The 70,202-nt window shown below is 47.0% G+C and overlaps 1 protein-coding gene and 1 long non-coding RNA gene across 2 annotated transcripts in view; both read right to left on the reverse strand.

Annotated features, from left to right (window-relative positions):
- Nucleotides 1-2,198, reverse strand: part of LOC115933945 (uncharacterized) — a 7,152-nt gene extending 4,954 nt beyond the window's left edge. The window contains exons 1-3 of the long non-coding RNA XR_010132687.1: nt 2,076-2,198; nt 1,213-1,329; nt 1-24 (exon numbers count right to left, since the gene is read on the reverse strand). The exon at nt 1-24 is cut by the window's left edge and continues 95 nt beyond it. This is a non-coding gene — a long non-coding RNA (uncharacterized lncRNA). The remainder of the gene's footprint in view (nt 25-1,212; nt 1,330-2,075) is intronic.
- Nucleotides 2,199-16,170: 13,972 nt separating this feature from the next.
- On the reverse strand, nt 16,171-45,269 carry LTF (lactotransferrin). Its single transcript, XM_004034023.5, has 17 exons — nt 44,991-45,269; nt 39,827-39,993; nt 36,454-36,562; nt 35,962-36,144; nt 35,464-35,611; nt 34,472-34,527; nt 30,668-30,846; nt 30,027-30,201; nt 29,036-29,190; nt 27,479-27,569; nt 26,608-26,661; nt 25,450-25,605; nt 23,610-23,751; nt 21,587-21,654; nt 19,467-19,651; nt 18,110-18,299; nt 16,171-16,399 (listed from the first exon to the last, which is right to left on the reverse strand). The coding sequence occupies exons 1-17, from the start codon at nt 45,031-45,033 to the stop codon at nt 16,365-16,367; spliced, it is 2,136 nt and encodes a 711-aa protein (XP_004034071.2). The 5' UTR covers nt 45,034-45,269; the 3' UTR covers nt 16,171-16,364.
- Nucleotides 45,270-70,202: the final 24,933 nt, after the last annotated feature.

Below are 70,202 nucleotides of genomic sequence, written 5' to 3' on the forward strand. Positions count from 1 at the left end.
AAGAGGGGTGCTGCTGCTTTTAATCTGCAAGAGAATCAGAGGTTAATGTAATATCATCAACATAATGAAACAAGTGGACTCCCTTTGGACATTTTCAGGCTGTTAAATCCATGGCAACAAGACCATGACATATGGTGGAGCTATGTACATAGCCCTGCAGCAACACTGTGAAAGTCCATTGTCATCAAGGCAAACTGTTCCTGGCTCTCTAGAGCAAGGTCAACTGAGAAGAATGCATTGGCCAAGTCCACCACATAGTGGTACTGTCCCAATTCCATTGTCGAGTGGTTCATCAAATCCATGATAGATGGCACAGCTTCCAAGCCATGTAAAATATCCACCTCCAGAATGTATTCAGGTATGGGAGAGACATACACACTGTATAAGCAAGGAGCCAAGTGGCCAATGCCAAGGTACAGAGATACAGGTTTCGCTTTCACTGACTGGCCTCCATAACCGTCAATGTATGCAGATTTGCCCAAAAACTTAACTGGGTTCCCATAAACAAGGCTACAATCTATGCCAGTATCTACCAGCACCAGCACCCACTATACATTGGTGGGGGACCAGTGGATTGCCAATTCCACATGTGGCCTCTGGTCATCTGGTGTCCCCCCAAGCCAGACACCATTGGCCAGTTCCCTAGTTGAACAGAAAAGGCTCTACATTTCCACCTGGCTGCAGCAAGTAGTCTCCGAGCTGGGTAGGACCAGGTCACGCAGCAATGCCTTTCTCCCCTTTGGGCATTTTCCGGAATTGCTGCCCTGCATACAACTATCTCCGCAAAGTTAGGAGTATTTCATTGGGCTGCTTATCAATTTTCTGTCAGTCAACCCCAGCCAAAATCAAATCTATCCACATCTGTGAGCATGTCACTCGTTGGGGCCCCCTTTTTTTATGGGGGAGCCCCCTGTGGGTGGGGTACCTTCCCCTTCTTTATGGTGTGGACCCTTCAATCCCCCTGATGGCCTTCTGCTTCCCTGAGAGCCGCCATGGCAGTGGTTACTTCATGTATGCGGTGCCCTACGTATGGGGTGAGGACAGCAGCTAGGGAGCCAAAGGGGCTCAGGAGCATCAAACCCAACATGAGATCCCTCATGTGGGAGGTGAAACATTTATCATCTGGCCCTCAGGTATTCAGGTCAAACATAGCCTGCCGCATACCCATCTCCCAAATGACTTACACCAAATTGGCATAAGACTGCCATTTACTCAAGTTTTGGGCATTTCACCAGCATTATTCCACACAGTTCATATGGCTGCCTGTAGCCACTCAGTCAGGGTGTGGTCTCCTTGCCCTGCCACTAACCACCTGCTCACTTGCAGCCGCTGACAGAGAGAGGGGTGAGTCATGGTGGAGGCCAGCTTGTCCATCTCAGAGGTGGAATGGGAGATACTATCTGCTCCCTTGTTCCACAGACGAAGCATCCAGGCAGGCAGGGGTTCCCCTGGACACTGGCAGCACTGCTTGCCTAATTCCTGCAACTCAGTTGAGGTACAGGCAATATATGAAATGTGTTGCATTATGGTGGGGAGTCCCTGAGTCCACCCTTGGAGCCCCAGTGGCTGTTCATGATCTACCTTCTGTTGGACCACTGGGTGAGCCTGCAACAGGGGTTCTTCCTCCTTGGTATGAAACCGAGTGGGGATCTCCATACAAGATGATGGACCCAGGCCTGCATTCACGGTAGCCTCTAATTCCTTTTCCAAGCTCTGAAGCCACACCTCCAGGCGTCCTGCCTGCACCTGGAGGTCCCCATTCATGGCAGCCTCTAATTATTTTCCAGATCGGTGTAGCCAGACCTCCAGTCTGCATCCCTCAGGGACTGGGTGTGTACTTTTCTTAGCACAGTTAAAAATGCCCATCCAACTCTGCCAGCAAAGGCTCTCTCCTTCTTGGTGCTCTGCACTTCCAGCTGCTTCAGCGCCTTCTCCGTGCTCATGGGGGACCCATCTACTGCCAACCAGGTTTCCACTCAGGCCCACCCTCACAGCACGGCTACCACCGTGTACCACAACCCATGTTGTGGTCACATGGCCAACCTGGAATCAGCAGGGACCGAAGGCTCACTTACCTTAAGATCCTGTTCGTGATGCCAATTGTCAGGTTCTAGCCCAAACTAAAGTCCAAGGGGAGTTGGTGGGTGGGTGGCAGGTAACTGGAAAAACACTCGAGTAGGCGGTTTTGACATGGCTTTATTCTCTCTTGGGGCGCAAGCCATATGTAGTGTCAGCAGGGTAATTTTACCTTTTACAGACAATAGTGGCTTTGAGCCAAGCACGTGCTCATGTGAGTGGTCACCTAATGCACCTCACGTGGCATGGTTACATAATGTGCGGAGTCGTGTGCCTGCACTCCAAACCCACTGAGTCATGCTGCACCAGAAGGCTGCCTCGGCCTACTCCTGACTAAAGCACAACCATCTCCCTTACAGTGGGCTAAATCTACTGCTATTTATACTATTAGAAAGTTTAACACAGAAGTTTTAAATATTTACATTGTTAATTGATTTTGAAATAATAAGCCCATTACAGGTTAACATAAATAACATACTTTTATTAAAAATATCTGTATTTTTTAAAAGAAAAAAAATTAGCAACAACAGTGATCCTTGGAATCGTCCCACCTCAGCCTCCCAAGTAGCTGAGACCACAGGCGCACATCACCATGCGAGCTAATTTCTTTTTTTTTTTTTTTTTTTTTTTTTTTTTTTTTTTTTATTATTTTTTATTGATCATTCTTGGGTGTTTCTCGCAGAGGGGGATTTGGCAGGGTTACAGGACAATAGTGGAGGGAAGGTCAGCAGATAAACAAGTGAACAAAGTTCTCTGGTTTTCCTAGGCAGAGGACCCTGTGGCCTTCTGCAGTGTTTGTGTCCCTGGGTACTTGAGATTAGGGAGTGGTGATGGCTCTTAACGAGCATGCTGCCTTCAAGCATCTGTTTAACAAAGCACATCTTGCACCGCCCTTAATCCATTCAACCCTGAGTGGATACAGCACATGTTTCAGAGAGCACAGGGTTGGGGGTAGGGTCACAGATTAACAGGATCCCAAGGCAGAAGAATTTTTTCTTAGTACAGAACAAAATGAAAAGTCTCCCATGTCTACCTCTTTCTACACACACACGGCAACCATCCGATTTCTCAATCTTTTCCCCACCTTTCCCCCCTTTCCATTCCACAAAACCGCCATTGTCATCATGGCCCGTTCTCAATGAGCTGTTGGGTACACCTCCAAGACGGGGTGGTGGCCGGGCAGAGGAGCTCCTCACTTCCCAGTAGGGGCGGCCGGGCAGAGGTGCCCCTCACCTCCCGGACGGGGCGGCTGGCCGGGCAGGGGGCTGACCCCCCCCACCTCCCTCCTGGACGGGGCGGCTGGCCGGGCAGAGGGGCTCCTCACTTCCCAGTAGGGGCGGCCGGGCAGAGGCGCCCCTCACCTCCCGGATGGGGCAGCTGGCCAGGCGGGGGGCCGAACCCCCACCTCCCTCCCGGACAGGGCGGCAGGCTGGGCGGTGGGCTGACCCCCCCACCTCCCTCCCGGACGGGGCAGCTGGCCAGGCGGGGGGCTGACCCCCCACCTCCCTCCCGGACAGGGCGGCAGGCTGGGCGGTGGGCTGACCCCCCCACCTCCCTCCCGGACGGGGCGGCTAGCCGGGCTGAGGGGCTCCTCACTTCCCAGTAGGGGCGGCCGGGCAGAGGCGCCCCTCACCTCCCGGACGGGGCGGCTGGCCGGGCGGGGGGCTGACCCCCCAACCTCCCTCCCGGATGGGGCGGCTGGCCGGGCGGGGGGCTGACCCCCCCACCTCCCTCCCGGACGGAGCGGCTGGCCGGGCAGAGGGGCTCCTCACTTCCCAGTAGGGGCGGCCGGGCAGAGGCGCCCCTCACCTCCTGGACGGGGCGGCTGGCCAGGCAGGGGGCTAACCCCCCCACCTCCCTCCTGGACGGGGCGGCTGGCCGGGCGGGGGGCTGACCCCCCCCACCTCCCTCCCGGACGGGGCGGCTGGCCGGGCGGGGGGGCTCCTCACTTCCCAGTAGGGGCGGCCGGGCAGAGGTGCCCCTCACCTCCCGGAAGGGGCGGCTGGCCAGGCAGGGGGCTAACCCCCCCACCTCCCTCCTGGACGGGGCGGCTGGCCAGGTGGGGGGTTGACCCCCCCACCACCCTTCCGGACGGGGCGGCTGGCCGGGCGGGGGGCTGATCCCCCCACCTCCCTCCCGGACGAAGCAGCTGGCCGGGCAGAGGGGCTCCTCACTTCCCAGTAGGGGCGGCCGGGCAGAGGCGCCCCTCAGCCATGCGAGCTAATTTCTATATTTTTTGGTAGAGATGGGATCTTGCCATGCTGGCCAGGGTGGTCTCGAGCTCCTAAGCTCAAGTGATCCTCCTGCCTTGGTCTCCCAAAGTGCTGAGATTACAGGTGTGAGCCACCACATCTGGCCAGAAGCTGGATTCTCTGTCTTGTTCTCCATCCAATCTGTTAGACTGTCAAATGCCAAATAACCTTTGGAAAATTCTACTCGTAAAATAATGAGAGAGATAAATAACTTCTGAGTATCATCATTAAAATAGTTTCACCTCAAGGACCCACTGGGTCCCATTTGGAGAATAGCTCTAAGCTAAAGAGTAGAATGGCTGGGGGGGGACATAAACATTCAGCCCATAGCTGCTGACCACAATAACACATTTTAAGTCTCTTCCTCTCCTGCTCTTTGTAATTGCAGACAGACTCAATCTGTAGGAGAGCTGTAGAGAGAACAAGCTCAAGCCCCTGATTTTACCTACAAAGAAAGCTGAGCCCAGTGAAGTTAAGGGACTTACCCAAGGTCACACAGCCACACAGCAGAGCTGGGGCTGAGCTCCAGGTGTCCTGCTACAGAGGCCACTTCTTTCTCCCACTAGGGACTGGCCTGTGATTACTTCAGAAAACAATGGTCAGCTAACTGATTCTGAATGCCCTTTGCTGGTAAAAGCTAATCTCCTGAGGAAAAATGTATGCATTGGCTGGGCACAGTGGCTCAAGCCTATAATTCCAGCATTTTGGGAGGTGGAGACAGGCGGATCACTTGAGGTCAGGAGTTTAAGACCAGCCTGGCAGTCATGGTGAAACCCCATCTCTACTAAAACTACAAATATTAAGCTGGGCATGGTGGCAGGCACCTGTAATCCCAGCTACTGGAGAGGCTGAGGCAGGAGAATCGCTTGAACCCAGGAGGCGGAGGTTGCAGTGAGCCGAGGTCGCACCACTGCATTCCATCCTGGGCAACAGAGTGAGATTCTGTCTCAAAAAATAATAATAATAAAATAAAAATAAATAAACAAATAAAGTATGCATCACCTCAGGTGGTCAGTCAGCCTTCCCAAGACCCCAAAGCACACAGTGTTCTTTCTGGTGTGAGTGACATGGGGTTCACAGCACCACAGAGTCCATGACTTTTCCCTCAGAAGTGAATGCATGGCTAATTATTTTGTATTTTTTGTAGACATGGAGTTTTGCCATGTTGCCCAGGCTGCTCTCAAACTCCTGGACTCAAATAATCCACCCACCTCAGCTTCCCAAGGTGCTGGGATTACAGGCATGAGACACCACGTGGCCTGCACCTATAGTCCTAGCTGCTCAGGAGGCTGAGGTGGGAGGATCACCTGAATCGGGGAAGTTGAGCCTGCAGTGAACTGTGATCCCTCCGGCGCACTCCATCCTGGGCAACAGAGTGAGATCCTGCCTCAAAAAAAAAAAAGTGAACACACACGCTGGGGAAGAGGCCTGCAGGCACCCCTGCCAGTTCTGCACCAGAGCACACTGTAGCAGCCCTGCTGTGATGCAGGAAGCAGCTCCAGGTCCTGCAGTCCGAAGCATGGAGCCTGAAGCCTGGAGCCCCCCATCCAATGCTGCGCCATGCTCACCAGTATCCCCCAGCATCAGCACCGAGGCACCAGCTGCAGATAAATTTCTCACCTAAAATGTTGAGAGATGTTGCTAAACTGTCCTTCTAAGGGTGTGTATAATAATACGGTCCTGCCGATACTGAATAAGACTATCTGCTTCATTACATCCTCACAATACTGAATATCATTAGCAACTTGAATTTTAAATTGTGCTAATCAATGAAAATGATTGCCTAATTACTAGTGAGTTGAGGTTATTTAACATTAATACTCCTTCTGATGAAATATTTTGCATTTATCACATTTTACATAAATTCTCTCTATATAATTAGCACTAGAATGTCCGACTTGGTTTTCATTGTTCCTCATCTGTTTGGAAACACATTAAGAATGAGGGAGAGAATGGATGGGGACTCACCTAGGGATGCATGGAGCTGGTCTGCAGCCACTCTGAGGCCCTCTTAACACTTCCCCACCACACACTCAATTTCCCCTGGTTTGTCCATAGATACATCCAACAACTTTTATGTAAATAAGAAAGAAAGACTCAGCTTTCAATGGAAAATGGTAGGTTGGATTTTATGACTGAAGTGGCAAAAAGAAATAAGGGATTTTATTATGGGGGAGGTCCAAACCCTGGTGAAAAACAAAATTCATTGAAATTGTTTGAAAATTCAAGGATTAAATCAGATTATTTTGGATTCAGTAGGAATTAGATTACTTTAAAGCCCCAGGATACTTTATTCTGTAGAATGCATGGAAAGTATAGAAAAGAGAAACAAAGAGGGAAAGTCATGGCTAATAACCTGGAAGGGGTAAATAGGGAGCCAAAGGCCTGTGGGACGTAACCAACTCAGCATTCCACTGGAGGCTTTATGATCAAATAGCAAGCTATTTATCATGAATGCAGGATGTGGGCAAACTCACGACTGCTCCCACTGCCAGAAGGTTTGCTGAAGGCAATCACTTCCTGGCACCGAGCTCCTTGAGGTTATCTACTGGGACATCTGGAGAATGCAGTCTTGCAAGCCTACTCTGGACCCAGCAGCTGACCCCTTCTTCCATGCCCCTCTTCCTGCTATCTCTTTTGCCTAATAAATATGGAGGGCTGTGTAAAGCTCAGTGCCCTTGTCCACTAAAGGCAAACTGCCCCCTGACCACTTCTTCCAAATATACTCTTTTGTCTCATGTCTTTTATTCCCGCTTTCACCCCACTTTGTTCAGTCCCCCTAGGTCCGTGTGGGTTACATAGTGGCGCCCTGAACAGCGACAGAATCAGGTGCTCTACAAGTGGCATCCGAACACAGGGACTATGAGGGTGTGAATGAAGAAGGTCTGCTGGAGCAGAGGAATTGAAATGGACAAGGTGAATGGGGATCCCGGGACGAGTCTGCCGGCAGCAGATATAAGGTCAGTGCCCTAAAGAGGTACTGGGAGCAGTACTTTAAAGTAGTACTGGGAATGGGAAGTTTTCTGAATCAGGGTAACATGGGGCAGAATTTGTCTGTTGAAGAAAAACATTATGTGCAGTTGCTTAAAGTTTTGTTGAAACAAACTGGTGCTCAAGTTAGTTCTCACATTAACTAAGATGCTACAGGAGGTCATTATGCATAACCCATGGTTTCCACAGTCAGGGACTCTTGATGTAGAAAATTGGGATAGAGCAGAAGGATTAAAACAGGCTCATCAAAAAGGTTTTCAAGTTGATTCTTCAGTTTTCTCCACTTGGAGTTTAGTTCGTACTGTACTTCTGCCATTATCTCCTTATTATTCTGCGGGACAGCAGGCTGAATGTAAAAATCTGAAAGAATCTGTTGTCCCACCCACAGCTCCAGTTGAAAATAAAAACCAGGAGAGGGAGGATAAAAATTGGCCTATACCACCCCCTCCAGTTGCAGAAACATCTGTACCACCTCCTTCGGTGGCAGAAACAGAGACCCCAATACGAAGAATTCTACGTTCTGCTGCCACGGCTGGAGAGCCCTTAGGACCTTGTGCTTTTCCTATTTCCGTAAGGCCTGATCCAAATAATCCACAGCAGCTTAATCATGAACACACTCCACCAGAGTTTAAGTTGTTAAAGGAATTAAAAGTGAGTGTGGTAAATAATGGCATACAGAGCCCATTCACTTTAGGATTGCTAGAATCTATGTTTGGTGCTATGTGTCTTTTACCCTTTGATGTGAAACACTTGGCATGAACTTGCTTGTCTGCTAGCGCATATCTGACATGGAATTTAAACTGGCAAGAACAGGGTGCAGACCAGGCTAGACAGAACCATGCTGTTGGAAATGGAGAAATTACAGAGAATAGGCTATTGGGTAATGGCCCTTATTCTGACCTGGTACATCAAATAGCACTCACAAATGCTGCTTATCAGTAGTGCACACAGGCTGCTAAATGTGCCTGGGCCATAATTCCTGAAGAGGGAGTCCCAGTACTATCATTTTTACATATCATGCAAGGGTCACAGGAACCCTACGCACAATTTCTTGCAAGATTACAAGAGGCAGTGAGGCATCAGATTCCTCATACCTTGGCTGCAGAAATGCTAACCTTTACTCTAGCTTTTGAGAATGCAAATGCAGATTGTAAATGTGCACTGGCACCGGTTAGGTGTACAAAAACTTGGGAAATTTTCTCAGAGCTTGTCAAGATGTAGCAACTGAGCTTTATCGATCTGCAATGTTAGCTGAAGCAATGGCTAATTTAGCTGTTGACAAATCTAAATAGAGCCAAGGGTCAAACCCTAAAATGGGAAAATGTTATAATTGTGGAAAAACTGGACATTTTAAAAAGGAATGCCACCAGATCTCAGGACAGAAAGGATCTTACAATGCTTTTCCGCCCCGCCCCCAGTGGAAAGAACACCAGGACTTTGTCCTCGCTATGACAAAGGAAATAACTCGGCTAATCAGTGCTGCTCAAAATTTCATCAGAATGGCACCCCCCTGTTGGGAAATGAGATGGGAGCCTGTACCCAGGCCTCACAAACAATGAGGGCATTCCCAATTCAGACCTCAACCCTGTTTCATGCATGGGTTCCCAGAGGCATATTGAGTCCCTCACCCGAGGAACTCCAGAAAGTGCAGGATTAGATCCCCCAGCCAGAGAAAGGGTTACATAAGGTGGGGAAGACAAACCCACCAAGATTCCCACTGGCATTTGGGGACCTTTACCAGCAGGATATACGGGACTAATTTTAGGCAAAAGCTGCCTTAACTTGCAAAGGCATTACTGTAGTCCCAGAAGTTGTTGACTCTGATTATGAAGGAGAAATTCAAGTAGTTTTAATGTCACGGGATCTTCGGGTTTTTGAACCGAGAGAATACATAGTGCAATTATTACTTATTCCCTGCAAATTACACCCTTCTCCATGAAAGGAGAAACAAGGAAATAAAGGGTTTGGGAGCACAGCTACACGGGAAATCTATCTATCCCGACCCATAGCCTCTAATAGACCCACCTGTGTAGTACAAACTAAAGGAAAGAAATTTTATGGGTTTATGGATACGGGAGCTGATGTGTCAGTGTTACCAGCAGGTCTTTGTTCTTAGAGCTCCCAAGATGGCGGCAAGCCTTTTGTTCTCTGACCTGGAGTTCTTGGCCTCACAGATTCCAAGGAATGGATCCTTGGGCCATGCAGTGAGTGTTATAGCTCTATTAGAAGCTCTTCCAAAAGTCATGCTGCTATGTATGGACTAAAACATACTCAAACAATAATGACCTCTGGCGTTTAGGCTCAATGCTCAGAGCTAATTGCAGTCATTCAGGTTTTACAGCTCACAGCTTCAGATCCTATCAACATTGTCTGTGTTCAGTTTATGTTGTAAATGTAGCCAGTCACATAGAAACTGCTACAATTAAAAGTACACTAAACCCAGAACTGCTAATTTATTTTTAAGACTTCAAGTTATTTGTTCTAGTGCAGCTCCTTTTCATGTTTCTCATATTCCTTCTCACGCACAACTTCCTGGGCCACTATCTCTAAGTAATGAGAAAACAGACAAACTGATTGCTTCTGAGTTTCAGCAAGCTCAACCATCTCATGTGCTTCTGCACCAAAATACTTCCGCCCTTACTCACATGTTCCTACAGGTTTGTATTATATTATGCAGTATGTCCCTCGAGCCACACCTATAGAAGGATGTAATCCACGAGGTTTGGCTCCAAATGAAATCTGGCAAATGGATGTTACACACATAGCAACCTTTGATAAGCTGAGCTATGTTCATGTGACTATAGATACTTATTCTCATATGCTGCATGCTACATGCCAAACAGGTGAGACAGCTGGTCATGTACAGCGACATTGTCTGTCATCATTTGCTCATATGGGGATATCTAAACAATTAAAAACTGACAATGGACCCGCTTATACTAGTCATGCTTTTAAAAAATTCTTGCAGCTTTGGGCTATAACCCATAAAACAGGAATTCCTTATAATCCTAGAGGACAAGGCATTATAGAGCAGGCACATCAAACATTACAATGCATGTTGAAAAGACAAAAAGCGGGTATAGGAGGCCAACTACCACCTCAATAAAAACTACATTTAGCCTTATTTACTTTAAATTTTTTGACTCCTGGTATGGACGGTAAGACTCCAGCAGAAAGACATTGGCAAGTGTTAGAAGAAAAGAGGAAAGTTTATCCAAAAGTGTTATGGAAATCCCTGGAAGAAGGACAATGGAAAGGTCTGGTGGATTTACTGACGTGGGGAAGAGAGTATGCTTGTGTTTTCACAGGAGATGGACAAGCCGTGTGGGTGCCCTCAAGGTGCATGCAACCATGGAACAGGAGACTAGAGGAACCCAGGGTGGCCAACCATGGACACGGTCCCCCCGGTACGAGCCACGAGCCAGCTGAGCCTGAGTGCAAAGATGGAGAGAAGGCCAACTGGAGTCACAACACAGTTCTAATGTTATATTTGTAAAGAATATCACCACTCAACTTACAGTTTGTGTTTATAGATATAGATATACATATGGATATAGATATAGATATAGTTATAGATATAGATAGATATACACTTTAAGTTCTAGGGTACATGTGCACAACTTGCAGGTTTGTTACATAGGTATACATGTGCCATGTTGGTTTGCTGCACCCATCAACTCATCATTTACATTAGGTATTTCTCCTAATGCTCTCCCTCCCCCAGCACCGCCCCCCAACAGGCCCTGGTATGTGATGTTCCCTGCCCTGTGTCCAAGTGTTCTCATTGTTCAATTTCCACCTATGAATGAGAACATGCAGTGTTTTATTTTCTGTTCCTGTATTAGTTTGCTGAGAATGATGGTTTCCAGCTTCATCCATGTCCCTGCAAAGGACATGAACTCATCCTTTTTTATGGCCACATAGTATTCCATGGTGTATCCTAATGTCTTTTTGACAGCTAAGAAGGACCAGCTCCAGGTAAACAATACCCAATTGACCTGTAAATCTTACCAATTATATCACTGCATTAATCATAGCACATTGCAAACACATAATATCTCTACTTTGATGATTTTAGGCCACATCCCTGGGCTATGTATTCCTGTTAATCTGTCCGAGGCTTGGGCTGCCACACCTGCTTTGCATTTTGTGAAACTTCTTCTAACTGAGCTTGCTCATCATGTCTGTAGAGCCTTAGACATAATAATTTTTGCTATTGTTTCCTTGATCGCACTAATAACTTCTGTTGTGATGTCATCTGTAGCTTTGCATAATTCTATTCAAACAGCTCAGTACATGGAGAACTGGACACACACAGCTGACCAAGCATGGCTACTTCAGAATAAAATTAACACTGAGTTACAAACTGAAGTGGTGTTATGGGAAGTCAGGGACCCCGAACAGAGGGACCAGCTAGAGCCACAGCAGAGGAACATAAATTGTGAAGATTTCATCTTAATATGGATATTTATCAGTTCTCAAATAATACTTTTATAATTTCTTATGCCTGTCTTTAATCTCTTAATCCTGTTACCTTTGTAAGCTGAGGATGTGCACCACCTCAGGACCACTGTTATAATTGTGTTAACTGTACAAATTGATTGTAAAACATGTGTGTTTGAACAATATGAAATCAGTGCACCTTGAAAAAGAACAGAATAATGGTGATTTTTATGGAACAAGGGAAGACAACCATAAGGTCTGACTGCCTGCAGGGTCGGGCAAAAAGAGCCATATTTTTCTTTTTGCAGAGAGCCTATAAATGGACGTGCAAGTAGGAAACATATCACTAAATTCTTTTCCTAGCAAGGAATATTAATATTAATACCCTCGGACAAGAATGCATTCCTGAGGGGAGGTCTATAAATGGCCGCTCTGGGAATGTCTGTCTTGTGCAGTTGAGATAAGGACTGAGATACGCCCTGGTCTCCTGCAGAACCCTCAGGCTTACTAGAGTGGGGAAAAACTCTGCTGTAGTAAATTTTTGGTCAGACCAGTTCTCTGCTCTCAAACCCTGTTTTCTGTTAAGATGTTTATCAAGACAATACGTGCACCACTGAACATAGACCCTTATCAGGAGTTTATGATTTTTCTCCTGTCCTGTTTCCTCAGGAGCATGTGATCTTTGTTCTCCTTTTTGCCCTTTGAAGCATGTGATCTTTGTGACCTACTCCCTGTTCTTACACCCCCTCCCCTTTTGAAATCCTTAATAAAAACCTGCTGGTTTTGTGGCTCAGGTGGGCATCACGGTCCTACCAATATGTGATGTCACCCCCAGAGGCCCAGCTGTAAAATTCTTCTCTTTGTACTCTTTCTCTTTATTTCTCAGCCAGCCGACACTTATGGAAAATAGAAAGAACCTACGTGAAATATTGGGGGTGGGTTCCCCCGATATGTGATGTCACCCCTGGTGGCCCAGCTGTAAAATTCCTCTCTTTGTACTGTCTCTCTTTATTTCTCAGCCGGCCAACACTTATGGAAAATAGAAGGAACCTATGTTGAAATACTGAGGGTGGGTTCTCCCAATAAAGTGGCAGTGTTGAAATCCACAGGTCTATGGTTAGGGGAAAAGCACAAAGCTTGCAATTGCAGCCGCAATTGCATTGTCATTTTAATCACACTCATATTTGTGTAACCAACTTAGAATATAACCAAAGTGAGTATCTGTGGGACGTTGTGAAAGCCCATTTGCAGGGAGCTTTCACATCTAACATCACCTTTGATATTGGTGAATTACAAAACAAAATTCTTGATTTACATAGGCAAATTCAAGAGTTTCAGCCTTCTTTAGAAGACTGGACCAAATTCCAGCAAGGCCTGGAGAGCCTCAATCCTTGGACTTATCTAAGGCACTACATTAACATCTTACATGTAGTTCTTGGAATAATATTGTTTTGTCTCTGTCTTCTGTTCATAGCCTGTAGAATTGGATGGACCACCAATCGGAAAATGAGAGCTGCCCACCCTGGCCTTACATTCTTTCAATTAATTCATAAACAGAAAGGGGGATATTTAGGGACCTAAGGCACGTGGGACTGACCAACTCATCATTCCACTGGAGGCTATATGATAAAACAGCAAACTGTTTATCATGAATGCAGGATGTGGGCAAACTCACGACTGCTCCCACTGCCAGAAGGTTTGCTGAGGGCAATCACTTCCTGGCACCAAGCTCCTTGAGGTTATCTACTGGGACATCTGGAGAATGCAGTTTTGCAAGCCTACTGTGGACTGAGCAGCTGATCCCTTCTTCCACGCCCCCCTTCTCACTATCTCTTTTGTCTAATCAATACGGACGGTTGTGTAAAGCTCAGGGCCCTTGTCCACTAGAGGCAAAGTGCCCCCTGACCACTTCTTCCAAATATACTCTTTTGTCTCTTGTCTTTTATTCCCACGTTTGCCCCCTTTGTTCAGTTTCCCTAGGTCCATGTGGGTTACATAGTGGTGCCCTGAACAGTGACAGAATCAGGTGCTCTACAGAAATAACTTTTTAAGGAAAGATATGGGACTTAGAGACCCCAGGAGACATACATAAAAATGATAAGAGGATGTGTCCAAACCAGTCTTAAAGTTGTGGCACAGGGTGAGGCAGATGAAGCTGTTATTGAACCTCAGAGAGTGACTGGTGTTACAGCAAAAGTTAGCAATGGCCTGAAGGGAGGGTTTCTGAAATCAAATATGAATGATTCCCCCTCAGGGAACCCAACCTTGGGAACTACTGCATGGTTCTCTGTATGGGAAAATATCATTAATGCAGGATAAATTGTGAAATATCACAGGAAGCATCCTGCATCTAGTCAATCTTCTGTTTCTGGGGTGGCCTGTGCAGCTGTGCAGGCAGAGGCCCAACCATCCTGGTGAGTGGCACACAGGGACTGAGATCCAGCCACACCTACCAGGCCATGCTCTGGGAAGGGGGTGGGACCTGGGCAAAGGACACCTCTCCAGGACTGCACAGAAGCCTTTGTGGGCGGGTGGGACATTCCTGTGATGGCCTTCTGGCTGGGCACTATGAAACGCTCTGAAGATTTTTCCTTGCACTGTTGCACTAACTCCAGTCCCCTATCACTGCCCCTTCCTCCTGGGTGACTTCGCTGATGTTGTGGCCATGTGAATTCTCTGGCCAATGAAATGATAAAGATGATATGGCCTCTGCCAAGCAGACACTGTAAGTATTATTGTATGATGCTTTTGTCTCTCTCTTTTTTTAAGTTAAAGCGTTTATTAAGAAAATAAAGGAATAAAAGAATGGCACTCCATAGGCAGAGCAGCTGCCTCTGTCTCTTTTATTTTCCCCTCTGCCTCAAGCCCAACATGCCCAAAATTGGGGCTGCTGGTTCAGCCTGGGTCTCAGAATAAAGTCATGAGCCACAGATCCATTGCTGACCCATGATGGAGATGGACACAAGAGAGAAACACATTTTTGTCATGTTAGCCACTAAGATTTTGATTTGGAGGCCATTTGCTACAGCAATATAACCTAGCGTGAACAGAGAGACACAGCGATGTTCCATTTCTTTTCAACCTGGAACAGGAGAATTTCATAGGTGGGCCTCAATTTCACTTTAGTATCTTATTTAGACAAGAAAGTTCATACTGTTCAAATGTCATGTTTAAGAGTGCTGGCATTATCACTGCTGTGGCTACCCCATCAGATGTTGCTCACTGACTAATCTTCTCATGTTAGTGAGGATGGACAACATATCAGGCCATAATTCAAAGTAGCAAATAGGAAAAGAGCTTCATCCTAGCATTATGGGACCTTAATTAATGTCCTTTCCTGACAGGTTTCAGAGGCTTTTGCAGGCAGCAGCAGAGCTATTCATCTCACTGACAGTGGGGAACATGGCCAAATGGTTGCCCCCAGAATGGAGGCAGAGTTTCAGGACACTTGTCTGATCTCTGCCCTTGAAGGAACAGTCTCACCCTGATTGACACTTTTGCCTGTTATGTCCAAAGAACCAATGGAAAAGCAGGAAAATTATTCCTTCTTCATTTCTCTCTTCATTATTTAAAATTATTCTGTCTTCACTTCTCTCTCCTTTTCTCTGCTTCCTACTTAGCTCTTTAGAAATGCAATTATAATCTTTTATCTCCCCTTCACCAGACACTCCCAACAGGGCAAGTTCATCTAACTATGTGCTCTTAGTTAGACGCTACAGAGCAGAACTCTCTCCCACCAAGAGACTACCTTGAGACATAACAGTCAATTCACAAGCCAAAATATGCCCGCTATGAAACTCTCCCACCTGGAAATTTTTTGGCTGCTTTTACAACCTAGTTTTGCCCACAAAGGCACCAGCAGTAACCAGCTCAACTGCCTGGCAGACAAGGCACCAAAGCCAGTACCCAGACCCTCTACCTGCTCACTTCCTGCCTTGCATGCCACCCCCCCCATTTAAAAGCCTCTGCTTTCTGCTCCAAAGGTGAAGCAGTTACCCTTAAGGAAAGAAGCCTGTACTTCTTCCCCTAAGGTAGCTTTGGAATAAAAGTCACTTTATACCAAACCTAGCTCTTGTTAATTAGACTCTGCAAGTGATGAGCAACTGAACCTACATTTCAGTTATAATTCCTATGCCTGCTCTTCCTGCCCTGCCTTGGGGACACGCACACACTCCCAGGCACATACATGCACGTGCACTGAGACAGCTATGTGAATAACCAACCAGATCCCCTTGGGAAAACCGGTGCTTGGCCTGGCCTTAAATTCCAGACCCTTGGGCATCATACCCAAGACTGCAAAAAAGAGGAGGGGCTGGACCTGAAAAACTTGGAAGGGAAGGTCCAATTGTACAGGTATTTTGTCAGGCATGTGATTTCAGTATAAAACTCTAGAAAAGATGAGTGACACTTTATAAGGAGAGAATATCAACAAAATTTCTCATTTTACTTCTTGCTAAGACGACAGCAGGGAATTGTAAGCAGATGGATGGGCAATCCCCACCTTCGGCGGGGGAGGCCAAGGCCTCAACACACATGGGGAGAAGAGCTGGGGGCAGTGAATGGCTGAGGCTTTCTTGGGGAGCTGGGCCATCTTCTTCGGTTTTACTTCCTGAGGAATTCACAGGCTTCCAGGAGGGCTGTGGGACACAACAGAGCAAGAGATTCAGAAACTGATTTCTTCCATTAAACCAGTTATTTAATCCAATAAATCAAAGAGAATACTAAGAGTTTTCTCTGCCCTTCTCCCATCACTGTGAGTCAGTGCTTGCCACACTCATATTCCCACTCCCCTACTCCTAGCGACTACGGTGTTCAAGGGAGCCAGAGTCTAGCCCTCACCAGCCAGGGTGTTTCCCTGCTCTGGCCTGAGAGACACAACCACCCTGCACTTGTCTCTGATTGAATCGACTGTCACATTCTCAAGTTCACAAGACATTGGTGGTCCTCTAGCTTCTCCTGGAATGTGAACCTGTTTGCAATCATGTTCACCTGCAGATTCACTCATTCATTCACAGATCCTTACTGAGCACCTGCTTTGTGTGAGTTGCTGTGCTAAGTGCTGAGGACACAGCATGGATAGACTGGCCTGCCCTCAAGAAGCATGTGGTCTATGCAGCCCTGAGCTGGCTGCTCACAAGAAGAGCCCTGTAGCCATATTTCTCAGAGGGTGGTCCTGACCTGCATCACAGTGACCTGAGTTGTTTGTCAATACAGAAAAGGGTTTCTCAACCTTGGCACTATTGACATTTGGGGCCTGATAATAACTCTTTATTGCAGGGGGCTGGCTGTGCTTTGTTTAGTAGCATCCCTGGCCTCTACCTATTTGGTACCAGCAGCACCCTCTATGTTGTAAGAATCAAAAAATGCTTCTCACACTGTCAAATATCCCCTCAGGGGAAAAATTGTCTCTCATTGAAAACTACCGATAAAGACATTTCTGGCCCTGCCCCCATCCTTGGACCAACAGCATCCCTAATGCCCCCAACTCTGGGTGAGGGACCAGGAATAGGAATCTGAACGATTGCAGTGCACAGGGAGCTGTGCACACTGAAATCCCACAGTTATCACCGGGAGCCTTACAATACTCTGTGATGTCTTCTAAATATTTTTAAGGGATTAAATTAATATCAATATATTTCCCTGGTTAAGATATGTTTTCCTACACTTGAATTTTTTTTGAGATTTTGTTTTCTCTATAGTTGGCATCTATGGTAACTGTCTAGAATCAGATTTTTTTTTTTTTTTTAAGGAAGGGTCTCTCGGTGTCACCTAGGCTGTAGTGCAGTGGTACAATCATAGCTCACTGCAGCTTCAACCTTCTGGGATCAAGCAATCCTCCTATTTCAGCCTCTCAAGTAGCTGGGACTACAGGCGCTTGACACCACACCAGGCTAATTTTTAAAATTATTTTTGTAGAACAAGGTCTCTCTGTGTTGGCCACACTGGTCTCAAACTCCTGGGCTCAAGCCATCCTCCCACCTCTGCTTCCCAAGGTGGTGGGATGACAGGTGTGTGCCATCACACCTGGCTGGTTTTGTCATTTCTCAATGCATATGTATATATGCACCTTTCATTTTACTGAATAAAATGGATTATCAGTTTCCAAAGATTTCATGACAGTGCCGTCACTCTCCGTACTATAAAATTTATAAAAATTTATTACATACTGCTCTATTTTATTCTCTAATTATTTTATCAATGAGATTATAATTTCCTGAACTGTAAAGAGATATTATCTTTCCTTAACATTTTTACACCTGTGTTCGTTCCTAGAATGCTGTTTGGCCCTCAAACCTTGACCTTCACCTATGGTGGTTTCTCGGGGATGCTAGCTAGGGTCTACTTACGGGAGGTTGAGCACTTTTTCAGATTAGTAATGGCTGTGACATACTGTGGTCCCAAATATTTTTCATATGTTGTTTTGCCATGGAGTCTGGCCAGACACTCAGTGTTGTCATTGAACAGAAGGTTTTTGGTTTCAGACCGGAATAAGCAAAACTTGTCCGGGCAGTCAGATCCATTTCTCCCAAATTTAGCCTGCGACAAAAGGGCAGACAGTGAGTAGCTAAGGAAAAGAGGAATTTATGGGTTAAAGGAGGCAAAGGGGTATTTCTTCCACCCAAGAACAGCCCTGAGAAAACCATGGGGCAGAAGGAGCTGAGTTCTGGAGTCATTCCACCTCCTTAGTGGAGTCCCCCACCCCACACTCCTGGTGGCAGGCCCGCCTTGGGCAGCATCCAGGCCTCACACCACTTCTGGTCCTACCTCCTACCATCTGCCATCTTTCCTTCCTTCTTAACCTGTGACCTTTTCCCATACAACTTCTTATGGGTGACAAGGCGACAATGGAGGGGTTTTGAGATCTGCCCTCACAAGTCAATTGCTCAGGACATTCTAATATGCAGCTCTTCTAGAGAGGCAGGCTGCTAGGAAAACCCAGGCTCGGCCACTAACCAGCTCAGTGTGCAGGTCGGTCACCCTGCCTCCCTCACACAGTTCCTGCTCTGTCCCAGGCTCCCATGTGGGGAGACTGAGACCCAAACCCCTCAGTCACGGCAGCTCTCTCACCAGCACCACTGTGTGTGCACAGTAAGAGCTCCATAAAGGCCAGTTATGGTGGCCAGTCTTGTTATTCCTGAGTTGTTTCCTTCAAAAGCACACAGAGACATGATGTTATATGATAAAAATAGAAGTTCTAATAAAATCCCAGATTTTAAGAAAATTTTGGGATTTCCTTCAAATCACATTTAGAGAGCCCTAAATCTACAGGGCACCTTCTGAGTTTGCTGTTTTAGAGGCCTGGCCTAGAGCACTGTTCACTCGGCCCAGGTTCAGGAAATGTCACCTGAGTAAAAAGCACTATACTAATGCATGTGGGAGGAAGGCTCAGTGGCTTCCTCGTTTGCCAGAAGAACAGCAGGAGGGAAAAAGACAGCCTCTGAGTCAGGCAGTGACGGCAACAAGCCCAGGGCACAGAGACTCAGCAGAAATGGAGTGAGTCCCAGAAAGCCCAGAGTCAAAAGCCTCTATTGTTCTTGTTGACACTCCGGGCAACCCCACAGCATGAAGCCAATACTCTCACCATGAGCTTCAAGTAGAGTGACTAGAGAGGATCGAGTGGGCTGGTGCACCTAGCTCTGTGATCTCCTCACCTAACATGAGCCCACACAGCTAAGAAAGCACTAGAAGCCCTGTGGCCCATACCTGTTGGTGGAGCAGCACCTGTTTCAGGCGTTCCACCTTATCCGTCCGAGACACCACGGCATGATTCGGGGCCATGGCAAGATGGCAACTTCTAGCCTCAGTCACAGGCTTCTGTTTGCCATCGAGGCACAGCAGCACAAAGTCCGCCAGCTTCAAATCCTTAGCCCATGCCTCATTGTTATTTCCTGGGGAGAAAAAGAAGGTGGCATCATCCACGCCTCCCCTGCTTAGCCAAGAAGTCTCTTCTGGGTGGGTGTGTCCATTCCACTGACCTCCCAAATGCACATACTGGGGTTGTGGTGATGTGAGGAACAGAGAAGGAGCTTCATCCTACACAAGCTGTACAAACTTCAAATATACCAAATATTAGTGCTGTGTCCATGCAATGGAATGTTATTCAGCAATAAAAGGGAGTGAAGTTCTGGTACATCCTGCAACATGCATGAACCTCGAAAACGATGCTAAGTGAAAGAAGCCAGTCACAAAAGACCACACAATAGGCTGGGCACAGTGGCTCATGCCTGTAATCCCAGCCCTTTGGAGGCCAAGGTGGGAGAATCACTTGAAGCTAGGAGTTCATGACCAGCTTGGGCAACATAGCAAGACCTCATCTCAAAAAAAAACCCCACCACATGTTATATGACTCCATTTATATGAAATGTCCAGAATAGGCCGACCTATGGAGACAGAAAGTGGATTGATGGTTGCCAATGCTGAAGAAGGATAGGGCAATGACTGATAATAGGTGCAGGGGTTTCTTTATGGGAGGATACAAGCGTTCTAGGGTTGGATTGTGTTGATGGCTGCACAACTCTGTGAATGTGCTGGAGATCACTGAATTGTACACTTTGCATGGGTGGATTTTTTAGTATATGAATTCAACCTCAATAAAGATGTTAAGAGTTCTTATTTTTTTAAAGAAGAAAACCCTGCACCTATGCCATATTTTTCAGTGAGTTCCAGAAAAAGAATAGATGGTTTACATTCAAGGAGAAATTGGTTTCTCCTCCCTTTCATATTCAAATGCTATTAGTGTAACCAGAGAAAGGAAAGGAACTTTTATAGGTTTATCAAATATATATAGCCAATTCTAACAAAGTACAGTTGTAAAGTACCGGAGAAAGTTAAAATTAAATTTGACATCAATCTGATCCCTGGAGATTACTTCAGTGAATGGCTTGTAAATTCTAAATGTAATTGTATGCATGTCTATGTTTGTGCAGATGCAGGCTCATTGTTCAGGCTCCCGTTTGTCTCTCTGCTCTCTCCCTTTAAGAAAGCACTTTATTCATTCTCTTGGATTCCTCTATTTGATATTGAAATAATTTCAAATTTACATGTCTGGTTTTAATCTCTGTCCCAAGAGACACTAGAAGGAGCAGAAGCAGAAGGGAGAAGTGGCTGTGACTGCAGTGATTACTGAAGGAGGGAGGCCGAAAGTGGAGACAGTTCTTTCTCAGGAAACAAAATAGCAAGTCACCTGCTGAGACTTGGGGTGGGAATGCTGAAGTGGGGCTAAGGAGACAGATGCAGATTGGAAGGTAGCAAATGGCCGAGGACCAGAAGAGAGAGTAATTGTTCAAACATTGGCTGGAAGATTATCTTCCCTCATCTGCAACCACCTGTAATTTTGTTCCCAATAACTCCCAAGGAGTCTCCAGACCAAGGCTCACATGGTGATGAATGAAGGCCTCTACTTCCTTTTTCATAAAGGGAGGCTTCATTTGCATATGTTCACCCAGTTTGTAGCATCATCCACAGTTTCCAATAGGCATGCATGATCTCATGTGGGCAGACAGTGTGTTTCTGTGGTTGAATAGATGAAGCCAGGGAGACATTTGCTACTGAGCATGGCTAGTATCTGTGTGTGTGTGAGTGAGTGTGTGTGTGTGTGTGTGTGTGAGAGAGAGAGTGTGTGTGTGTATGAATTTGGTTTCAAAATCCATATGACACCTACAGATGTTATCATGTTGTCTAGTGAGATAAAGAATTTTGGAGTTCTTTTAATCAAAAATCTGGAAAATGTTATAAAACCTTCCCAAAGGCAAATCTGAACACTAAGATGTGTTGTGATGCCAAAGACTCTGCTTTGAAGGAGAAAAGGAAACACCTTCACCTACCATCAGTGTTCTGCAAGACAGTGACATCTTTCACAAATGCAACGTCTCCAGCATTCTCAGCCAGGCACCTAAAATGTTCCAGAAAATATACACATAATTACAGAAGAGAAACTAGTGGGGCTTTCATAAATATTTGTAATATGCATTCCAAAAACTGAAATATGGAAGTAAACATCTAAAAGACAACTATTTCTAGGAATTTACTGTTTACAGCGGCAGATTAAACACAGGTGTACCTGCCCTCCTTTTAAAACCCTATACAAAAGACATTACAAAACCAAGAAATCTAAAGATATGCGATCCAGGAAACAGGCAATCTAACATGAAGTAAGACAAAGGAAAGCACCAAAATAATGGTCAACGAGACCCCCAGGACCACAGATGTGCAGGCAGCCTACACAGCAACCAATCCAAACTGCAGCAGGAAGATGGATGCCTTCTGGAGCAGCACTTCCAAGTAAATGATGAAACTGTGATAGCACCCAGAGAGAGAGAGAGAGAGAGAGAGAGAGAGAGAGAGAGAGAGAGAGAGTGTGTGTGTGTGTGTGTGTGTGTGTGTGTGTGTGTGTGTGTGCATGTTGTTAGGAGATTTACATTACTGGCAGACAGTTTGGGGATGAGATAGTGTTGTGTTTTTTTAAGTGCAGAAAATTAAGCAAATAAGAAAAGACATTCATGAACTCCAGAGTAAACAAAAAGTTTGTACAATAAGGGAAATATAATATGAGAATAACGCTTACACAGTCATAAGTACTGAATATGACATTAGCGTGTTGGGTGCTGAAGAGAGTTGAAGTTTGTGGTTGTGGGGTGGAAAAGGTGCTGGGGGCAGTGTGAGAGGCTAGATCTTCTTCTATACTACAGAGTCAGCAGGAAGTTAAAAATTAAGAACCAGCATTATAAGGATGATAGAAATAAAGGGGTATGACACTGGTTTCAGCTTTTAATTATTTTGCTATAAATTTCCCCAATCTAGATTCTAGATATAATTTAAACAAAAGACAAGGGATTTTCCTCCAGTATAAATAGGAATATTAAAATGTGGGTGTTTCCAGTGAACTAATACCTTGCTGCAGGTCTGAAAAAAAAAAAAGAGGAGCACATGCTTCTTTCGGGCTCTTATGAGACGTGTGTTCAGCATTTCTGAGTAGAATCACATTTCCATTTGCAAATCCTTAGTCCCTTAAAGATATTTTTATACATTCACAAAACATTTTTTTTTTGTTTTGGGTCTTTTTTTATGAGCCACTTATATAGCAAAAGCTACTTTTATGTCATTCCGTTACTGGAACAAGGCTGTTGAATTTATATTAAAAAGTTCAAAGACACCCTCAGACACATGAAGCCATCTGGTGGTGAAATGTACTCTTGGCAAATGGAGGAAAAGGAACAGGGGAAGATCCTCTCTGCACCCTTCACACCGGTAAATAGTGCCCCTGAGAAGCAACACCCGGATGAATGGTGCTGTAAAACGTGGGGTGTGGTTACAAGTCACTAAGTGGTTATAACATGAATTCTGAAAACTTGTTTTTTGGCTTATTTTTCACTTCGTTACTGGAGAATAACACTGCAATTCTGCCATCTCTTTGCCATTTCTAAGGCCAAAGTCAGAGAAAAGGGGAAACCTAAGCCATAGTCATGACCTAGGTGAGAAGAAAGGGGGCGGCGATGGGAAAGAGAATTCTTCCCCATAAATGGAATTGTAGGAAGCACTTAGGATACCACACTCTACCCATTTGATTTTCAGGACGAGGCTATTGAGGCCTACTGCTGTTGATCTTGGCTCAAAGCCACAGGGAGAAGCACTGCGGAGCTGAGGTCAGACATCCCTGGTGCCAGCCTCCACTCTCTGGGGCGGTGGGTGTGGTGGGGACAGCCCTCACTGGGGCCACCCATGAGCCGACCCACAGGATGACCCCCACTCTGCTGTGACAGGTCACATCTGGCTCCTTAGAACTGCAATGCTGACATGCTGAGGGATGAGGTGAGGCCCCTTCCTGATGGAGCTCAGTCACAGACTCACCGGAAAGCCCCAGTGTAGCCGTAGTATCTCTCATTGCTGTTGGGCACGCACTTATTCTCACCCTGCTCGTCGCCAATACACAGAGCACAGAGATTAGATCTCGGGTCAGACCCAGGGGCACAGCTTTGACTGAAATATTCATCTGGAGAGAAGGAACATGGGGAGTCAGCTCTTCAAACCTGAGTCCACACAAGCAACCTTTACCTAACAGCCGATGCAGGTTGGTTTCAGTTCATTAGACTTCCCAGGACAGCAATCTAGATAGAACACACTCACCATCACAAAGCAACATGTTGTCACCGACATAGGACCCACCAGAAAAGCTTCATTCAGACTGTAGGCACAGATGGACACCCAACTAAGGCTGGGGATGAGAGCTGTGGCTGCCTGGAGGGTCCCGTCATCACAGCCTTGAGCTGGGGACTCAGCTCATGACCGTGATGGCTGTGTGCAGCAGAGCCTGTGAGTTGCCTAGTCCAGGATCTGATTTTGTTTTTATCAGTAATGGAAACCCTGGTTTGTATCTGGGTGCTTGGCCCTTTGGTATAAAGACTAGACTTATCAGACTCCCTGGGGCTCATATGGCCATATGGGTAGCTATAGGCCAGTGAAATATCAGCAGGAGTGCTGGGCGCCAGCTTCTCAGAAACATCCTTGAAAGACAATTGGTACATGCCTTTTGCCCTTTCTTCTCCTTCTCTTTCTTCATCCTGCACATAGAATGCAGAAGCAGGGACTGGACTTAGAGATGCAATGTGGGCCATGAGGTGACCTTGAGCATGGAAGCCACACAAATGGCAGAGTAGCCAAATGATTAAAGCCCAGGTTCCAGACCCCATATTGTCTTCATACCAGCCCTAGGCAAACCACCTCTGGACTACATGACACAGAAATTAACTTCTGTCTTATTTAAGCCTCTACTGTTTCAGGAGTTTTCTGTTCCTTGCAGCTGAACCTGATCTGAATTCATTCATTGTGCGATTTAACCCAAGAAAGAATAAACAAAGGTGACAAGAAAGCTCTGCCCCACCAAGCAAACGTCACCCATTATTAGACTCCCACTACTGCTGGAAGAGCCACACTATGTGTCAACCTCAGGAAAAGCTGGGAGTTCCCATTCCATCCTGGCAGTTTCCCTACAGCTCAGAGGCTACCATGGAGCTGGTGAGGAGCAGAGCCACGTGAAAGCCACCTGCCCCGGCCAGGATCAAAAACCCACGCAGTGGAGCCCCTGCCCTAGGAGACGCCCATACAAGAGGGGAGTCACATTGAGGATGTGCTACACACCACGCCACGGGGCCCACGGCAGGCAGGGCGTGGCTGATGCTGACTAGGATGAGTGTGGGGCGTGGTGGGGAGAGAAAACTGCAGGAGCAGATGGAGGCAGACTCTTGAGGTCTTTTTCAGGCTCCGTTGCAGTGTAGAGTAAGCGTCAGTTTTGCTTAGTAACAGGAGTCACCTTTCATGAGGCAGGCAGACATCTTTCCCCAAGCTGGGAAGCCAGAGTTTAAGAGGAATTTAGGTCTGGAGCTCCAAGAGGTAAAAAACATTTGCACATCTTGGAACTTGCATTTATTCTTAGGGTGCAGCGAAATAGGCAAATATTCCAATCTTTAATCTTGGGGTGGGGTGAATGGGGCATGGGAAGTGCTGTGCAGGGAAACCCCCAGTGCACCCACGCCTCCAGGGGGCAGCCACAGGGAGAATTTCCTTATGCTGGAAGAGGCCTGCAGGCCACTATCAGCCTGCAAATCCCCTCCCCTCCCTTCCCTAAGGTTCCACAGCACAATATGCCTACCCCCCAGGGTGGCCCACCCACCGCACCTTTGGAACTCCTTACCAAATTTGCAGGAGCCCGTCTGGTTGAAGAGCAGGCCCATGGGGATATTCCAGCCTGCAGTCCTGTCCACGGCGGTGTGGCAGGACTTCTTGCCTTTCACAGAGTTCCAGGTAAGGCTAGTGTCTGATCTCCTAACCACCGCCACAGCAAGATATCCTGGCATAACAGATGACAGAAAAACAAGTCTTAACCTCCAGGAGGCCTGGCACATGGATTCCAGTGGAGCTGTCTGCAGCCCAGGCCAAAACAGGCCAAGAAGCATCACCAGGCAATGATTCCCGCAACGAACTGGCCTTTTTAGGTAGACCGAGAAAGCATAAGCTGCTGCCTTATGTTAAGGTGAGATTGATGAAATAAAACAGTAAGAAAAGCTGATTCTTTTAGTGATTACAGGGGACTGTCTTCAACCAGCCACACAATGTCCCTGAGTTACAAACCAGCAATGCATCTCTCAGTGTAAGCTTCCACAGCAACAAACGCTATAAACAACAAGAGAGACCCCAACAGTGCATAAATCACCAACCACAGTGTGCATCAGGCAAGAGCACCAACATCCAGCCAGCTAACTGCTGTGTGGGTACAGGGGCACATGTCCCCAGGGACTGCCCTGAGCTGAGTCTGAACCCACCCTGCACTGGTTGAACTCAACATGGTTGCCATTGTCCTCCTGAGAGAATGCATCTGACAGACACCCACCAAGGGCAAGTCTCTTCTGAAACCGAGCAAGCACCAACTCTGGTGGGCTGGGGGAGTGGTGCACAGAGCACTGGGACACGAGTCCCAGGTCACGAGGATCCTGGGTCAAGACCAGGATCTACCACAGTATTACCTATGGCTGTGAGTGAGATCCTGGGCACTTGGGGACTCTCGGTGCCACTGTTTCCTCATCCCCATGAGGTGGGGAAGTAGCACCCCCCATTCCATGACCAGGACAAAATGAGGGACTATATGGATGTTCTTTGCCAAGTGTGAAGGTCAATATAAACATTAATTAGAACTATTCCTCTGTGAATTATTTGCACCCTTAAAATTATTGCTCCTAGAAGCCCTATAGCTTCTAGGACTGCAATTCTTTCTGTTTTTTTACAGTTCCTGCCACTTCCTCTTCCAGCAACAAGAACTTATCCTTGACCCTGAAAGTGGCTAATGCCAACTCACCTTCCACAGGTCTATCCACACAGTTAGGATCAGGGTCACTGCTTTGTTGGGATTCTGAAAGAATAAAGACAAGCCAGACATCATTATCCATTCAGATGTAGTGAGAAGCCACAAACTCTTAAATCTCAATGATGCAGAATCAAATCCAAAGAGACCGTCCCAGCAGTTCCATGCAGGAGAAATGCATCTATATGTTCAACAAAAGACATGGCACAGAGATTCACAGCTGCATTATTCACAACAGCCACCAACTGGAAACTACTCAAATGCCCATCCACACTCAAATGATGAATAATCACAGTAGACTCACACAGCGACGAGACTGAACAGTCTACAACTACACACTTAGGTGGATGAAAAGCATAACGATGAGCAAGAGAAACCAGACATAAAAAAATACATGCTGTGCAATTCCTTTAACATGAAGTTTAAAACATAGGCAAACTTAGATCTGCGCCCTTAGAAGTCAGGAGAGAGGCTTCCCTTGCAGGAGTAAGGGGGCGGGGGACAGGAGGACATAAGGGGCTTCTGAAACTTGCAGTATTTGTTCTGGGCCCGAGAGCATCATGGACTGTACAGTGTGTGAAGTGTCATGAGTTGTACATTTATGTGCACTTTTCTGTTTGTATGTTATAATTCACTGAGATCTTCTGGAAAATTAAGAAGATAAAACCAACCTGTCCCTTGTTAATTCTCAACACAATAGGCTTTGTGGGTAACACGGCCCCTTTCGTTTCTTCTTTCCCTGATTCTCCCTTTTGAATGTATCTGTCCATCATAATGTTTCACCTGCATTCACCGAATGGGATTACTCATAGCCCCACTCCCATGACCCAGAGGGAATATACCAGAGGATGCTAACTCCACTTACTGTAGTTCTCTGCCAGGACAGGCACCAAACCACATTTGCCTGCAGTGTACACATATCCTCCATCCAAACTCATGGCATCAGCTTCTCCTTTCTGCAAAGACAGAGCAGATCTCCAGCACCACAGTGAGGCTGCATCCCATCCTGCCTGTCTATATAGCTCTCTGAGAGAATGGTTTTCTGTCAGGTGACCAGTGAAACAGCAGAAAGAGATGGACTGTTCAAACTGAGCACCCAGAGGAAACACCATGTGCACCACTAATTCTCTCCCAGCCCTGCCTGCTTTCTGGGCTGTCAATTCAACTGGAAAGACCAGGCACAGGTTGCACTAATCCTCTGTCCTCTGAGCAAAACCTTTTCTGTGTCCCTGGCACTTTGGGGACACCTTCCTGGAGCAGTCTCACTGACTGAGGACACAGATGGGAACAGCTGGCCTCATCTAATCTGAACTCATTAGCACTCCACTCCAAGCGCTACACAGAAGTTGTCCAACACATAAGCTGAAGTCGTCATATTGGCCCACCACCAGAATGAACAAGTCCAGACTACAACACAGGATCATGGACTCATCAGTAGTATGAAACTTCCTCTTTGGCTCAGTAATATTTTTACAACTATATTAAAAATAGAGAAGTGGACAAAGATTTCTACTCAAGAATGCTAACCACAGGGTTATTGATAATAGCAAAGTAAGGGACAAAGAGGAATGGGGGCATGACTAAACTGAGCCATATTCACATAAAAGATATCCTGGAAGCATGTTTAAAAAATGTTTTCGTCTGAGTGCTGTGGCTCACACCCGTAATCCCAGCACTTTGGGAGGCCGAAGCAGGAAGATTGCTTGAGCCCAGGAGTTCGAGACGAGCCTGGGCAACAAAGCGAGACCCTGTCGCTACAATAATAATAATAATTATGCAGGTGTGGTGGCGTATGCCTGTAGCCCCAGCTACTTGGGAGGCTGAGATGGGAGGATCACTTGAGCCCAAGAGTTCCAGGCTGCAGTGAGCTTTGGTCGCACCACTGCACTCCAGCCTGGGTGACAGATCAAGAATCTGTCTCTTAAAAAAAAAAAAAAAAAATTAATGTTTTCCAAGAGTAAATATTCATGTGGAAGAATGCCCATTATACGCTGTTTAGTGAAAAGGGCTTAAAAACGACATACTGCAACACTTCATTATTGTTGCATGCATATCTGCAGATGTGCAGAGAAATACTGGAATGGAGAATTAGCCAGACTTTAACCATGTCTGTCCCTCTGTGTGAGATCACAGGTGGTTTGGGGGGTTTGTTGTTGTTTTGTTTTAACATAATACCTTTCCATATTTTCCAAATTCCTTATAATAATCCTGAGTTGTTCTTATAACCAGAGGAGTGGGAAACCCACAGTAAACTGCTTTTTGAAACTAAAATGGTTTCTGGCCCTGAGCACACCTCTCCAGGCATCCCTGCCTCACCCGGGCCCCCGTGGCCTCTTTGACTGCTGACTTCACTTTAAGCAGATGCCCAGGCCCTAGGTCTTCCACCGGGCCCGCCGCCCGCCCCTGTGATGGAGCTCCCTACCAGCACCAGGGCGATGCAGTCCTCTGTGGTGGAGGCCGAGGAGCAGGTCACGCTGCCTTCACTCAAGCTGCTCCACTGGTTACACTTGCGCAGCTCCTGCTCGCCCACCGCACACCACACGACCCGCGCACGCCGGGCAGCCACTTCCTCCTCACCTGCCAGAGGGAAGACCACAGGTGGCCGGGCAAACTGAGCCTTGCCAAGTTGTCCAACCTCCCCAGAGCCAGGGTCCTGCCCAGACCCTTCCTGGAACAGGAGCTACAGTACATGTGTGGACATGTGGACCCATGCCCTCTCCTCCTCCACTTCTCAGCTCCAAGCCCCTTCTTCAGGCCCACAGAGCTCCCTGTGTTTCCCATTTCTGTTCCTTTGGAGAAGTTCCCTGGCTTCTAATCTATCCATTAATCTTTAGAGTCAGGAGGCGCCTATTGTCTCTGTCTCTGAGGATAAATGCTCCATGACCCAGAGACCAGTGACAGTCCCAAGAGATGGCCTAGGGGACCTTGAGCCCAGCCCTGACTTCCCCTAACGCCTGCAATCACCACCAATAACTACGGTGCAGCCTCTGGTTTCCCCCAGACTCCCACCCCCAGCCCCCCAGTAGAGAAGGAGCCATAGCTGAGTTCCCCCACCATGGTGTCCCCAACTAAGTTCAAGGCCTGGGCCTGGGAAGTGTGGGTAAATCCAGGCCCCCGGATTCATCCAGGAGGTGTCCTGGCTCTCTTTGTTCATGTTCATGTTTCTCACTTAATAGGAGGCAAATTGATTTTTCTGCCAGGCCTGGGGAGCCTGACGTGCACTGATCAGGTGGCCAGACTATTCTTTTAGAGACACCTGACCTAATCCACAGAAGACACTCACACCTGCATCAAACCTCCACGATGACCCCACAGTGTCTGGGAAAAGGAGTGACCGCCACAAAGTAGGGCCACCTGCTGGGAAGTAGAAGACCACACCAGGCGGACCTCAGGACCCTCCTGGGCTCACTCACTTTTCCTCAAGTTCTGGATGGCAGTGAAGTAGCCGGAGCCAAGGTACAGCCCAGAATCTATCCTCAGGGGCACCCTCAAAAACCCAATGGCAGAGTCCTTGAACAGCAGATCTTTCTGCCCACTAGGGGAGCCAAAGAGCTGGAATTTCGGTGACTTGTCCTTTCCAAACTTTTCCTAATTAAGAAAAAATAGAATTATGGTGTCAATGGTAAATAGGGAGGAAACAAAAAAATGATGTTAAAAAAGAGTATCTGGAGCTTTGGGATCATTCTAACTGAGAGCAGGAGCCTCGGTTGAGACCCTCCTGCAGAGGGACTTGTGCCATCTTGGAGACCCAAGCTCAGCTATGGCTCATTCTTTGAAGAGTTGCTGAGGTCCAAGCACCTTAGGGCCCTGAGAAGATTGCATCGACCACCCCCTGCTTCTGCTCCCATCATAAGATGCTGTCAGCCCGTGTGGCAGAAGAGTTTCATTGCTTCTGCTGTCCAGAGTACAGCCTGGGCAAGCAGCCCAGTGCATTAGTGTGCTATCCTGCAGCAAGGCTACAGGACTTCTGGAGTGGCAGAAGTCAGGGAATTAAGAAACCTTGCTCCCTGCCCCCCAAATCCAAGCAAGTGGGGAGGACCGTGGGTGAAGATACCTGTGCCCGGCGGAGAAGATTCCAGATGGCATCCTCCTTGCCATTCACACTTCGTGCTACAACGGCATGAGAAGGGACCCGGGCCAGATGGCAGTCTTTGAACCTGTCCACTGGCTTCCGAGTGTTGTCTGGGCAGAGTAACTCATACTCATCCCTTTCAGCCTCGTCTGACAGGTCCTCTGCAGGGAAGGGGAGGTGGGAGGGAGCCTAGATGAGCTGACTCCAGCAGTAACCGCGGGCTATAGTTCCCCTTCTCCCTATAGAATTTTGAGCTTGGGGAGATAGCTGACAAAACTGAGGGTCAGAAAGGCAGGGGTTTGCTCCAGAACACTCAGAAAGGTAAAGGTAGTGCCCCAAAAGCCTCAGGGGGCAGCCAAGGTGTGATCCTCATCCTAAATCACTTAGGCCACCCTGGGGTTCCCATGCAGCTGCTGCCTGGCAGGCCAGAGAGGCCAAACCAGACCCGTCTGTTTCTGCGGCATCTCTGCCTGGAAAAGTCACTTTGTAGAGACAAGCCCAGGGGGCCACTAAGGATTGCTCCCTTATTCACATCTCTGGGAAGAATAAAAATGACAAAAATGTTAACAAGGCAGGAAATAAGGCAGGAAGGTGAGACACTTTCCAACACTGAGTATATCAAAAGAAGGGGAAAAATGGTATTATGAATGAGTTCAGGCAAATGTGGAATATCATATATAAGTTGCTTCAGAATGTGTAAAGTGAAAAAAATCTTGCCCGAGTCATTTTATGAGATTAGTACAACCTTGATGTCAAAATCAGAGAAACTATAGGAGGGAAGAATTAAAGGTTTATTTTACTTACGATCATAAATGCAAAAATTGTAAATAACATACTAGCTAACTCAATCTCACAGAGTATTTAAAAAACTAATAGATTGGAATGAAGGCTTACCAGTTTATTCCATTAACAAAAGAATGGCTGAACATCAAAAAAACTAAAGTAATCTGCATTTAATGGCAGAAAACCATGAGATCGTCTTCATCTTAATAGATGCAGAACGATTGTTTATGTGTTCAACATCTATTTGTGTGTGGTTTTTTTTCAGCCTCAGAAAAGTAGTAATAGATAGAACCGGTAAAGTTTTTTTGTTTGTTTGTTTTGAGACGGAGTCTCACTCTGTTGCCCAGCCTGGAATGCAGTGGTGTGATCTCAGCTCACTGCAGCCTCCATCTCCTGGAGTCAAGAGATTCTCTTGCCTCAGCCTCCCAAGTAGCTGGGACCACAAGCGCACACCACCAGGCCCAGCTAATTTTTGTATTTTTAACAGAGATGGGGTTTCACCATGTTGGCCAGGCTGGTCTCGAACTCCTGACCTCATGTGATCCACCCACCTCAGTCTCCCAAAGTGCTGGGATTACAGGGACGAGACACCATGCCTGGCCATAAGTTATTGGCTTGATAAATGCCATTAATCTATAGCAAAAATCTTACTAAAAGAAGAAAATTTAGACATTCACCACAAAATCAGGAACAAGGCAAGGATACCCACTGTTACAATGCCAGCACAATTCTAGATATCCAGATCACACAATTTACCAAAGAAATGTGAGATATAAACACTGGAAGGAAAAAGACACACGCTTATTTAAAAAGATGATATAGTAATCTACAAAAAACCAATGAAACCAACAGAAACTAATAAAACTACTCAGAGGAGTAACAAGTTATAAGAGCAACCTACAAAAATCAGATGTTATCCTCATTAACAATAACCAAATAGAAACCAATATGGATTATAAGATGTTACAATAGCAACTAAAACCATTAAGTAGCTAATAATTAGCCTCCCACAAAGACACATCAGACCCACAAAGGAAAAATTTTAGTTCTATCAAAGAAACTAAAAAGAGGTGTGATCAAATGGGGGAGATTTAGCATCACCATGGACTGGACAACTTAATGTTATAAATATGCTGATTTTTCATGGAACAATTTAAATTCAGTACAATTCGAATCAAAATTAAAGTATGATTTTTTCCAGAAATTCAACAAAATAATTCTGAAGTTTTAGCTGAGTATATTTGAAAAGGAATAATAAAGTGAGAGGGGAGAGGGAGCTCTCTCTCATTCTCTCTCTCTTCCTCTCACTGGCTCTCTCTCTTTCTCTCCACCAGATAGTAAGACCCATTGGTAAGCCACAGTAACGAAAGCAGAAAAAATGCAAATACACCAATGAAATAAAATAGCTCAGAAACTGGTCCACTTGGATATATACAAACTTGGTGTAGAATTGGCTTCACGTATGGCAGAAAAAATATACTTTTTTATTGTAAGGTAAATTGCCTCACTGTAAAGGGGATAAAATGCTAAAGCCAAATCTATATCTGACTTTCTAGGTAGAGCAAATATAAATAGATGAGGAAGGGGATCTTCAAATCTTATTTTAGGAAATAATTATGATTTGGGTGTGAAGAAGGGCATCTTTGAAAGATCTCAAAACTACAAACCAAGAAGGTGAGGCTTGTGGATTTGACCTTATCAATATCAAGGATTTTTGATCAACAGAGACTACCGTTGTCAGATTTTTGACTGAGAAGAGGTTTTACTAAAGTTTAAAATCAGCAATAGTTTGATACCTAGATAGAAGGAACTTCTGTCCTTCAATCAAAATCATGCAGAAACAAGGTGTGAAACTCAGTTTAAAAAGTAGTCAAATGTCACAAAATAAGAAAGGGAAGCCCAAACGGCTAGCAAATATGTTGAAATGATCAAACTCACCAGCTGTCAGAGAAATGAAAATTAAAAATAAAACGAACTATCTATTGCACTACAACCATCATTCGGACAAAAAGTATGAAAGTCAAAAATACTTCTAACTGAAGTTGTGGGGAAATTAGAACACTTGCAGAGTGTCATTCCAGACAGCAGCTTGGTGATCCTGGGTGCATGTGGGGTCTGTCTCTGGTGGCCCTGGGTGCATGTGGAGGCCTGTTTCTGGTGGCCTCTGATGAATGCGGGGTCTGTCTCTGATGGTCCTGGGTGAATGTGGGTGTTGTCTCTTTCTCTGGTGGTCCTGGGTGGATGTGGGGTGTGTCTCTGATGGTCCTGAGTGAATGTGGGTGTCTGTCGCTTTCTCTAGTGGCCCTGGGTGGAATATAGTAGCCCTGTCTCTATTGGTCTTGCATGAAATGTAGTGAGCTTATGTTCACTAGTCCTGGATGCGGTGTGTTTAGCCTCTACATACTCATCAACTGCTTTAGTGTAAGTCCAGGAGGGACGCTGTCCAGCAGGTAAGTAAGGAACACAGGTGAAGGTATCAGTCGTGTGGCTGCATGTGGTAGAGGAAAAGAGAGCACAACCTCTGTCCATCACTATGGTGACAGAGAAGTAAAATGTGGATGTATTCCACGGAACACTCCTCAACTGTTAGGACCCCTGAGCTAGACATGTATACAACAATACCAATAAACCTCTAAAACAAAATGCTGAGCAGAAAACCCAAGCAGCAGGATTTCTAATGCTCAGTAAAACCTCTATGAACCCAGAAACCAGAAACACAAACCAGCACAATCTGTTCTGCATGAGCACATGTGTCTTGGAGGACGCATTGCCAAGCACCTAGGCATGGGTGTCTATGAGGGGAAGAGAAAGGCAGTAGGCACAGGAGGTTTGAAGAAAACTGATCATTTAAAATATGAAAGATCATAAAATCAGAGCTGTGCCCTGTAGGAATCTTGAAAATGGTCTGCCATGAACTTAGGAATCTAATTAGCTCAAAGGTCAGAGTCATGATCAAGTAAGATAAAAGGGGTCAGTACCCATGGCTCATTACCCAGCTCTTACCAAACACTGTGCTCTCTCTGATAAAAGCCACGTCTCCAGCCCCCTCTCTCAGACACCTGTGAAAAGAGAAACCATCAGGGGTAAGCACAGGCAGCCCTCCCCGGCCCCTCCCTGTGGAACAGTAGCCCTGGCACTCAGCACCTATGGGTTTCTTCTCCCTGCAGGGATGGGCTCTGAAGTTTTGGGGCATCCCAGCTGGGAAGGTAGGGGCCCCCTCCAGGCAGATACTGAAGAATGACTCAGGTGCTAGCCAGAGGCCCCCATCTTCTGCTTTGAGGGCTAAGAGGACAAAACTTTTTTCTATATAAAGGAGAGTTTTGAAGCCTCTACCCAAGAGGGTAAAGCCTTCGCATCACTGTTCATGTGGCTGTTTTCCCTCAGGACTGAGTGTGCAGGTGTGCCCTGGCCAGTGGGGAAGTGTGGAGGCCTCCCTCTGCAAAAATACGCTAGTGTCAGCAGACAGAATGGGAAAAGGGGGAGCTCAGCCTCCGCGTGGGGGCAGAGAGGATGGGGGCGAATCAGGCATTGCTCACTGTCCTTCAGCCATGGGGAGAGGCCCAGGTGGGCAGAAGAACATCAGCCTGGACACTGCAGCGGTCCTGCCCAACCAGGAGCCAGGACTGGACATCTCATGACAAGATGCCTTCAGTCCTGCTGTGGTTAGGGAGGCGGCAGAAATTAGTATGAGGAACCCAGGACAATAGGGCAGCCAAGCTGGATTCAGGGCTCTCTGAGGTAACAGGAGGGCCCACAGCCACAGTGACTGCCCGTGGGGCTGGTGAGAAGTTGGGGGCACAGTTGGGCCCGGAAGGCTGGAGGGGAACACACACTGGGCAGGCCTGCACTCTCTTTGGACACACAGCAGTAGGAGAACCAGACCTCCTCTCGTCCCCAAGAGCAGGCTGGGCTCTATATGGGGCCAGAGAAAAGGCCTCCCGGCCTGAGGCCACGGGACACTTGGCCACTGAAGAGAAGGGGACAGGGTCACTCACTTGAAGGCACCAGAGTAGCCGAAGTATGGTTCCTGGGAGGAGAAGGCACATTTGTTTTCCCCTGTCCCCGCACACAGGCGACACAGGTTGGGGAACTGTCCTTTATCTGCACCGGGAACACAGCTGGCTGAGAAGAACCTGGCCACAGCTGTTAAACACAGAGAAGTAGACCACAGAGTGTGAGCCAGCCCTGGTCACAGCGGGTTACATCTCCCATCCCGAGGTCCCCGTGGGCAAGGCCCCTTCCTCCACCCCTGCAGGAGAGACTCTGTCATGGGGCTGGGAGCTCGAGACATGCACCTCTGCCGAGAGCAGACTCAGCTGTGCCTCCCAAGGGCTGCTGGGGTAACGGATCCTGCCAGCAGGATGTTACAAGCTGGCCAGCCTCACCCCCACCTTGATTCATCCCCCTTCACCTGCATGATCTGTGTGGCCTGTGCTTACAACTGGAATAGAGCCCCCTGCCTGAGGCCACTCACTATCCCCCAGCCAACTTACCTGCCTCAATGGGCTCAGGTGGACCCGTCCAATTCAAGAATGGACGAAGCGTCCCTATAGGGACATTCCATCCAGCGGTCCTGCGAAGGCCTGTGTGGCAGGACTTCAGACCTTGCAGTTCGTTCAGCTGAAAGCTGCCGCCCTTCTTCACCACAGCCACGGCATAATAGTGAGTTCGTGGCTCTGCAAAGGGGCAGACAGAATTGAAAGCTCTTAGCCTGGACAAGGGACAAAAACAACCCATCCTGAAAAGTCTCCAGTGGGAAGGGGGAATGCTGTGCTGCAGTTTCCTCACAGCTCACATGTGTCCTTCTCTCATGGGTCAGCGTCAGGAGGAACGGCCTTCATCTGGCCCAGAGCCCAGCGACTCCATTCCCTACATGTGTGATGTGACCGAGACTCCACCTCCACATGTTCCCCCACTCTTAATCCACAGAGCTCAGGGCACGGGCTGAGGCCACCGTGGCCTCTGGGTCCCCAGGCAGAACTCACGTCTTTCGGTCCCGTAGACTTCCGCCGCTACAGGTCGCAGTTTGTAGGGGTCCAGGCCTGCCTCGTACATGAAACCGCCATCAAGGGTCACAGCATCGGCCCTGTTTTCCTGAAAGTAAAGAGGCCAGACTGGCTTCAGCAGAAAACTCACCCAAACCCAGCAAGTGGGACTTCAGGACCTCAAAAAGTCTCCATGGCTGGAAGGGTCGTCAAAGGGGTCCGCTTTCCATCCTGTCCCCTCACTTCCTATGAGAGATGGTGAGAGCCAAGGACCCCTGTTTTGGGACAGTGAGCACCAGCCCTCTAAGTCCTGAGACTGGCGCCTGCCCTCTTTCTCCTCTGCCTGCCTGTGTCACTCTCCCGATCACACCCCTCACAGTCATCTATATTTGAAGTCGTTTGTTCTAGATACTTTCTATTTTTGCTCTATATTCATTTCTTTTAAGTTCTGTTTTATTGGATAGAAAATACAGTTATTAAGATATCCTAAAATTTTCATAAGAAACCATGTTCCTCCGCTTCAGCACATTGCTTCCCACATGATTACATATTTCTTTGGTTTGCAATGTGGGATAGTTTAGTGGTCCCCAACTTTTTTGCCACCAAGGACCAGTTTCAGGGAATGTAATTTTTCCACAGACAGATGGGGAATGGTTTTGGGATGAAACTGTTCCACCTCTGATCATCAGGCATTGGATTCTCATAGGGAGTGCAACCTAGATCCCTCGCATGCACAGTTCACACTAGGGTTCACACTCCTATGAGAATCTAATGCCGCCGCTGATCTGACAGGAGGTGGAGCTCAGGTAGTCATGCTCACTGGCCCTCCGCTCACCTCCTGCTCTGAGGTCTAGTTCCTAACAGGCCATCAACCGGTACCAGTCCGCGGCCAGGTGGTGGGGACCCCTGGGATACATCATATTTTGTGGACTGCTTATTCATCTAAAACTGGATACATTTTCTAACTTCTGCAGAGCCTTTACTGATTTTGTAGACAGCATAATGTTTTCTCATAATGTGGGTGTTCTATCGTGTATTGAATAATTTCCCCCAATGTTTAGCACTTGAGTTTACTTCTAACTGTTGCCTGTGAGGACTGTATTTTCATGAATATCTTTGTCCTCAGTGTTTTTCCTTGTGACCACTTGTGTCCTTGGGTAGGCACCTGAGGGTGGAATCCCCCAGATGAGGAGCATGTTTCCCCCTGTGACCCTGGCTGCCATTGCCATTCTGCTTCCAGAAGACTTATAATACCAATTCAGAATGGCACTGACCGTGAAGACCAGCTTCACTCTTGAATCACCAGCAGAGCAGGCTATCATTCCATTAGCTGTTATTACTATAGAAAATGTGAGTACTAACAAATCGCTCAGGTCTGATTAGTAAGGGGAACATCTCACAAGTATTTTTTATTAATTATGAATTCCCTCTTACTGGTAACTCTGTTCATATCATTTTTCTTCTATGATTCTACATTTTTTCCAATTTGAGTTATTCTTTTATTTATTTATTTTTTCGAGACGGAGTCACCCAGGCTGGAGTGCAGTGGCACCATCTCAGCTCACTGCAACCTCCACCTCCCGGGTTAAAGCGATTCTCTTGCCTCAGCCTCCTGAGTAGCTGGGACTACAGGCGTGTGCCACCATGCCTGGCTAATTTTTTTTTTTTTTTGTATGTTTAGTAGAGATGGGGTTTCACCATCTTAGCCAGGATGGTCTTGATCTCCTGACCTCGTGATCCGCCTGCCTTGACCTCCCAAAGTGCTGGGATTACAGACGTGAGCCACCACGCCCGGCCTTGAGTTATTCTTTTATAGAGTGTAAATAGTAATCATGTGTCAGAGCTGGTGCATATTCATTCATCCCAGTGCTTTCTAAATTTTTTATTTAAATATTTTCTATGGGCTATGAATTACATTTTCTGTATTTTAGAATATCTGTTTGTTTCATGATTTATTTAGATCATCGTTTAAGAGATTTCTATTTCCTCTACAGTTCTGCTAGTTAACCTGCCCCCTAGTTTTTCAATAATACAAGTTTTATTTTTAACCATTTAATCTATCTCAACTTGATTTGAATGAATGGTATGTAGTACTGATTTCAAACAGGGATCTTATTTTCCGAGATCAGACGACATCAGACGCGTTCAGGGTGGTATGGCCTTAGACAGGATCTTATTTTAAAAGGCAGATTTTGTGGCTTCTTTCACATATATTCAGATTGAGTAGGTTAGAATAGAGCCTAGGAATCTGCATTTTAAACAAGCAAGAGATGCTGGTGCTGGTATTTTGTTTTTGTTTTTTGTTTTTTGAGATGGAGTCTCGCTCTTGTCGCCCAGGCTGGAGTGCAATGGCATGATCTTGGCTCACTGCAACCTCCCCCTCCCGGGTTCAAGTGATTCTCCTGCCTCAGCCTTGTAAGTAGCTGGGAATACAGGCATGTGTCACCACACCCAGCTAATTTTTGTATTTTTAGTAGAGGCAGGGTTTCACCATGTTGGCCATCCTGGTTTTGAACTACTGACCTCAGGTGATCCTCCCACCTCGGCCTCCAAAGTGCTGAAATTACAGGCGTGAGCCACCGCGCCCAGCCACTGGTACTGTTTGTATGCAGGTAATAGTTGTAAAATAATAGCCTAAAACATTGATTAAACTAGATTTTTCCCTACGTGCTATTCTAATAACTTCATTGTATTTATAAGATAATCCTATGAAGTTGCCTCGGGAAATTTTATGCAAATTATTCACTCTGCTGGAGTTGAGTACACATGATTATGGCACATGGCAGGTACACAGAATATATTTGTTGAATGAATGAGTAAAAATCATTTCAGTAGATCTTACATCTCAAAAAATAAAAGTTATCAGAAATCATATACAAGTCATGATACCCTTTTCTCTCTCTCTGAAAGTGTCTTGGACAAAAGTCTTTCTAACGCCCAGCACCCTGGCAGGCCCTGCCCCAGCCATGTGATGTGGCAACGGTGACCAGGACAAGCTTCTTTCTCACAGGGTTTAGAGGTCATGACTCTTTTGGAGGATTTCTCTTTCTGAGTAACCTTGCTTTTTGCTGATCCTATGTATTCATCAAATACAACTGCTTACATTTCATTTTGGAACAGTTGTTGTTAATGAATAACAGTTGTTATTATAGTTTATGTGGAGGCTCCAGGTTCCTCACACATGGTCTCTTGACTTAAGCTCCTTCCTTTCTGCTCTGAAAATAGCACAGTTCCCTGTGAGAGAGGACGGCTCCCCACTTCGTTGCCCAACAGGTGAAGCAGAGGAAGTAAGGAGAGCTCATGTTCTATCTTTTTCCATTTCTCTCTCCCTTCCATTCAGTTTGGTCCAAACCAACACCCAGCATTGACTCACCGCAATGGCCTGGATACACTGGATGGGGGAGTCTCTCTTTATGCAGCTGACAGGAGGGCCACGCACTCTTTTCATATTCCTTTGCCATCGGAAGCATTTTGTGGCCTCAGGTTGGGATACGGTGCACCATCGAACACTCCTTCTCCTAGGGGCAGCTAGACACAGTCCTGGGAGAGAGGGGCCAAGGAGTAAGGATTCAACCACTGACTGAGGGGGTGACCACCGCACCCTCTGATGGAGTTTTCCAGACTCCTCCCTCTCTCTCGGCTGCCCTCCTTCCCTCTCCATTTCATGGCTACGTCCAGCCATTCTCCACAAGTGGAGGCATCTTGCTGGACTAATAGGATCTCTGCATTGGCTAGAGGTCTGTGGTTCTCAATAAATTAAAGGAGAAAGTCCCTCTAGATTATTTTTATTCCTATGACTTTGACATGTTTCCTACCACTTAAAAAATCATGGTGATCCCTCAGATCAGTTATGGAATTCTTCTACCAGCTTTGGCCACTTTGAACCTGGAAGGTAGGCAGGAAAGGAGTCATTGCTCCTGTTTTACTGATGTGGAAATTGGCTCCTAAGGAGGCTGAGTGACTCACCACTCAGCAGTGCAGAGCCCAGCTGAGAATCCAGGTCTCTCTAGATTGTTTTGTCCATAAATGTCTTCCCAGGGAATGCCAAGAGAACAGGGGAAAATATACCTGACTCGGTTGGTAGCTGAGGTAAATGGTAAGTCAGTGTCAATGGGGACAAATCAGTTGGTTGGTGTGCCTGAGCTACCACCATTCGCTCTGTACAGAAAGACTGGTGCTCCTGTTGAGCCTGCTTTTTTTGCTCAAATACTGGTTCTTCTGTTGAGCCTGCTTTTGTTGCTCAAATCCATGTAATTAGGGAGGAAGATGCATTGAATTTACTCACCTGGTTGCCTGATAAAAGGCATCCACAAAAAACCTGCAATAAACATCATACTAAAATGGTGAAAGACTGACTGCTTTCCACCTAAGATCAGGAATGATGAGAGAGTGTCCACTCTCAACTCTTCTATTCAACAGTACTAGAGATTCTAGTCACAGCAATAAGGCAAGAAAAGAAATGAGACACCCATATTGGAAAGAAAGAAGTAAAACTGACTTTACTTTCAGATAACATGATCTTCTATGTAGAAAATACTGAAGAATCTACAAAGTACTATTAGAATTAATAAACAAGTACAGCCAGGCCACAGGATACAAGATCAGTATACAAAAATTGATCATATTTTTGCATACAGCACAGAACAATCTAAAAATGAAATTAAGAACATAATGCTAGATAGTATAACATCAAAAAGGATTTAGTACATGATGGGTAAATGATAAGAACAGACATTTTACCAAAGAAGATATATGAATGGACAATAAGCACATGAAAAGTGCTCAATATCATTAGTCAAAAATGCAAATTGAAAATGCAACGAAATATCATTTCACAGCCACTGAACAGGTTATAATAGCTAAAACAGACAATGACACATATCGATGAGGATGTGGAGAAGTGGAAACCCTCATACACTGCTGAGAATGTAAAATGACCAGCCACTTTGTAAAACAGGTTGGCAGCTTCTCAAAATGTGAAGTACAGAGTTCCAATAGGACCCAACAATTGCACTTCTAGGCATATAGCCGGAAGAAATATTATAAAAACCTATCATACATAAAGGCTTGTGCATGAATATTCATAGCAGTGTTATTCAGAATAGTAGAAAACTGGAAACAACCTAAATGTCCAATAACTGGTGAATGTACATCCATTCAAAGGAATATTACTCAGCAGTGAAAAGAACTACTGGCATGCCCCACAACATGAACGAGCCTCAGTTATGCTCAGTGAAAGAAGCCAGACACAAGAGACCACATGCTGTATGATTCCATTTGAATGAAATGTCCAGAAAAGGCAAATTTATGGAGACAAGAAAATAGATTAGTGGTTGTCTGATGCTGGGGTAGAAATGAGGATTAACTATAAACAGGCATGAGGGACCTTTACTGGGGGGGATAAAAGTGTTCTAAAACAGATTGATGGTGATAGTTGCACCACTCGGTAAGGTTACTAAAACTCATTGAATTCTACGCAAATAGGTGATTTTTTTATGATATAGAAAATGTACCTCAGTAAAGCTGTTACCAAAAACTAAAACAAAAAACAAACAAACAAAAAAAACAAAATAAACACACAGTTGTAAAAGCCCTCTGCCCTTTGGATGTGCTATGGGGTAGAATGTTCAGCCTCTGCTGTCTCCTATTTCTGAGCCATCCCCTTATGGTGAAAGCCACCCATGGCCCTTGGGTGGGCAAGAGGCCTGTAGCTCCCTGGCTGAGTCTGCAGGGCTTTGGGGACACCTAGCTGCCATACTCCCCCTTCATCCACCCTCATCCCGGGGAAATCCCAGGGAATATAATCTTGCCTTGGAAGCCTTTATAGAACTATCCCACACTGAGAATTAACCCAATCAGATGCAGCCATTTGTGACCCAGTGAGCATTAGCTGGATGTCTGCTGTATACACAGCACTGTGTGTCACGCAAGGAATGTGTAAGCGGACAGGACCAGATTTCACTTCTCACTGGAGAGGCAAAAATCCAAAAGGAGGAAGCTAAGAATGGTGGATGTGTTAAAAGAAAACAAATACCAAACAAATACCAGCTAATGGAGACATACGTGTCTCCATTAGTTGCCACAGCTCCTCTGTATTGTGAATTCTGCCAACCTCTCCATTCTCCAGGGGAGGGAGCTATGGCTTTAACTAGTTATGTGGCTTGTGGAAGTTCCCATAGCTAATAAGTAAGTGTTGGATCTAGGACTCGAACCTAAGCAGTCAGGCACTAAACTCCCCTACTCTTACCACTGGGCTAGCCTGCCTATTTAGGTTGGCAAAGTTAGAGACAGGTTGGAGATGGGGCTAGAAAAGGGTCTGGGTCAGATCCTGGAAAGTCTGCAATGCTGATCCAGGGAGGTCTTATTCAGGATGCAGTGAAGCTGTGACTCACGGGAGACTCTCCCTAGGGCAGAGGCAGAGTGAACTGAGACCTGGGAACAGGCAGAGAAGCTGTGGCCAAGGAAGGCACCAGGGAAGGGCTAGTCTGAGTGGAGAGGGGGGACAGCACTGAGAACAGAGAAGGGGGCAGGGAGCTGGTATCAGAAATCGGCTTGGTAATGGGTGGGTTCTGGGGGTGAAGGGAGAGAGTAAAATGGAAGACCATGCCTCAAGCCGGAGGTGGGGGCTGAGCAATGACGGGAACCTGTGGGCAGAGTTCATTTCTTCCCCTAAGAGGAGCTGAACCAGAGTGACTAAAGGACCGCTGAGCTCCCTTCCAGGATTCCCAGTCCCCAGCCCCCCAAACACCAGGTGAAGTCTCCACGCTCTTACCTCCCGGCTCTGGAGCTGTGTGACCCACAAGCTCTTACCTCCCAGCTCTGGAGCTATGTGACCCCCTGAAGAAGGTCTAGGTCTGGCCCCTCCAAAATCCTCAACCCAGCACTTGTATTCAGTGTCAGGCACTCAGATGCTGCCCACTGGACCTGGCTGGACACTGGCTAAAACACACATTCTGGGCAGACATGCAGTGCGCTGGCCTCGAAGGCAGGGGCCAGGACAGGAGTTACTCTCCCCACCTACCCACACAGCTCATGATAGGGCCCAAGCAGACTGCTCAGACTGATGGGAAACCTCATGAGTGCCTCCCAGCCCATGGCTCCAGGGCTAAGCAGACAGACTCCTCCACCCAATGCTCACACAGCTGGCCCCACCCACCCAACTTCTGTCAGCCTGTACACCCACAGGGAGCAGGGCAGGAATTCCATAGGGCAACTGCCACCCTTTCCTCAGGAAGGACAAGGGTTGCAATGGCACTTTGGGGTACAAGCCACCATCCCAATTGACTGCAGGATTCAAACTTCAGACCTCAGTAGGCGCCAAAACAACTAAAGATCCAAGTGAATATAAAACCCAGTGGTGCAACTCTGAGCCAGAATCCTGGACCACAGCCCATGACCACTTCCAGGAAGGCAAGGCTTCCTTCCTCTCCTGCCCCTCCCAGGTGGCCCTAACCCTGTGCAACAGGCCACTTGCCAGGGAGCTTGAGGGGAAGAGAACAGTCGGGTCCTGGCCAGTCCCAATCTGTCTTAGAGAAGAGAAGGATGACCAACACCCATGGGAAGGAATTTGGAGCAGGAGACCAGAAGGGCAGGGACAAGGATGGGTTTGGGCTCCCACTGCTGCTCTCTATCCACCGCCACCACTTCCATCCAGGAAGCTCCCAGCCTTAGGTAGATGCCATAAGACAAGTGGAGGCTGCACTGGGCTGGGGAGGTGTGACACCTGGGCTTTCACTGTGCCCCTCCCACTGCCTAGGTCCTGATGCCCATCACAGCCCTTTCTGCTGCGGCCTGGGACCTTCCCCTCCCGGTGCTGCAGGGAGCTCCGCACTCACGCATTTAGGTCACTAATGTGCAGCGCTGGGGAGCGCCCTCTGAGCACCCGAGAAATTACTTTGGTTATGGAACTAACAATTGTTTCCTTCCTTCTACTCCTTCCTTCTGTTCGGCTGACATTTCCCTCTCAAACCCTCTGACACAGGGTTCCATCAGGAGCACTGCACACCTCCACACCCCTCTGCCACGGAAGGTGTGCGAATGCCCCATCTCCTCCTCACCACCCCGTGGACTCATGGTTAGGCCGTTTCTTTAAGTGAAGAAACTAAGTCTCATAAAGGCTCGGTCTTGCTGGGGTCTCACAGTCCTCGCAGGAGCTAGGATCTGGACTAGGGTCCTTGAGCTAGTCGCTCACCCTCTCTGAGCCTCACTTTCCTCCCAGGTAAAACGCGTGTCACAATACAATGGGGACCAAATCCTTAGGCGGGACACAAAGGGACAGGGGCCTGGGAGGCCTTTTGAGAAGCTCTGCGCAGAGCTAGGCGTGCCCCGATCCGGCTTGAGGAGCCCAGCTCCTGTTCCTCCCCATGTGGGAAAGAGACTGGCCCCGCGTCCGGGCCGCCTCCCGGCTGTAGGCGCTGGGACCGCGGGGCGCAGAGACCCCGCGCCCAGCCAACCGGACACAGGGGCCAAAGCGCCTAGCAGACAGGGCGCAGGAGACGCCCATCAGGCGGCTCGCGCCCCCAGGCACCCGCACTCACCGAGGGCCCCGAGGAACAGCAGGACGGGGAAGACAAGTTTCATGTCTGCGGTCTGGAGGCGACTTGGCAAACGAAGGCTCTGCCACTTGCGCCTGCCCTGCGCCCCTTTATTCAGGGCTTTGCCCCGCCCTGTTGCCCAATAGACACCCCTTCCCTCCCCACTCCCCGCGGCCAGGTCTACTTGTTCCTTGAGGATCCAGGCTCCGAAAAGCCCTGAGGCAGGACAGGACTCCACACCGCGCTGCGAGAGGAAAGCCAGCCTGCACCTCACCTGTCCTGGTTCTGCCTGGCTGCTGCGATGTTCTTTCTCTCCCACTAGTCTGCAAGCCCCTAGGAGTCGCAACCCCCTCAGCCCTGTCCCAGCTCTGGTCTCAGTGCCTTCTAGAGGGCAGGACACAGAGCAGAGGGTCTTTACTTGAAGATCGCCTTGACCTGTGAGACTGCTATCTTCTTCAGCAGATGACCTTGAAGGTGCCTAGGAGCCAGTTAGGGCAGGTGGGTTTGCTTTCACCTTGGCTCAGCAGTGAGCTGAGAGTTGAAAAGATGACCCAACCGCCCCCAGCAGCAGCCTAGGGACAGCTGACAGAGAAAAGAGAGGCTGCCCAGAGTCTCAGGCAAGCTGCCCATGGGGTATCTCCCTGCCCTGCTGAGATCCACAATACAGCTCCCAGAAAACAGACAGGGGCCTCAGAGGGGAATGGCCACCACCCAAGGCTGGTTCCATGTTCTTATTTGCCAATGAGAAAGATGCTCTATGGCTAAGATGCCCTACCACTTTTTTTTTTTTTTTTGTCTTTTTTTTCTCCACCTCCTCCTTCTTCTTTTTTGGTGTTGATAGTATTCAGTAGGAAATGGTAACCTCATTTTAACAATCGCCATAAATGTCAGATTTTAAAATTCAAAAGCTAGAATACTGCTTCTAAGAATACATCTCATAAATACATTCCCATGACACACAGCAGCCCAGGTACAAATGTTTCCAGGCACCACTGCATGCCATTAATCAGTTGGAAGCAAACTAAACATCCATCTCTGGGGGAGTGTCACATACAGCATGGTGCCTGTGGGACACATTGGGGGCCTCAGAAAGAATATCCTGTGTATATGGATGTGAACTTAGCCCAAGAGTAACTAGGCAGGGCACAGTGGCTCATGCCTGTAATCCCAGCACTTTGGGAGGCCAAGATGGGAGGATCGCTTGAGCCCAGGAGTTCAAGACTAGCCTGGGCAACATACGGAAACCCCCATCTCTACAAAAAATACAAAAATTAGCCCAGCATGGTGGTGTATGCCTATGGTCCCAGCTACTTGGGAGGCTAAAGTGGGAGGACCATTTGAGCCTGGGAGATGAAGGTGGCAGTGAGCCATGATCATGTCACTGCACTCCAGCCTGGGCAATAGAGTAAGACTCTGTAACCCCCACCAAAAAAAAAGGGTAACTAAGTGAAGAAAAAAGGTACTAACAGTGAGGGAAATAATAGGTCACCTGAACACCTTTCTTGGCAGGTGAGTCTGACCAATATATGACTCTGAAATCTGCTTATTCTGAAAAGCTGGTCTTGACTCTGCTTAGACTACTTGGTACTAAAAAGCATTTCCTGGAGCAGATAGGCAATGCCCCAGGGAGCCAGCTCTGCCAAGAGTGAGCATGCAGTGGGCACCTAGCCATGGAGAAGCAGGCTCAGCCCAAGGTGGAGAGGCCATTTAGGAGGCTGGGGAGCCCCTCCATTTCTGTGCATGATCCTGCCAAGGCACAGGGTGGAGGCTAATCAGGGATCATGCTTGCCTGCCACGAGACTGGGGTCTGAGATTTGGTGCTAGAATCACCAGCTGGGTTTTGGGGTGACAGATCCAAGGTCTCTCATTGTTTGGAAACATGATATTGCACCATTTAAAGTTGCCATCATCAATAATTGCAATAAGTTCTTTCAAAAATACTGAAGAAATACAAAATTGACTAATTCCCAGGAGTGCTGAAGCGTCTTTGTACCTAAATTGGCAACAAGACTTTGCCTTTTCATCATTATAAAAGAATTAAGAAACATCATAACCCGTGTCTCTTTTTCTGAGTCCAAATTTAAAAAAAGGATGACTGGGAGGTCAGAGGGCCCTGGGCCCTCTTAAGTATGTTACAGTGTTGGCAAGAACACAGAGAACCTGGGGGCACTACCAAGAGGCTCAGCTTAAGGAGTGCCCTGAAGGCAGCATAGGTAGGCAACAGGGCAGACTGTTTTCCTGCTGTGCCTGTTGGAACAGCCCAGCCCCAGGGCAGGGATGTGTGCATCTGGACACAGGCAGAGCAGCCCCTCAAGGCCATTTGCAGAGGAGGCTGATGTAGGGGATGAGTCTGCCCCAAAAAACAATGAAGTTTCACTGATCTATTAACAGCATTCATTCATTCATTCATTCATTCATTCATTCATTCATGCCAGAACTGGTAGATGCCATGAGTGACAGAGAAGAGGGGTCTGTCCTTGCCCTCAGGAGCTCACAGGACTATGGGGGAGGGACAGTCACAGGAATGCACTTCTATCACAGAGGCTCCCTAAGAAGAGGCCAAGCAGCATAAAGCAAGTGAGTGTGAGGGCCCAGAGGAGGAATGACCAGCACCCATCGTGAGGGCTCCAGAAGAACTCCAGGAAGATTTAGCCTGGGTACCTGAAGGAAGGGTGGGATTTCTACAGGTAGAGCATTCTGTAAAGTAAACAACCAAACAAGTAAAGGCTTGGGAGCATGAACCCAGTGACCAATTACCTGAGCACTAGGGACAAGAAAATTCCCTCTGGCTTTCTGGCCAGGAATTCTTTTTTCTTTTCTTTTCTTTTCTTTTCTTTTTTTTTTTTTTTTTTTACCAACAGGGTCTCCCTCTGTCACCTAGGCTGGTATGCAGTGGTGGTGCAATCACAGCTCACTGCAACCTTGACCTCCTGGGCTCAAGCAATCCTCCCACCTTGGCCTCCCAAAGTGCTGGAATTACAGGCATAAACCATTGCACCCAGCCATGGCTTGGAACTCTTGTTGGAAGAAGGATTAACAAAATCCTCCTCCTCTATCCTGAGCTCCACATCATGTGTTCATCTGCCTCTGGAAATGTACTCTTGCAGGTCCTGAAGGCGCCTAAATTTAATGCATCGAAAATGCAACTCACCTAGTCCCTCCAACCCTGAACCTTTTCTCATATTTCCTACTGCTTTCCACCAAACCCACCAAAGAGCCGCAGAGGCACCCTCAAATCCTTTGGCCAGTTAGCTCTGTGCATGCTATAGGCACTTGATGATCAATATCGGTTGAAGGAATGAATAAATGAGGAGGAGGAACAGGCTAAGAAAGGAACAAAGGATCCTGTTTGTAATGTGTTGGGTCTGAAGGATAGTGAGGGTCAGGGCTGGCTAAGCCAGGCCATGCCAAAGCCTGTGTACATGGACTCATTAACTTATCCATTCATTCAACACTGGTCTATGGGACATCTCCAACGTGCCAGGAGTTGGGTCAGATCTCAAAGAGCCTGCAGGGAAGCAGAATGCAGGTTTCCAAATGCTGAGACAGTAACATGAGTTTAAGGAGCACAAAGAAGGTAGCTGCTGTGGAAACTGCCATGCAGTGGCAAGAGCTAGTGTTCAACAGGCAGGTGTGTGAGGCTGACTCCCTTCCCCCAACCCTGCTCTGCCCCTACCCTCAAAACTCCTCCAGGGAGCCTTTACAGAATTGCAGGCCCAAGCCCCATCAGCAGGCAACAGTCTCTGGCCAACCTAAGTCCTCCCTGCAAGCCAGTAAACCTCACACCCTGCCCTCTATGAGCCTCTAGCTTCAAACCCCAAGAAGAGTGTTGGGAAGGAAGTGTGAGATCTGAGTAGAACTGGCTTCAGGTGGGATAAGGCAGAAAATGCCTTCCTGAGACATCAACTCACGCTTGGACAATAGCTTGGCAGATGGGAGACCTTGGGCCCTGTATCTTTTCCCTGCCAGTGTTGAGAGATTGCTGACTTGAGAGCCACCTGTTAAATATTTAGGGATTTTGGGTGGGTTAACTGATGGCAGCTTGATATCAGGCATAGTCGATGTATTTATGCCATGGAATTAGCAAATGCTCTAAATCAGGGCTTCCTCCTTCCACACCCCCAGAGGGCCAGTTGACCAGCACACAGCTGCCTACGTTCATCACCGTTTGGTGGCATGCAGTGTCCACATTAGTGTGGGTGTGTTTGTGTATGGGTGGCTGTGCCATCCCTAGCAGAGAAATAGGATAATAATCTTTAATATTTGGATGACATTTTAAAATCCAAATAGTGCTGTCAGTGACTTTGTTTCACATGGCTTTAACAACAACTCTGTGAGTTAAGACAGTCACTCTTTCCATTCTAAAAACAGGTACTCTGAGTGTCGCCTGAGGTCACACAGTGAGTGAGATACAACTGCTATCCCTGAGTCTCCCATTAGGCCCACAGCCGGGGGCTTTCTCCTCCATGAGCCAAGAACCCTCTGAGAGCTCAGGGTGCAGGGATTGAGGCCCAGGGATCTCAGCACAAAGGGAACCTGGCAAGAATTGAACCTTCCGTGAAGCAGGCCCTGCCTGGCCCCTTCCACACATCAGCTGGCTTCTGATGCTCTGGAAATACCATAAGGTGCTTGTTATACCTGTTTCCAGCTGAGTGGACTTGGGCAATGCACCCTGTTCATGGTCTCACAGCCAGTGGACAGTAGAGCTAGAAATCCACCCGGGACCCCATCCAGTGACTTCTTAGGGCCTTGGTGTCTTAGTATTGATCATTTATTTGCTGATCACCCTGAAGAGAGGGGCAGAGAATGGGGGAGAAGGAGAAAGAGAGGGATGGAGAGCTGTCTGTGTCTCTACCCACACAAGTCCCCACAAGATCCCAACACAGACAATGACCTTGAGAGAAAGGCCCTCACATTTGGCCCCACATTGGCCCTTTTGAAGACAGCCAAAGGCCCTGAGAGTCTGGGAACGTTTCTGGGCTCCTGGGAGCTTCCATCAGGAGGGAAGATCTGCTGAAGGGCAGCAGGCAGGAAAACAGTGGCTTCATTAGCCAACACGTATTGTTGCCAAATGTTGCCCAATTTACAAAGGCCCCACAGAGACAAGGAGCTTCTGTCTGCCTGGATCAGCCCTCTTCTTCCTCTTCCTCTTCCCTCCCCTCACCTAACCCTCCTCCTCTGCAGGACCCTCTGCCCTCTGGCTCTCTCCTCACAGGGACAGCCCTCCTGGGGCTGGCTTCTCCAAAGACCTGCTGAGCTTGCTCCCCAGTGGGCAAGGGGCAGTGGAATGAGCTCATGCTTCCAGTCCCACCCCACTTCTGAGTTTTCAATTCTCCTGGCCAGGATAGCACCCCAAGTTCCTGGCAGAATCCGAACTGAGCACCTAATCACCATATCCTTTGAGAACGTACAGCAGGTCAGGCCCTGGGGGAGAGCCTTCTGGGAAGGTGCTGGCCTGGAGGGAGCATGTGTGTGGCCCAAGGCCAGCCATGCAAATTTCTTCCCAGAAGGAATGAGGCCCTGGCCCAGGGAAAGTTCCAGGCAGAAAGTACCTGAGTTGCTGACCCATGGTGCTGCCCTCCTACAAGGCTGCATTCTGGAGGGGACTGCTCCACAGGCTTCACTGTGCTGGAGGCCTCTGTGTCTGCTCTCTGTGTCCTGCAAGGACAAGATCAGCTGGATCCTTCACTCAGTAGGAGCCTGAGACGGGCGAGCAGAGGAGTGAGGAGGCAGAGGAGTGAGGAGGCATGATTTTCCTCCATTTCTCTGGGTGAGGCTGCTCATCCCCAGCTCTTCCAGGCTAGAAATGCCCAGCTCCTCTGACCAGTCCTCAAGCCTCACTACTGCTCTGGTAGTGGACTTCCTCATCCCACCATTCCTTTATTCACCTGACAGCTGGGCAGACGGGAAGGCATAGGGAGAGATGTGGTTAGAAGCTCAGAGATGGGATTGGCTGGCTAAGTTTGAACCAGTTCCATCCTAAACAGCTCCCTGGACCTAGGTCAGTCTCTCAACCTATCTGAGCCTCAGTTTCTCCATATGTAAAAAAGAGACACAAATAATATCCACCATATGAGGTGGGTAGAATTAAAACCCGATGTTGAGATGCTTGTGCAGTGCTCAGTACAGGCAAGCTGTCATTGATATTTGCAGACATTCATGAGCCCCCACTGTGTGCAAAAACCCCAGCTGGGCACAGAGGTTCAGGGTTGAGCAGGAACGAGCCCAGCTTCCAGCGGTTCCTGGTCAGTGAGAGGGGCTGCATGGACCCAGAGAGTCGCCATCCTACTTGCAGACAGTGTTGACAGAAGCAGCGGGGAGTTTTGAAAGTGGAGGAGAGAGTGGCAGAGTCTGTTCTCCAACATGGCCCTTCTAGGAGAGCACACACTGCCCCCAGCTGCCTGCCTTTTCTAGAGTGTTCACAGTCTGGCTGGCCTACTCTCCATCTGTGTCTCTGTCCTAATCCCTGCCTCCTCTCTTTCTCTGTCTGTTTCTCTCTCTCTCCTTGGCCTACCTTCTCCCTCTCTATCTCTCTGTCTCTATTTCCCTCTCTGTCTTAAACACCTATGTCTATACGGGTTATGGATGCCTGCCATAGGGAGGGGCTCTGACCCTGACTGAGCTTCCTCTAGCATAGTACTTGTAACTACCGACACCTGTCCCTGCACCCATGCCTTCACTCTGAGTTCCAGGAGGCAAAGGACTATGGTTAACTAGCTGTGCATCCCCAGGGTCCACCTCCAGGCTTGGCCCAGTGGAGAGCCTCCCTCAGGGCTGTTGACCAGGTGAGTGTGGGGAGCAGAGGAGGACAAGCCCTGCATAAAGGTACACAGAGAAAGGAGCAGGGAGCGGGCCACCCGATGGCCCCTACCTCGCCCTGTGTAGCACCTACCTGTGTGTGTCTTGAGGATGGAGAGGCTGAAGAGGAGATTTCTCCATCACCCCCAGCACCCAGCACCTGCCTGCAGAGAAGCTGGGACCTACTTCTCCTACTGAAAGGTCTCCTCTCCTACAGCCCCATCAGTTTCTAAGGGTAAGCAGCAAGGACACCGGGAGAGTATCAGGGCAGTGCCAATGATGAGCAAAAAGAAATATAGGGGCTGGGGGCCATGGGGACAATTCCCCCAGATTTTAACACGCACCACTTTAAGGCCGAGATGCTGTCATGTTAGCCAATTTTGTTTGCAGTCAGAGGCTTGTTGGAGCCTCCAGAGGGTCCTTGGCAGCCCAGGGCCTCCCTGTGTCGCTCTTTCTGGGCATAAGTCTTTTCCAGCGACCCTCCTCCCTTCTCACCCTTCCCTCCCTTCTCCCTCCCAGCTCTAGATTCTACCCTCCCCATTTCTTCCTCTACTCTTATTCAGCTGAAACCAGAAGTAAAGCTAGCACAAACTCATATGACTTTAGGAGGTGCCTGCCATGAGCTGTGGTATTTATAGTGTGTGTTTTTACTGAAATTACACCCTCCCAAGGCCATGTGGCAGGCAAGCTACAGAGAGTTCTCATCCAGAGTCCTCTCCGGGGCATCCTGTCCACTCATCCTTAGCCTCCTGTGTGCTCCTGTTGAAGGACAGAGAAGGAGCAGAGACAGGGAGCAAGATGCCCCTTTTTCGTGATCAACCTAGCAAAACTTCATCCTAAGCAAAGTCTTCCTCCAGAGGGTATTAATTTCCAGAAAATCAATTTTGGAAAAGATTCTTGTGTGTGTGTGTGTGTGTGTGTGTGTGTAAGAGAGAGAGAGAGAGAGACAGAGAGAAAAGTTCTTGCTCTGTTGCCCAGGCTGGAGTGCAGTGGCACAGTATAGCTCACGGCAGCCTCGAACTCCCAGGCTCAAGAGATCCTCTTGAAGTTCAGCCACATGGTCAGCCCTTTTGAGTAAAGCTGACCTCTCCAGAACATGTGTTGTTGGAGGAATTAGGGGGAAGCTGTGGGTATGGGGCTGGGGTCCAGGACAGCAATGCCTCTGAACCAATAATGTTGTTGCCAAATGTTGCCCCATTTGTAAAGGAAACTCAGCAATCAAAGAATTTGTCTCAGCTTGAATCAATCCTTCCTGCTTCTTCCCTTTGTCTTCTTCATCCCTCTCTGGAACCCCTCCAGGTGGCCTTCTCCTCACTTCATCTGGCAAGGCGGGGGCCAGACTCTCCATGTCTCTAGGTCAATACATGTGTATCCTTACAGATTCCCCTTTCTCTTTCAGTCACTACATGTCATCTGGGCCCAGATGCACTCAGTTCTTCCTCCATCCTGCCTCTTGCGCCTGCCTGTTCCTTTCCATTCCATGGTCTGGAGATGACCTTGGACTCCTGCCTCAGCTTCTGACCACTCTTCTGACCCTCATCTCCCCAAGTGCACCATTCCCTGAGGGAAACTTTCAGAATCACAGAGCTAACCATGGTTCCAAGGAATATTTTCTTGCCCTTCCTCTCTTCTACCATAATCTGCTCCTGAAGAACCTCATTCTCCTTCCTCCTTTGGATTAATACCTTCTCTGTGCTGAAAACTACTTTATTCTACTCTACTCTGGCAATGTGTACTCAACTGTGAACAGAACAGCTCAGCCTAGAAGTTCCACCAGCTCCTCAAAACAGCATGTCCAACTTCCAGTTCTGGATCAAGGTGGAGTAGGCATATCTCTCTCTATTCCTCCCACTAAGCACAGATTAAAATGCTAAAGATTATAGGTGTAGTGGCTTAAAACAGCACAAATGTATTATCTTACAATGCTGAAGATCAGAGTTTCAAACTCAGCAGTGAACTAAAGAATGCAGGGCTGTTTTCCCTCTGGAGGCTCCAGGGTGAATCCATTTCCTTATTTTTTTTCAGCTTCTAGAGGCTGACTCCATTCCTTGGATCTGGGCTGTACATCATTCTCACCTCTGTGGCTCTCGTTACATCTCCATCTCACACTCTGACCTTCCTGCCTCCCTCCTGTAAGAACTGTCATGATTATACTGTGACCATCCAGAGAATGTCCCCATCTCAAGATCTTAATAACATCTGCAAAGTCCCTTTTGCCATTTAAGCTAACATATTTACAGATCCCAGGAATTAGGACATGGACATCTTTGGGGTCCATTATTCAGCATACCGCTCCAGTAGACTGTGATAAATCATGTGTGTACTAAGTAATACCTACGGTAACCACTACGTAACCTATACAAAGATATATACTCAAAGTTACTATAGGTACATCAAAATGGAATTCTAAAAAATGTTTAAGTAACCCACAGGACAGTGAGAAAAAGAAAACAGTAAAATCTAAAAACAGAGAGAAAAAAATAAAATAAAATGGTAGGCTTAACACTAACATATCAATAATTACATAAGTAAATAGTCTAAATACTCCAATTAAAAGAATGGGATTGGAAGAGTGGATTAAAAAACATAACCCAGCTCTAAGCTTTCCACAAGAAACTCATTAGAAAAAGTAACAATGTAGGCAGCATGAAAGTAAAATGATAGAAAAACATAAACCATGCAAACATTAATAAAAAGAAAGCAGGAAGAGCTACATTAATATTAGATAAAGTTGAATTCAGGGCAAAGAAAATGATTAGGGGCAGAAAGAAACATTATGTAATAATAAAAGACTCAATACACCTAGAAGTCATAACAATCCTAAATGTACCCATCAAAAAGCAGAGCTGCAAAATACATGAAGAAAAATCTGATAGAACTAGAAAGAGAAATAGACTCCACAATTATAGTTGAAGACTTCAAACCCCTCTACCAACAACTGATAGAACAGAGAGCAAATTAGCAAGAGTGTAGAAGAATTCAATAACACCATCAACCAGCAGAACTGAATCAACATTTATAGAGCCCTTTACCCAACAATAGCAGAATATGCATTCTTTTCAAGTTCCCACAGAATACTTACCAAGATAGACCATTTCCTGGGACATAAAACAAACCTCAACAATTTTTAAAAAATTGAAATCATAAAAATTTATTCTTTGATCACAATAAAATCAAACTAGAAATCACTAGCAAAAAGATAGCAGAGAAATCTCCAAACAGTTAGAAACTAAATATCACACTTCTAAATCATCAGTGGGTCAAAGAGGAAACCTCAAGTAAAACTTTTTTCAAATACACTGAACTTAATGAGAATGAAAATACAGCATATCAAAATGTGTGGGATGCTGCTAAAGCTGTACTCAGAGGGAAATCTGTAGCACCAAATGATTACATTAGAGGAGGAAAAGCCTCATATCAGTAATCTAAACTGCCACCTCAAGGAACCAGAAAAGGGAGAGTAAAATAAACCTAAAGCAAGCAAAAGAAAGAAAACAGAAGCTATCACAACAGATCCTAAAGACAATGGAAGGATAACTCAAGGGCTACTAAAAGATCTCTACACACATACATTTGACAACTGATATGAAATTGACCAATTTCTCCAAAAAAACAAACTATTGCAACTCACAATATGAAACAGATCATCTGAATTAAGAAACAGAGTTCATGATCTTAAAACTCTCAAAAAAGAAATCTTCAGACTCAAATGGTTTCACTGTCGAGTTCTACTAAACATTTAAATAATTATCACCAATTCCACACAACCTCTTCCAAAACCGAAAAGAGGAAATACTCTCCAATACATTCCATGAGGCCCGTTTGTTAGCAAGAGAGAAAAAGGAGAGGGTCATCTCTGCTATTCTTGGGAGAAACTCCCTATGAGATGTCAGTCACTTTCATCTGCTCTCCCCCTAAACACACACACACACACACACACGCACACACCCTCTCTTCATCTACTCTCCAACTCTATGGCCCTGCAAGGCATTACCATGGGAACCATGTGGCTCCTTTGATCCAGCTGCAGCCAATTGACCATTAGAGACCACCCAACTCAAGCTGGCCAAGTAATCTTTTTTAAGTTAAAAAAAACTCTCACATGGAGAAATATAAAACATAAATGTACAATTGAGCAAATTATCCCAAAGAACACTCATGTAACCACCACCCAGGTCAAAGAAAACTGCCAACATTCAAAAACCGCTTATGCCTCTGCTCAACCCCACACCATCTCCCAACCCCTAAAGCTAGCTACTACTCTAATTTCTACACTACACCTTAGATCTGCCTACTTCTGAATTTTATATAAATGGAATCATATAATATGTATTCTTTTGTATTTGATTTCCTTCATTCAACATTCTGCTTGTGAGATCATCCTTTAATTCATTTTCTAATTTTTATTTCATTTGGTAATAATTGCTAGTATTAGAAATACAATCTATTTTTTTATTTATCCTTCTGTTTGACAAGCTTATTAAATTCACTTATAAAATCTAATTACTTGGGAGTTTCCACTAACATAATAATGAGAGCTTTATCCTTTCTTTCCAGTGATTTTGCACTAGATGGGACTTTCCGTACAATGTTGAACAGATATGGAGATAACAGCATCCGGGTCTTGTTCCTGATCTCAGAAGGCAAGCTTTCAACATTGTCCCCATTAATATGATATCTATTTGCTGTTGGCTTTTTTATAGATATGTAGATTCTATAGAAACTTTTGTAGATTAAGGAAGTCCCTTTAGATAGTTAGTTATAAACATGAATGGATGTTGAATTTCAGCATCAACTGAGATAATCATTTGATTTTTCTCTTTGGTGATGAATCATACCAATTTATTTTCAAATACCAAGCCAAACTTACATTTCTCATGCAGTCTGTAAATGGCAATATTTGTCTTTTAAAAACACACTTTTTATTAAAGTGTAGCATACATATGCATAGATAACAGCAGATGCACAAATCATAAATGTAGAGTTTGATGAATTTTTAAAATTTGAACACCTCGCTAAAAAACAGCTCTCAAATAAAGTAAGAGAAGATCACCCACCCACAAAAACTCTATACATGCCTCTTTCCAATCACTACCCCAGAGGTAATCACTATCCTGACATCTAACACAATGTATTCATTATGACTGTGTGTGAAGTTTTTATAAATGGAATTGTATAGAAGGTGACTGAGGTTTTTTGTTTAAAATTTTGTTTATTAGATTCTCCAATGTTGTTCCACAAAGAAATAGCTCTTACATGCTCACTTCTGTATAATCTTTATGTATGTGAGTGTACCAAAGTTACCTGTCTATTCTATTGGTAATAGATATTTTGGTCGTTTCTAACTTGGGGTTATTACAATGGTGCTGAAGTGAACATATGTATTCTTTTCTGTTGGTCATGTACTTAGGAATGGAGTTTTACAGCATATGCCTATGTTCTGCTTTAGAAAATTCTGCTAGTTTTCCAAAGTTAATTGTAGCAATTCATATTCCAACCAATGTATATGAGAGTTCCAGCTGCTTCACATCCTTGCCAACACTTGGCATTGTCTGTCTTTTTCATTTCAGCCACTCTGTTTGGGAATGTCTTTTTTCCATTGTTTGATTATTTGGTAAGGCTTTTTCTCATTGGCGGATCGTTCTTTCAATATTCTTCAGAGTCACCATTTCCCTCCACTTGCCTCTGTGAGGGAGCCCAGGGCTCCTCCTCCCTCAGCTCTTCTAAGCCCAGATGAAGCCTGGCCCTTCTGAGCACATCCCAAGGCCACACCTGCATTCTAGGCGACTCCCTTGTCCCTTTGATTCACTGGGTAGTCTGGTGCCTGAAAGGCAGGGTCAGTGATGAGAGTGGTTAAACATCGCAGGCAGGGGAGTTTGAAACCAGCTCTACCTCTTCCCCACTCCCCAGATCTAGCCACGTCATTCAGCCTGTCTCAGCTTCAGTGTCCCCATGTGAAAATAGGAATACTAAAAGCATCTCCCTCATAAAATTGTTAGAACTTAATGAAGTAACTTATAAAGATGCTTAGAACAGTGCCCAGCACATAGGGGCTGCTCAATCGATATTTTTTGAATGAAGGAATGGGTGTGTGAATTAATAAATGAATGGATGTAAGATTTTCAGTACAAGGCCAAACCATACAGTGAAAACTCAGTCAATATTAACTATTATTGTTATTGTTTCCATGCATTTCTGGGCCCCGCTGTGAGCCAGAACCTATGCAGAGTCCTGGGAATCTGCAGAGAGTTCCCTTTCCCCAGGCTCCAGATGAGTCACAATCCAACAGAAGGTGTTAGCAAAGGCAAGTTCACCCTACAGGGAGGACAGAGGGCCGAGCGGGAGCCACTTTCCCCAGTCTTCCTTCTCAAGCTAACCCAGCGGTGTGCCCCAGCCCTTTTACAGACATCTCTCTTTGTGATTCCTTGGGCTCCTCTCCACACCCACACTCCTTATGCCCACATTCTATCCTGTTATCTGCAACCCTTTGTAGCTCTTTCACTCCTCTCTCTTTTATGACGTCCACCTCTCTCTCCAGTTCTCTGTCTCTCTCACCATCATGCCCTCTTCCCGCCCCACTGCCCTGAGACTTTTCCTAATGGCCCCTCTCAGCAGCCTGGGCGGCCTCCTTGAATTTCTGCTCACCAGTAACCCAGCTGCGTCCCGACTGTCAGTCTTGGCTTTGCTCCACACATCTTCTCTCTCCCCCTCCAAGGGTCTCTGGGCTACAAGGGAAGCTTTTCCAGAATCCATGTGGCCACTCAGTCACTTCCCCAGAAGCTGAAGGTCGCTATGTTGGTGACAAAGGGCAGGTGACACACTTTGCTCTCCACAGTGCTATCAGCAGGCATGGGCATGGTCCCTAGAGAGTGCCAGGGACCAAGGGGTGAGGCCAGGTCCACCCCGCTCTTAACCATCACTCCCCATCTTCCTGGACAGTGCAGCTGGATGAGGAAGCAGCCGCAGGATGCAACGTAGATGCTAGAGGGCCAAGGGGAGGACAGAAGAGGGTAGGGCAGAAGATGACTGGCAGAATGAGGAACTAGTGGGTGGGCCTGGGGACCTCGTAGATGAAGCAGAACCTGATGGCTATTTGGAAATGGAGGAAAGAGTCACAAAAGTGAGCAATTTCCAGGATATTTGGAAATATTCTGGCTTGAGGTTACTACCTTGAAATAATTTGACCAAGAAAATCAGACTCTCTCAGAAAATAATATTTTATGCCATTTTACAAATGAGGTCTCTAAGCCCAGAGAGGGCATGTGGCCTGCTCAGACCTGACACGGTGCGGCCAGGTAGAATCCAGCTTCCTGACTGCTTAAACTTAGAGGGGTTCCCTCAACTAAAGCCATCCTCACAGAGCATTCACCCTGGACCAGGTCCTTGTTAGGTACTCGGTCACCAAACTGAGTTAGACTCAGTTCTGCCCCCAAGGGCAACAGACAAGGGAATAGGCAGTTACCACCATAGGAGATGAGAATGTCCATGGACCACGGTAACAGAAGAAGCGTGGAGAACCACGCCTGTGCCCAAGGCTCTGTGCGTGGTAGGGAATCTGCCTCCAGCCTGTGGCAGCTCTGGAGGAGGGGCAGCCTGACCTGTGACAAGCAGAGAAAACCCCATAGCCCCCTCTCTCCCACCCTGGCATCTTCCAGCAACCTCCACAAAGTGGGTTTGGCCGGAACCAAGTGATTGAGGGGGAGATTACAGGGCCCGGGAATTGGGGGCCCTGTGGGTACCTAGAAGACCATCTGCTTTTACTCTGAGGATGTAGGAGCCAAGGCAGAAGGCTGAGAATGGACCGAGAGGGGGAACAAGTGGGGAGCAGAGAGATGATTAGGGAGGCTACAGCAGTGACCTGGGAGAGAGATGAAGTGGCTTTTCTGTTTGTTTGTTTGTTTGTGACAGAGTCTCGCTCTGTCACCCAGTCTGAAGTGCAGTGGCACGATCTCAACTCACTCCAACCTCTGCCTCCAGGGTTCAAGCGATTCTCCTGCCTCAGCCTCCCAATTAGCAGGGATTACAGGCAAGTGCCACCACCCCTGGCTAATTTTTGTATTTTTAGTAGAGACGGGGTTTCACCATGGCTGGTTTCTAGGCTGGTCTCGAACTCCTGACTTCAAGTGATCTACCCGCCTCAGCCTCCCAAATTGCTGGGATTACAGGCGTGAGCCACTGCGCCCGGCCAGAAGTGGCTTTGATTAGGATGTGGCAGTGGAGAAATAGTGAGATGGCTGGATTCTTGACATATTTTAAAGGAGGAGGTCATGGGATTTGCTTACATTACAAGGGGATGTGGGGTGTGAAGGAGAGAGGTGGATGATGGCACCAAGGTGTTCGGCCTGAGAAACTAAAAGGAGGTAGTTGCATTAACTGAGATGGGGAAGACTGGGCATAAAGCAGATTGAGGAGGAGGTGGATCAGAAGCTCCATTCTAATCATGGTAAGACTGACAGACCCCGGACACCCAGGTGGATCGTGGAAGAGCCAGCTCCCTGACTCGCTGCCATTCAGAATGGCATTGTTGCTATAGAAGCCAAAGGTAGAGGCCTTGAACTTTATTTAAAACTAATTTTTGGACCATGGGCTCATTTTCTTCCATGTCCCTGGATTGTTCTCACATTTCCAGAGTTTGGACTCCGCAGCCTTCCTAACTACCCTTGAAACCCCACTCTGATGTTTCCACACCATGCCCATTGTGCCTGTGGCGATGGATTGTCATGCCCTTGGCTGCAGGGACCTTTCACTCTCCTGCCTTATTTCATGCACGTTGGTTCCTTTCTTGCTCGTGGACCCAGAGAGGCACTAAAGCTTTTCTCTGCATGGTCCCTGTCTGGTGCTGGGCCTGGCTCTGGGAATTTCAAATTAAAACCTGTTTGTGGTCGATTGTTGACAGCATCATGGCCTTTCCATGAGAGTAATAGCAGGAAATGTGTGTCCCAGCTACAAAGAGGACAATGGCACATTCACGGGCCTCAAAAGGGTTTGTGTGCAGCTTTGGACAATGTTGATTTGTTATTTTATGGGTCACTCTGCATTGCCCACCATTGTCAGTACACAAAAGAACGTATTGAGACTAGATCTGAGCAGTGAAATACAAGACGTGAGAATTAAACCTAGGAGAGAAGTCTCAAGAAGGAAGCAAAACTTCCTCAAACTAGGCATCTGCCCCAGGGACAGCCATGCAGCTTCCCCTCCAGGTGGGCCATGGGGGCCGACACATAAAAGACAGCAGCCCTGGACAGCAGGTACACAACTGCCAGTGGAAGTGCCCCAGCCTCCACCCTCTTCCACTGCTGATAGGCATCACGGCCCAGCCACACTCCTTGCCCACAGCACTCACAGGCTGTCCTTGCCCTGGTGCATGATGTCTCTCCTTGGCCACTCCAACTCTCAGGGCCATTTGAGTGCAGCCCCCCTCCAGGGAGCTCAGTACCTGCACCTTTGTGACCTCTTCCTTCCTGCAACTCACCACCCTGCCTGGATCACCCCTGAGCAAGTGGTCCTGTAGAAATTAGCAACTGCTTATGGAATCCTTTCCTAGGATAATTATCAACTAGGCTGGCCAGCTTGTTCCCTTAGCCATAGCTTTAATGTCCAGGAAACTGCTGGTTCCAAGATAGGAGGACAAAGTACAAATGAACTTTGCTTTAAAACCCACCAACAGGGCCAGGTGTGGTGGTTCACACTTGTAATCCCAGCACTTTGGGTACCTAGATGTTCCCCAAAGTCTGCCAAACAACTTTGTTCTTTCTTTTCTCCCTAGTTTTTACCCTTTACTCTCCAGAGCCCAGGCCCCAGCTCAAACACCTATGCCACTAAGACTTGGGTAATTGTGACTATTGTCATGATTAGCCAACATGGAGAAACCCCATCTCTACTAAAGATACAAAAATTAGCTGGGCGTGGTGGCAGATGCCTGTAATCATAGCTACTCGGGAGGCTGAGGCAGGAGAATCACTTGAACCTGAAAGGCAGAGGTTGCAGTGAGCCGAGATTGCGCCATTGCACTCCAGCCTGGGAGACAGAGCAAGACTCCAACAAAACAAAATAAAACAAAACAAAAAAACCACCAACAGATGTAGAAATTGGTGCAATCACTTTGGAAAACCATTTGGCAGCATCAGTTAAAGCAGGATATGCCTAATGACTAATGTGGGCTGGCAAGTGCTTAATAACCATCTCTGAAAATAGAGTTCCAACAAGAATATTGGAAAAATATTGAATTATTGAAAAAATAAAAACTATTGAGGTGTTTGTGTTAAAGAGTAAGAAGAAAGAGAAAAACACTGCACATGTCTCAGAACGTCACCCATTCATCAATGACATAAGCATTTTTTTTCGTGAATCAGATAATAGTTTTTTGATACTGGAGAAATATTTTCTTAATTTTTATGCGACTCACAATGTCACAGCTATAGAGATGACACACACCTAAGTTTAGTCTGCATTATTAACATTTTCTCAGGCTGGGCACAGTGACTCATACCTGTAATCCCAACACTTTGGGAGGCCGAGGCAGGTGGATCACCTGAGCCCAGGAGTTGGAGACCAGCCTGGACAACATGGAGAAACCCCATCTCTACCAAAAATAAACAAATAAATAAATAAAAATTAGCCTGGCTTGGTGGCGAGCACCTGTAGTTCCAGCTACCTGGGAGGCTGAGGTGGGAGGATCACCTGAGTCTGGGAGGTTGAGGCTGTAGTGAGCTGTGATCACACCATTGAACTCCAGCCTGGACATTAAAGTGAGACTCTGTCAAAAAAGAAAGGAGAAGGAAGGGAAGGGAAGGGAAGGGAAGGGAAGGGAAGGGAAGGGAAGGGAAGGGAAGGGAAGGGAAAGGAAAGGAAGGGAGAGAGAGAGAGAGAAAGAAAGAAAGAAGAAAGAAAGAAAAAGAAAGAAAGAAAGAGAAAGACAGAAAGAAAGAAAGAAAGAAAGAAAGAAAGAAAGAAAGAAAGAAAGAAAGAAAGGAAGGAAGGAAGGAAGGAAAGAAAGAAGGAAAGAAAGAAAGAAAGAAAGAAAGAAAGAAAGAAAGAAAGAAAGAAAGAAAGAAGAAAGAAAGAGAAAGGGAGGAAGGGAGGGAGGGACAAGAGACAGAGAAAGAAAGAGAAAGGGAGGAAGGGAGGGAGGGACAAGAGACAGAGAAAGAGAGAGAAAGAAAACAAAGAAGAAAGAAAAAGAAAGAGAGAAAAACATTTTCTCTATCACTTTCTTAAGTCTAACTTTGGACAATCAACAAAACAATAAACCTATGAAGCCCTGATTTGTAGCATTTGCCAGTTTCTGTGGTGTAAAAACTCCTCCAATGACTGAGTTCAAGCTGCTGACATAGATGGGTGCCACTGAATTTGGAGTTGGGAGGAGATGAATGATATTCCACTGTTGTATAACATTCCCACCATACAGATACAATAGGCTGAAATAACCTCAAGAGCCACAGGAATGCAAGGGAAAGGGAAATCAGAATGGGGGAAAATTTTGCAAATCCCTGACAACGTTAACAGCCAGCTCCCATGAGCCAGAATGAGCCAACTCCAGCACAGCACTGCCTGGAACCCAGCCTCTCTTCTCCGAGGTGTACGCCCAGCAGAAATGCATACATGTGTGCACCAAAAACACAAACAAGAATGTTGATAAGAGCATTGTCCATACATGTCCCAAATGTCTGTGAGTGGTAGATGGATAAATCAATTGTAATACTATCAACTAAGCAGTGAGAATGAGCTAACTTCTGCTGCCCACGACAATATGGTTGAATCTCACACGCATAGTATTGAGCATAAGAGGTTGGATGCAAAAGAGCACCTACCACCTGCCTGCATTTATGTGAAGCTCACAAACAGTAAAAATCAGTGCCCGTGAGGCCACAAGATAGGGGAGTGTTAACCTTGGGGAAGAGGGGCAGGAAAGTGATTAATAGGAGCAAGCGTGGGGCCTGGGGGTGGAAATGTTTCTATTCCTTGATTTGGGTGGTGATTACACAAAAGTGTTCGTTTTGTGATAACTCATCTAGCTACACAAATATTAATTGTGCATGTTTCTATATGTAGGTTAGGTGTCAATATAAAGTTTATTTTATTTTATTTAGTTTAAAAAAAAACGGAGACAGGGATCTTGCTATGTTGGCCTGGGTAGCCTCAAACTCCTGGCCTCAAGCAATCCTCCTGCCTATGCCTCCCAGAGTGCTGGGACTATAGATGTGAGCTGCTGCACCCTGGCCAAAAGTTTATTTTTAAAAGCTCCCAGCAGGAAGGCATACGAATGACTTTGGCCTCATAAATAACCTTGGCACTCCCCAAAGGTGCTGTCCTTGTTTGGGATGTACCAGAGATGCCCTTGGAAGGCCCCCTGGAGGCTACAGAGCAAAGCTTTCTTGAAATATGGCCTCCTCCCTCAAATGTCAACCCTTGTCAATGGCCAAAGAGGGAAGGGAGGGGTCGGAGAAGACAAGAGCATGGAAATTCGTAAATGGACAATAGTCATGATTACCCAAGTCATAGTGGCATAGGTGTTTGAGCTGGGGCCTGGGCTCTGGCTAGTAAAGGGTAAAAACTAGGGAGGAAAGAAAGAACAAAGTTGTTTGGCAGACTTTGGGAACATCTTCTGAACACTTACCATAGGATGCTGCTCTGAACACTGCTTGATCCTCAGCCATCTCCGTGAGGTAGGTCCTGTGACCATAATCCCCATCTCACAGATCAGGAGACTGAGGCTTGGGGCAAGATGAAACTGAGGTTCCCTCCAGGCAGCCTCAGGCCTTAGGGGCTGTGCTGTCCTCACAACACCCCTACCCTTGCTCCCCTAAAAAACTGCATGTCCCTGCTGGGAAGGCAGTGCCAAGAAGGGCCTGGAATGTTCTGCCAATATCCACCCTCCTCCCATGCTGGAACTGAGCCCTTATGATCTGGGGGCCCCAGCGTATTGTTGTCAATCAAAATTAGCTAAACTTGATGAAGCAAGAACATTAAAAGTGCCCAGAGGAGGAATAAGGAAACAGATGAAAAATGAAGTCAAACATTCCCAGCAGGTGCTAACACCTGAAGGTGTACAGTGTGTCTCACCCCATGCCCCTACCCACCACCTCGGGTCAGAGAGGTCAATTCTTTCACATCCTTGGGGGCTGCTGGGGAAGAAAGGAAGATGTATGGGCCTGGCCCTGGGATGATGCCTCCTCCCTGGCCAGCCCCACTGCTTCCAGACCCTCTCTGGGACCCGGCTGCTCTCAGAGCACAGCCAGCTCCTCTGGCTCTGGGAGCACCTGCCAGGGCTGGGGGAATGAGCCTTCTTCCATTCCTTCTGCTCATTAAATTCTGGATCAAGTCAGACCACAGCCCAGGGCCCCAGCTGGAGTTCCAGGGATCCGGGAAGCCAATAGCAGAAAGCTCAGGGTACAGCCTGCCCACCGTGAGGCAGGTGGCTGGCAGGTGATGATAAGGGCTGCTGAAGGGCCCCCACGCTTTGTTCCCCTCAGTGCCTGCTGTGCTCACTCAGGCCAGCTGTGAAGGCCACATCACTGTCCACTGGGAAGTGAGGCGGAGCTCCCTGCCGGAGAGCCAGAATGGGCGGGAATGCAGGTACTGCCGGCACCCCCAGAGGGAGGGAAGGTGGGGAGCTCTGCTGTGGGGAAGTTTTCCAGAACTTCCTGGCCCCTCAGAAGAGCTCCCACCTTCCCTCCCTCTGGGAGTGCCAGCAGTTCCTGCATGGGAAAGAGGAAGCCCTGTATGGCAGGTGTCCACCCATAGTTCGGTGACAGCTGCTGGTGGAATTGAGGACCGTCTGCTTGCTTAGTGCAGTCACAGGAATGCTGAACTCAGAGGCTAAGGCTGGGGGCAGGGGCAGAGGCCCCAACATGGCTCCTAGGGAGAATTGCAGGCTCTCCTCTGAGGAAGAGACTTCAGGAGGTGCCCCAGCCCCAGGAGGCCCTCAACCCTAACCCTTGCCTGTGCCCAGTCACTCACTCTTAAAGCATCCATTCACATTGATTAGCTTTATTGCTTCCAGCAAATGTTGACATTCACCCCTGTAAAGTCTTCAAAGCCTTGGGGTCAGGGTTCACCGCCATATGCAGCAGTTTGTGGCGCATTCATTGTTGCTGCCATTTTCTGGTTTTGGAGACCAAGGCCCAGACAGGTCTGAAGGAAATAATGTATACAGTGGTCCATTTCCAAGACAAAGTGCCTTGAATCGGCTTAGGTCAGCAAACTGCAGAAGAAACAGGATGTACTAGGCTCCTGCTTGGATAGCCAAGGTCTGCTTGTCGGCCTCCCCTTTCCTCCCCCTTCCACCACACTTGGTTGCCCTCACCTGAACCAACAAAGTTTAGTCTAAGGTAAAAGTTTAATAGTCTGCAAAATAGCTTGCTTTGTCTGTTCTTATCAGCCTGCCCAGCTACTTAGGTCATAAGTCAAATACTTAAAGAGCCCCTAAGCTAACCAGGATTGCAATGCATTGTGGGCTGCAACAAAACACACCAAGACAACCCTAAAAACAAACAGAAAAACAAACAAAACACTTGAAGCCCCTGACTAACAATCAATAGGCAACATCCAGGAAGATTGTAACCCCATAGTACTCAGCCTATTGGGAACCGGGGGAGGCACCTGCGCACTAGGGTATAAGTTGCTTGTTGAAACTTTGCTGGGTGTGCCTGCATGCCACACACCCGATCTTGCAAGACCATCATTAAGTCTCACTTTCGCTATTCTCGGGGTCTCTCAGTCCATTCTTTGGGTTTGAATGGGGGAGTTTGTTTCTCAGAAGCCTATATTCCATCCATGAAGATGAGGTGGACTCCAAGCTGCATTAGGGAACTCATACATTCCCAGAGGAGGGAACAAAAGCAGTAGAATGAATTGCAGCTGGGAAGACTTTGGTACGATAGACACCAGAACTGCCACTCTCCACAGAGAGGGGTAAAGAAAGCTGTGGGGCCAAAAGAAGTCCAGCTCAGCCACATAGGTGGACCAAGATACCTTGTAAAGGCGCAAGTTTGGCCTCCTCACTATCCAGCCCCTGTACCTCAACATGCACAGTGCATCTGTTGACCACAAAGACATTTCTTCGTCATGGCCTGGCAGGACCCGGAGAAGACTATTTGCCTCATTTCACAAGTAAGAAAACTGGGTCTCACAAAGGAGAACTTACCTGCCCAATACATCCATGTTTTAAAATAAACTTTTTATTTTGGTATAGTTTTACAGTAAAGTTACAAAGACTGTTCAGATATTTCCCATCCACCTCTCATCCAGTTTCCCCCATTGTTACCATCTTATGTTACTATGGTATATTTGTCAAAACTAAGAAGCTGACATTGATATGTTACTATTAACTAAATGCCAGACCTTATTTGGATTCCATCAACTTTTCTATTAATGTCCTCTTTTTTGTTCCAGAATCCCATCCAGGATACCACATTGCATTTACTTGTCATTTGTCCCAGCCTTCTCTGATCTGCTGTGACAGTTTTTGAGTTTTTCCTTAATTTTAATGACCTCAACAGTTTTGAGGAGTACTGGTCAGGCATCCTGTAGAATGTCCCCCAGTCTAAGTCTGTCTCATGTTTTTCTCACGATTAGACTGGGGTTACAGGTTTGGGGGAAGCACACTACAGAGGAGGAGCACCCTTCTTATCACAACCTATTAGAGGGTGCATTACATCCACACTGGTGATGCTCACCTTCATCACTGGGTTAAAGGTAGTATGTATCAGGTTTCTCTACTAGTTACTCTTTTTCCGTTTCCATACTCTGTTATTTGGAAGTGAGTCTAGCCTACCCAGAAAGAGGATGGTAGCGGCTGAACTAAGCCTCATCCCCTGGAGGGAGGACTGTCTAACATGCTATTTGAAATTCTGTTAAAAAAAAAAAAAAAAGATTCGTCTTTGTACTCTATTTATTCAATCATTTATATCAGAATAGCCTCACTTATATTTAATACTTTGGGTTATAATACAATACAATACTATGTTAGTTACTTTGTTGTTCACATCGTTCCAGTGTTGGCCATTGGGAGCTCCTTCAGGTTGGTTCCTGTGTCCCTCTGATGTGTTCCCATCCTTTTTGTTTTTGAGTACTTCCTTTCTTTCTGATGCTACAAGATGCTCCAGGCTCTTGTATTTTATCAGTCATTTCTCCAAGGAGCCTTTGCTTCTTTTATTGGAGAAAGGTATTTAGAAACCAAGATGTGAGCACTGGGGTGTCATTGCCTCTAGGCCCTCTCAGCTGACTGAGCCAGGTAATATATGCATACATACTAAATTATTAGATATACACATATCCACATTGTTTCTGTATCTATCCATCTGTGTATATACTGAGCATCGTACTGATGTCTCCAACTGTAATCCCATCTCCAGGATTCATTCCAGCCTTCCTTTCTTGTTAATCTGTAACTTTCCTTTCCCACAGTGTGAACAACCTGGCCCACCTTCTATCATGCATTTACTTATTTGTTCATCCCCAGTACATCCATGAAGCTGTTTCAGAATCCTTAACCTGGGTACCCTTATGTAAAATAAATTTATCTACCGGGCACAGTGACTCACGCCTGTAATCCCAGCACTTTGGGAGGCCGAGGCGGGACGATCATGAGGTCAGGAGATCGAGACCATCCTGGCCAACATAGTGAAACCCCATCTCTACTAAAAGTGCAAAAATTAGCTGGTCATGGTGGCATTGCCTGTAATCCAAGCTACTTGGGAGGCTGAGGCAGGAGAATCCCTTAAACCAGGGAGTCGGAGGTTGTGGTGAGCCGAGATCGCGCCATTGCACTCCAGCCTGGGAGACAGAGCAAGACTCTGTCTCAAAAATAAATAAATAAATAAATTATTTATTTATTTATTTATTTATCAATTAGAGTACATTGTTCATAGTACCTTTCATCTTTGGCCTAATAATTTCCAGGCAAAATATTATCTTCCAATGTTATTTAGGCCAGTCCCTTCTCTTCCCCAGCCCCCACTGGTGCGGTTATATAATGAATTTGTAATAAAGTTTATATGCTTTGTATGCATTGTCTCCCAGCTCCGAATGCGTCCTTCAATATAGCATATGCGCTGACGTGGACTTCAAGCATCTCTCTCCTTCAGTGAGGCTCGGCAAGCTTGCTCGGTAGAGGGCGGTGGAGGGACGTTGCAGGAGGAAGGGGCGTTCCTGCCATTTCCAGTGAGGGCCACGGGAGGGCGGTCCAGGTGTGAGGACTGCGGTCTGCTGCACCTGCAGCCTGGGTGTGGCGATGACCTTTTCTGCAGCCCTCTCAACACAGACCTCGGAGGCTCCGAGCAGCCTGTGTGCTCTGCAGGCCTGCTGTCCGTGCTGGCGCCCAGACTTCCTCTCCAAGCTCCCGCCTGCCCTGTGGCCCCGAAGGTTCCACGCTGAGCTGCAGCACTTCCTGCAAGCCTCCAGTGGCTCAGGCGCTCAGAAGGCCTCCTGTCCCCACTGTATGCCCATGTCACTGGTTTCCGATCCCCTGCTCCTTTGTCGGCTTACAGACAGTGGCCTGTTGCCTGCCCAACAAATTCCTGGCCAGCGCCAGCCTGACCAAACCGGTGAGAGTCCTCTGCTAGCAGGCATGCTGACTGCACCTCCAAGAAGTCTGAACCCTTCCAAGCTTGTCCTTCCCAGGGTGCACTCCCTCAGCACGAGGATACAATGCAGTTTCTTCATTAACTCCTCTCCTGTCCTAGGATCACTCCCTCTGGGAAAGAAGACCAGCCTTGGCCCCAGAGGAATGTGTCCTAATTTAAAAAGCAGCTCAATTACTGCAGCACCTTGGGGACCAAGGCCAGTGGGATGAGAAATGCAGGTTCTGGTTGGTGCCCTGTGCCCCTGGGCTGGTGGCAGGAGCAGCAGGGCTGGTTAGCATCCCACTGTCAAACCCCAGCCTTGAACATTCACCTGGAGCTTGGCCTGGGAGCCACTGACCATGGGTCACCTGGTCCAGGGACGTGAGACATACTCTCCACTGCCCCAAAGGCAGAGCTACTCAGGCAGGGACCTGAGGCAGGCTGGTCTCAGGAACAGGTTGGCCACAGCTTCAACAATAAGAGAGCGGGGAAAACCAGACTTAAAGGAACCCAAAGTTACAAATTCACTTTCTCTCCTTTGAGTCCAGTGTGTTCTCTGTTCCCTGTGCTGATCATGGCATCCTTTGCTCAGTGATACTCTTTGCAGCATTTAGAAGGGTAGGTAGCACTCACTCTCTCAAGCCTGAACTGGAAATGCTGCCATAGCCAGGGTAGCTCACAACCCCAGCACAGCCACAGGACCTCTCATCCACGCTCCTTTATGTTTATAAATTTCCTTATGTTCTTAACTACAAGTGCATGATTTCCTAAGTGATGGCGTTGTGGTTTTGTTCCTCATGTAAGAGGTATTTTGTTGTGTAGAAGCTCCAGCAGCTTGAATTCTTTACTCAAT

The sequence above is a fragment of the Gorilla gorilla genome, chromosome 2, assembly GCF_029281585.2.
Source record: "Gorilla gorilla gorilla isolate KB3781 chromosome 2, NHGRI_mGorGor1-v2.1_pri, whole genome shotgun sequence".
NCBI lineage: Eukaryota > Metazoa > Chordata > Mammalia > Primates > Hominidae > Gorilla > Gorilla gorilla.

Excerpts from the sequence above, each read along its gene's own strand:
- LTF (XM_004034023.5), bottom strand. The coding sequence starts at position 45,033 with ATGAAACTTGTCTTCCCCGTCCTGCTGTTCCTCGGGGCCCTCG. Across the intron at positions 25,606-26,607 it reads TGTGGATAGACCTGTGGAAG|GATATCTTGCTGTGGCGGTG; the intron begins GTGAGTTGGCAT and ends CTGTTATGCCAG. Across the intron at positions 23,752-25,449 it reads GACGGGCTCCTGCAAATTTG|ATGAATATTTCAGTCAAAGC; the intron begins GTAAGGAGTTCC and ends CCTTCTCTCCAG.